Raw genomic sequence first — 72,089 nt, 5'->3', positions numbered from 1 at the left:
TGCGCGGAACCTTCTGGGCTAGAGTGGGTGACATCATCGCTTAGAGTGTGAGGGCTTCTCAGATTTTTTTCCTTTCCAAACTCCTCCCGGCCACGATCTTTACTCTACAGACGTGATATTTTCCAATTTTGTAGAGAAACTTGTCCTGTCTCTCACGATGTGCTCAAAAACTCTGTGAGATTTACAGAATTTGAACTAGCAACCTCTAAGCGCGGCCAAGTCCATTTTTTTCGTCATCCGCTCCAATGTTAATTGAGAAGCAGATTTTCAAAGAAACCTGAAACGAACAGCATTTCTAACTCGCGCTAGCGTCCACATTTCTGAGACTAGGAAAAAATAAAAGTCATCAGTGTCTTCAGCCGGGTCTTGTGGCGCTAACGGTGCGAACATTTTGGCAATAGGAGTTTCGGTGTGAGCGTGGCAAGCTTTTGTTCGGACCCAACGCAGAGGGGGAATGGAGCGATAGAAAGACGCAGACAGAGGCTCCAAAGCAGTCATACACATGCAGCAAGGGCCGTTGCCATGGTGACAGCACTGTGGGGCACTGATCTTCATAACTGACAGCAGGTGTGCTCTGATTGGTGGACAAGAATGTACTAAAAACTACATTTATAGTGGGATATGTAGTTTTTTTAGTCAAACGTCTCCTTCTCGTCCATACTTTCACCTAGAAACTCCATTTAAACTTTAAAATGGAGAAAGGAGTGGTGTGCTCTGATTGGTGGACAGGAATGTAGTAAAAACTACATTTAGTAGTGGGATATGTAGTTTTTTTAGTCAAACCTCTTCTGCTCGGGCATACTTTCACCTAGAAACTCCATTTAAACTTTAAAATGGAGACACGAGTGGTGTGCTCTGATTGGTGGACAGGAATGTACTAAGAACTACATTTAGTAGTGGGATATGTAGTTTTTTAGTCAAACCTCTTCTGCTCGGGCATACTTTCACCTAGAAACTCCATTTAAACTTTAAAATGGAGACACGAGTGGTGTGCTCTGATTGGTGGACAGGAATGTACTAAGAACTACATTTAGTAGTGGGATATGTAGTTTTTTTAGTCAAACGTCTCCTTCTCGTCCATACTTTCACCTAGAAACTCCATTTAAACATTAAAATGGAGACACGAGTGGTGTGCTCTGATTGGTGGACAGGAATGTACTAAGAACTACATTTAGTACTGGGAAATGTAGTTTTTTTAGTCAAACGTCTTCTTCTCGTCCATACTTTCACCCAGAAACTCCATTTAAACTTTAAAATGGAGACACGAGTGGTGTGCTCTGATTGGTGGACAGGAATGTACTAAGAACTACATTTAGTAGTGGGATATGTAGTTTTTTAGTCAAACCTCTTCTGCTCGGGCATACTTTCACCTAGAAACTCCATTTAAACTTTAAAATGGAGACACGAGTGGTGTGCTCTGATTGGTGGACAGGAATGTACTAAGAACTACATTTAGTAGTGGGATATGTAGTTTTTTTAGTCAAACGTCTCCTTCTCGTCCATACTTTCACCTAGAAACTCCATTTAAACATTAAAATGGAGACACGAGTGGTGTGCTCTGATTGGTGGACAGGAATGTACTAAGAACTACATTTAGTACTGGGAAATGTAGTTTTTTTAGTCAAACGTCTTCTTCTCGTCCATACTTTCACCCAGAAACTCCATTTAAACTTTAAAATGGAGACACGAGTGGTGTGCTCTGATTGGTGGACAGGAATGTACTAAGAACTACATTTAGTAGTGGGATATGTAGTTTTTTTAGTCAAACGTCTCCTTCTCGTCCATACATAAAACAACTCCGTCTCGTTTGAAATCTCGAAGAATCTCATCGTAATGTACAATCCGGCAGTAGCCCCCGTGGCCCTTTCAAAATTTCCCGGCGGGGGAATTTTCTAGTTATTATTATTTTTCCTACGGACGAATTTCGAGTGCCTAAAAATCCTACAGCTTTAAGAGTTGTAGGACAAATGATATATCAAAACGTGCGGTTCGATCGGGATCGGCGTGCTATTGCTTTTCTTAGCCGAACACGAATTTTTCGCGACGTAAGTCGCGAAAAACCAACGCATTTTTCCCATTGACTTGAATGGGACGAGCGAAAAAAAAAAAGCAGAAATTGTAGCTTTTCAAACGCCTGCTACTCAGGCATACTTTCACCTAGAAACTCCATTTAAACTTTAAAACGTAGACACAAGTCTTGTGTCCTGGTGTGTCAATCCACGTTTCAATAGGTCATATAGTTTTTGACCAATCACTGTTCAATGACCATGAACGTTTTGGGAGAAATCATGAGTTTATAATGGGTGTGTATTGCGCGGAACCTTCTGGGCTAGAGTGGATGACATCATCGCTTAGAGTGTGAGGGCTTCTCAGACTTTTTTCCTTTCCAAACTCCTCCCGGCCACAATCTTCACTCTACAGACGTGATATTTTCCAATTTTGTAGAGAAACTTGTCCTGTCTCTCACAATGTGCTCAAAATCTCTGTGAGATTTACACAATTTGAACTAGCAACCTCTAAGCGCGGCCAAGTCAGGTTTTCTCGTCATCCGCTCCAATGTTAATTTAGAAGCAGATTTTCAAAGAAACCTGATCTGAACAGCATTTCTAACTCGCCCTAGCGTCCACATTTCTGACACTAGGAAAAAATAAAAGTCATCAGTGTCTTCAGCCGAGTCTTGTGGCGCTAACGGTGCGAAAATTTTGGCGATAGGAGTTTCGGTGTGAGCGTGGCATGCTTTTGTTCGGACCCATGCGCAGAGGGGGAATTGAGCGATAGAGAGAAGCGGAGAGACGCTCCAAAGCAGTCATACACACGCAGCAAGGGCCGTTGCCATGGTGACAGCACTGTGTGGCACTGATCTTCATAACTGACAGCAGGTGTGCTCTGATTGGAGGACAGGAATGTACTAAAACTACATTAGTAGTGGGATATGTAGTTTTTTTAGTCAAACCTCTTCAGCTCAGCCATACTTTCACCTAGAAACTCCATTTAAACTTTAAAATGGAGTACTCGGTAGTACTTGAGTGACAGCTGAGTTCAGTGACCTGTACCTAGTAGTTCTCAGTACTTGAGTCTCAGTACTACTCGCTAGTACTCGCTAGTACTCGGTAGTACTCTGTAGTACTTGAGTGGCAGCTGAGTTCAGTGACATGTACTGGGAAACAGTTGAGTGCGAAGCACTCAACTGTTTGACAACTCATTGTACCTAGTAGTTCTCAGTACTTGAGACTCAGTAGTACTCGGTAGTACTTGGTAGTACTCGGTAGTACTCGCTAGTACTCGGTAGTACTTGAGTGACAGCTGAGTTCAGGGCATATTTTCACCTAGAAACTCCATTTAAACTTTAAAATGGAGACACGAGTGGTGTGCTCTGATTGGTGGACAGGAATGTACTAAGAACTACATTTAGTAGTGGGATATGTAGTTTTTTTAGTCAAACGTCTCCTTCTCGTCCATACTTTCACCTAGAAACTCCATTTAAACATTAAAATGGAGACACGAGTGGTGTGCTCTGATTGGTGGACAGGAATGTACTAAGAACTACATTTAGTAGTGGGATATGTAGTTTTTTAGTCAAACCTCTTCTGCTCGGGCATACTTTCACCTAGAAACTCCATTTAAACTTTAAAATGGAGACACGAGTGGTGTGCTCTGATTGGTGGACAGGAATGTACTAAGAACTACATTTAGTAGTGGGATATGTAGTTTTTTTTCTCAAAAAAGCCTCTTTCTCGTCCATACTTTCACCTAGAAACTCCATTTAAACATTAAAATGGAGACACGAGTGGTGTGCTCTGATTGGTGGACAGGAATGTACTAAGAACTACATTTAGTACTGGGAAATGTAGTTTTTTTAGTCAAACGTCTTCTTCTCGTCCATACTTTCACCCAGAAACTCCATTTAAACTTTAAAATGGAGACACGAGTGGTGTGCTCTGATTGGTGGACAGGAATGTACTAAGAACTACATTTAGTAGTGGGATATGTAGTTTTTTTAGTCAAACGTCTCCTTCTCGTCCATACATAAAACAACTCCGTCTCGTTTGAAATCTCGAAGAATCTCATCGTAATGTACAATCCGGCAGTAGCCCCCGTGGCCCTTTCAAAATTTCCCGGCGGGGGAATTTTCTAGTTATTATTATTTTGCCTCGAATTTCGAGTGGCTAAAACTCCTACAGCTTTAAGAGTTGTAGGACAAATTATATATAAAAACGTGCGGTTCCATCGGGATCGACGTGCCATTACTTTTCTTAGCCGAACACGAATTTTTCGCGACGTAAGTCAGGCATACTTTCACCTAGAAACTCCATTTAAACTTTAAAACGTAGACACAAGTCTTGTGTCCTGGTGTGTGAATCCACGTTTCAATAGGTCATATAGTTTTTGACCAATCACTGTTCAACGACCATGATCGTTTTGGGCGAAATCATGAGTTTATAATGGGTGTGTATTGCGCGGAACCTTCTGGGCTAGAGTGGATGACATCATCGCTTAGAGTGTGAGGGCTTCTCAGATTTTTTCCTTTCCAAACTCCTCCCGGCCACAATCTTCACTCTACAGACGTGATATTTTCCAATTTTGTAGACAAACTTGTCTTGTCTCTCACAATGTGCTCAAAACCTCTGTGAGATTTACAGAATTTGAACTAGCAACCTCTAAGCGCGGCCAAGTCTGTTTTTCTCCTCATCCGCTCCAATGTAAATCGAGAAGCAGATTTTCAGAGAAACCTGAAAGCAGCTCCATTTCTAACTCGCCCTAGCGTCCACATTTCTGAAACTAGGAAAAAATAAAAGGGATCAGTGTCTTCAGCAGAGTCTTGTGGCACTAACGGTGCGAAAATATTGGCGATAGGAGTTTCGGTGTGAGCGTGGCAAGCTTTTGTTCGGACCCTCCACGAAGCCCAAATGGAGCGATAGAGACAGGCTTGAAAGCAGTTACACACGCGAGTAGAGGGCCGTTGCTATGGTGACGGCACTCTGTAGCTGTGTCCCAATTCAGGGTCTGCAGCCTTCGGAGGACCCAGCCTTCGCGGTCTACGGAGGCGACACCTTCGGAGACTCCTCCGAAGGCTGGGTCAACCGTCGGTAAATGGGACGGTCTAACCTACGGAGCATTTCCTGATTGCGTCGCAACGTCATCACTTCTGCCGGCCAAGCCCGGGAAAAACACCAGTCAAAACAAAAATACGACAGACGAACATGATGGAGAGTTTTTAATATATATATATATATATATATATATATTTTTTTTTTTTCTTTTAATTTAATTAAAAAAAAAAAATTTTGAGCAAGAGGAGAGGCGGCTGTGGCGACACCGGCGGCTTGTTTATCTCCGACTGGGAGAGCCGTGGGGAGGTAACGTTACAGCCGTTATTTTAACCCATATTAATGTTCATACATAGCTAGCGTAGTACGTGGTAATTAATATACCCGTTAATAAATGATACCGCTAAGTGACAAGCCATATTAAGTATAGATTGACATGGATAATGTCATTTAACCATAAGACTTAATACAGGGTTCGTACAGGTGCTTAAAATGTAAAATCTTTGAAAATGCTGTAATTTTAATGCTGTTTTTCAAGGTCTGAAAAGTGCTTGAATTTAAGTCTAAATCCTTGGCTTATAAAGTGATTAAATTGAATAGTAAAATGTGTACGAACCCTGTAAATAACCCTGACTTAATTCAATATTTTATTCTTGCCTCTCTTTTAAACATTTTAGTGACATGGCATCGGTCGATTGCATCAGCCCTGTAAACCCCGATGATGGACGATGTGGTGGACAGTGGAGACATGCATCCCACACCCCCCACCTCCCAGATGATGTCCAACTCAGAGCCAGAAGAGTCCAGGGTCCTTAGCATCCCATCCAGTACAGCAGCACCACCAGGGACTCCTGCTCAGTCAATACTGTATATATATGTTCTCTGTAAATAGTTATTTCTGCTGATCTTTTGTAAATAGTTCTACATGTTAAGAACACCCACTTGTCAATAGTTATTGTAACTTTGTAAATATCTGTTAATTACACAAAAAATAAATTATTTTCTTGTCACTGAAAAGCAGTTCAAAAGTTGACTTTAGTTGTAAATAAGAAATGCAACAGATAATGTTACAGGTTATAGGATTTTTATTTAACTATATACAATATTTGGAAAAGAAAATGGTACAATACAATATTTTTAATTAACAATTTAAATTACAAATCAACACAGAACTTAATCGAAGAGAAAAAAACATCCACCACCCCCCAAAAAATTCAACGCCTCTCAACCATTCTCTCCAATAAACTAAAAAGTCTCTCCATCCTCTCTCTCTCTCTCCTTTCCTCGCTCTCCCTCTGTAACTTCATGTCCTCCCTGATCAAATCCAGCAATCCATCTCTTTTCCTCTTTCTTGCTGCTGTCGGTGGTCCTGTGTTCTTGGCCTCAACAGGTGGTCGTTCTCATCCCGGACCCGGAGTTTGATCAAATCCTCAGTCTGCTCCTTGCTCTCTACAACAAAACGACATGTAAAGCACATTTCCTGTTATGTCAACATGAAAAATGATTGTACGATATAATAACGATATTAACAGTAATAATGATCCTAAGGTTAGCTCTGTATTCAATCCAAACGTTTACAGTTTTACAGCCTAGAAATACAGCGGGGCCCACAACCCATCGTTAACGTTATATGTTCAGCTGCGAGAGGAGCGAACTGTAGCCTACACAACTTACAACGAGAACAAATTAACTTAACAGCTCCACGGTTACAATAAGATATAAGTTACCATCGGAGCTTGTAACATTTGAAAGTGAAGGGTTTTAGGCTTACGTTACGTTTAAAGGCTAACGTTAACTGAGCTCCTCGTATCAACAGCCCTAAGCTACATCACGTAGCTGGCCCTACATTCCGATGGCTACACGTATTAGCATTATAAACTTCACGCATTTTAACACTCAAATGTGTTTTAAGGCCCCTTGAACGTCCGACGTTAAGCAAAAACCTGTTACTTACATTTAAATGTTTATTCGGCACTGCTGCCGGTGCCGGAGCTGCTGCCGTCTTTCGCCGCCATTGTTGGTTGAACAGCGGCGCGCAAAGCATCTTGGGATATGGGAGGCCGCGAAGGATAGTAGCGGTGCATCCTCCGAATACGGGGGAAAGGAGGACACATTTGTCGGCCGCATTTGGAGGAGCCTCCGAATTTAGACGAATTGGGACAGCCTTCGCGCAGCTCTGTGACGTAAGCGGCCTTCAAATGCAGCCTCCGAAGGCTGCAGACCCTGAATTGGGACACAGCTTGTGGCTTTGATCTTGAGAAGTGACAGCAGGTGTGCTCTGATTGGCGGACAGGAGCAGTGGACAGGAGCAGTCAGTGGGATTTGTAGTTTTTTTTGTCAAACATCTTCTGCTGAGGTATACTTTCACCTAGAAACTCCATTTAAACTTTAAAATGTCTGTCTATCTCTCTCTGTCTCACTAAGAAGTGATTGCAGGTGCGCTCTGATTGCCCGACAGGAGCAGCCAGTGGGAGTTGTCGTTTTTCAAGCAATACATAGTGTGGAGAAAAATGTAATACATGAGCTAATCACACATGTTTTAAATTACTACACACACATACACACACACAGGCACAGGCGAGAGAGCAGCAAGGGCAGGGGTCAAACAACATACCAAGGATACATTCCTTAGCGGAAGCCGCACAGGGGAGGAGTATATGATATATGTGCATCTCGACAACATACACACACATACATAGATGACAGCACCCAGAGGGATGGATCGTATGAGCCAGTGTGGGTGGAGATGCCCAGCGCTCCAACCAGGCCGCGGCATGCTAAAATTACGCTCCGCCTGCATCTATAGAATGAGCCAATCAGACTCATGCGGAGTCTCAATGAAATAAGCTGCGCACTCTGTGTAAGCGCCTTTTGAGTGAATTCAACCCTATGTTGAGTTGACTACTAGGTCCGTGCACGTATAACTGCCGGAATATGTTTTCCTGATATTTGTGCTAATAAAGCGCTGTTATTGATATAACCCATAGACTCTCCTCGTATATTCAAGCTTACTGTTTTTTTCACAACAAATCTGGTAGCAGAGGATGGTTGGGAGAAAAGCTTGAGGAGGAAAGAATTTTAACGACTACCTCCTGTCTTGCAGAAGGAGGGGGGTTTCCTGAAAGAAAGTGGAGACCAGAAGGATTCATCCATTCTCGGGAACGTTGGTCACTGAGCGCTCAACCGAATAGGTAAGCAGAAACCTATTTAATTGAATTCTGTATATTGAAAAATATAAATTAGGTGATCAACAACTACCGAGTGTGAGTATGAATACTTTAGACAAAATTTAACTAAAGGATAAAATGTTAAAAGAATAGAAGGAAAGCATATTCTGCAAAAGTGATAAAAATAAACCTGCCATAGTGTGTACACATGTGTGACTGAACCTAACAGAAAACACGAGATGAAGGACGAATAGAAGGGCTTTTATGTGTACAGTATCGTGAAGAGCGGACCCACCACACCCCGTGAAGCATGAGAATTCTTGCACATAATTAAGTCACTCTATTAACGAACATAGCGTGTTTTGGGTTAACCAACAGACTGCATAAATAGTACTTTGTAATTTGGAAACCGATACAATTCCTTCGGGACCGCGCTGTCGAGCAGAGAAGCGTAGGCAGTGGTTGTAATACAATAGCAATTTATAGTACTTTGTAATTCGGAAATCGATACAATTCCTCCGGGACCACGCTGTCGAGTAGAGAAGCGTAGGCAGTGGTTGTAATACAAGAAAATTTAGACATGGCATGGAGTTTTATGACATAGACATAGAAGAGTTCAGAGAGATAGATAACAAAGAAGAAGAGGAAGCAGCCGACACCCTGTTGCACGCTCTAGGAAGTGACACTCTCCACTCAGCAGCAACAGCAGAGATACACATACCAACGATAACGGTAGTGAGTAGACAGATACTAGAACTAGAAAAACTTATTAAGACGAGTCTGTTAAATAAACCTAGTGGGATTGGGGCTGGTCTGGGTAACGTTAGGAGCGATTCTTTTGATTATATTGAGGGATTGAACGAGGGGGAAATGGAAGACTTCGTAGAGACCTTGAAGGCCAGAGTTATGACTGAGGATAGAAGTAGAAAGGGAGATGGGAAGATAGTTAAATCAGTAGCGAAAAGGTGGGAGATAAAGGGATGGATCACCAAGGACGGGCTGCCATCAAGAGAAGCTATGAATATAATGGTGAATGATGTCAAACAAAGATTAGAGAGAGCTCGACAGAACATGGAGGCTGAAAAGGACAAGCGATCATTTTTCAAACCACTCAAAAAGATGTTTGAAGAACAAGAAGAAGAGACAAGAGTAACAAATCTAATGCTAAAAGACCTGTTTCAGCAGAGAAGAATGGAGAGGGGAGACAAACATGAAGAGACACAGGGAGGGGGAGGGGGCATATATCCAGTCCTGCCAGAGAAGTTAACAACTGGGCCTCCAGAAACGACACCTCCCCCAACAGCCCCACCTCCCTACACCCACCAAAGATTTATGCCTGCACAGACCACAAACACAGCAGTACAAGCACCAGTACTAACATTGGCCGGCATGGAAGTCCTAGTACAAGACCAAGACAGAGAGGAAATGAAGAGAGAAGTGGAAAGACTGCAACAGCGAATAACGGCACTGGAGCCCCCTGGAGGATCAAGGAGTCAAGGCGGCTCAGAAAAGACCTGGTCAGAAAGTGAACCAGAAGGACCCCTCACAAAAAATCCCTCGAAGCCACCTAGTGGTGGAAACCATATCGACCCAAGGAAGGAGGGGTCAACCAGAGTAAAGTCACCTGCCAGCAGTATTGGCGGCCAGAAAGAGGAAGAGGAACGGGGAGCGGCTGGAGGATACAACCCTAAATCAGCGGCATGTGGATACGATCGGGACTTCATGAGAGATAACGAGGACCACTTTGGCCTCCCCACAGGAGGGGTAGACATATCTCAATTGACTGATCTAAGCAACATGGCCGCTCCAAGTCCAAAAACCCCGCCAAGGAGCCCAAGCCCCACCAGAAGAAGATATGTGGTGCTTCACGGGCCCCCATACCACGGATGTCTCCCTCCCAGAACACATACCACTGCCAAGACAACATGGACTCCCATGTACGGACCACCCAGGAGCCGCAGCGGTTTTGAATGCGGTGAACTCACGATTTTGGACTATAACCCCCCATGACGTAGGAGCCCTGGAAACACAACCAGTAATTGTCACCCTGAAAGACCCAGATGCACCTCCTATTTATCGACGGCAGTATCCTCTAACCCAAGATCAAATGAAGGGAATTGCCCCCACGATACAGGGCCTTCTGGACGTCGGGGTAATATACGAGTGCCACTCCCCATGGAATACTCCCATATTACCGGTACAGAAAGCAGGGGGAAAGGGCTGGAGAATGGTACAAGACTTCCGCCCTATAAATGATGTAACGACTCCAGATGTTCATCCAGTACCAGACCCACACGTAGCACTCACGAGTTTAAGCCCAGCATCTGATACTTCACTGTCATAGATTTGGCAAACGCTTTCTTCAGTGTTCCACTGGCACAAACATCACAAGCCATGTTTGCTTTCACGTTTGGGGGCAAACAGTACACCTACAATCGGTTGCCACAGGGGTTCAGGGACTCGCCAGGTCTCTTTAATCAGGTACTAAAAGCACACCTACTAGAACTCCAATGGCCACCAGGGGTTGTGCTCATCCAATATGTAGATGATCTTCTCTTGGCAGCAGAAACATCTACCCTCTGCCTGGAGGCCACTGCCCTACTGTTCTCAGTTCTGCACAAAAAGGGCTACAAAGTCAAGAGAGAAAAAGTGCAGCTATGCAGAGAAGAAGTCCTATTCCTAGGCCGACAAATCTCGGCATCAGGATTGGGAGTATCTACGGCCCACAGGGAATCAATCCTACACCATCCAAAGCCCACCACGGTGGCAGACATGCTGTCATTTCTGGGACTAACGGGCTACAGCCGATCCCACATACTTGATTACTCCAATCGGACACAACCTTTGCGGACAATGATCAACGAGGTAGGGGCTCGAAACCTCACAGAACGACTACCCTGGACTTCTGAAGCTGAACAAGCATTCACTGACATGAAACAAGTACTCTCCCAAGCTGCTGCACTCACCTCACCGGACTACACAGAAGTGTTCCATTTGGATGTTTCTGAACAAAATGCATTTTTAAATGCTGTTTTGTATCAGAAAAAAGGGGGAGAGAGGAATGTGTTGATATACTACTCTTCAAAACTCGACGCAGTGGAAACCGGACAGTCAATGTGCGCCAGATATGTTGCAGCGGTAGCAAAAGCTCTCCAAAAAACAGCACATGTAGTGATGTGTCACCCATTACAGGTCCACACTGAACATGGAGTTGCAGCGTTTTTGGCAAGTAAGGAGTTTACTTTCAGCATGGCCAGAAAAACCAAGATTCAAAGAGAATGCACCAGGCCACATATAACCTTTGTCGCAGCCGAAAGGAACATGGCTGGAAACTTTGGGAAAGGAACCCCACACTCATGTGAAGAACTTGCGGTCAAGGAAAGTAAGCTCAGACAAGACCTGAAAAATGACATAGATCCCAAAGCAGAACTCTGGTTCTACACTGACGGATGCTGCTATCGAGGAGAAAACGGACTGAACCAGGCATCATATGCAGTGGTTCAGCAACACCCCAATGGAAGACATGAGACGCTCAAAGCAGAAGTAATACCACAACCCGCTTCAGCGCAAATGGCAGAAGTCAAGGCGCTCACCGAAGCCTTGAAACTGGCCAAAGGAAAGACGGTGAACATCTTTACAGATTCTGCTTACGCACATGGGGCGGCACAAGTAGATGCACCCATGTGGCAACGGAGGGGATTCGTAACATCCAGCAACGCCCCAATCAAACACCAAAGAGAAATACAAGAGCTGGTGGAAGCAATCACCCTACCAAGAGGAGTATCCATAATGAAGTGCAAAGGACATGAGAAAACAGGCACCAGGATCAGTCAAGGAAACGAGGCTGCAGATCAGGCGGCCAAAAAGGCAGGAGGATATCAGCCAAAGCAAATGGTACTCAGGCTGACGCCCCCCCAACCTAAACTCACCGAAGAGGACCTAAAAAAGATACAAGAACAAGCAGGCCCGTACGAATGGTCGACATGGACACAAAAGGGGGCCACAAAGAAAGAAGGTCTCTGGAGATCACATGATGGAAGGATAGTGGCACCAGCAAAACTAGTAGCGACCCTACTAAAAGAAGCCCATGGACCAACCCATGAAGGACAAAGACAGACACTGTTGAACATTTCAGCACTCTGGTGGCACCCACACCTAGACAGCATGGCAAAACTATACTGCGAAGAATGCGTCGTCTGTGGAAACCACAACCCAAGAAAACCATTCAAAACGCCCATGGGATCCTACCCCGTACCTCTCGCACCATTCCAAGATATTAGTATAGATTATACAGATATGGGACAGGAGAACGTAGTACAGGGAAAGAGGTACATGTTGGTAATGGTAGACAGATTTTCAAGATGGGTAGAAGCAATCCCCACAAATAGAGAAGACGGGAAGACAGTAATAAAGTGGTTGCAAACAGAGCTAATACCCAGATACGGGGTACCGAAACGTATCAGATCAGACAACGGGACACATTTTAACAATCAGATGCTGAGTGAAGTGGAGGCATTCCTGGGGATTGCACACAGTTTTGGTTCGGTTTACCATCCACAGTCCCAGGGACTGGTGGAACGCGCGAATCAAACGTTGAAGGCTAAAATAGCCAAGGTATGTGCGGGCAGTAAGATGACATGGTTGGAGGCCCTCCCTTTGGCTCTCATGGCCATGAGAACCTCAAAAGGGGGAGGCACGCACCTGTCGCCCCATGAGTTGTTGACGGGAAGGCCAATGCCTGGCCCGCCACGTGATGGAGGACATATACCTCCTTTAGATGTGTGTCAGATAGAGAAATCCGACTACATGAGAGAACTAATATCTCTTGTCTCAGCTCTCTCAATACAGGTGCAGAAGGCACAGGAGAAGGATCCCGAAGAGCAGGGGACGATAGTCAAAGTAGGAGACTGGGTCAGGGTCAAGGTTCACAAAAGAAAGTGGACAGACCCCAGGTGGACTGGTCCGTACGAAGTGAAGGAGGTTACTTCACACTCGGTCCAGGTCAAGGGAAAAGCAGGAGCTCCCTGGCACCACCTGACACATTGTGCCCCAGCATCACCACCTACTCGCTCACTCCAGGAAGTGAGAACAGATTTGGCCCAAAATGACGACTCCGAGGAGTTTTAGGAGACTCTCCGGAGATCCGTCTGTTGCACCGGAGGAAAGACGGAGGTGGAGATATGCAGACTATCTCCCAAGGGGGAAAACGATGTGCACCGTGATCATGGGTGTAACCGGGGTGGCGGTAATACTCCTTCTACTAGGACTTGAACTAATAAACAAAGAGCGAGACAATTCCACCAACATTTACCTAACCCGTCCCAAAAGGGAACAAACGAAAACTTTCCAGATCCCCGAAGTCGCGTGCGGTGCTAAAATAGTTTTAAATTATACTGCCGGGGATACCACAATGTTCACATTCAACCTGTGCTCCGTGATAGACTGCGGGGAATCCCAAGCAAGTTGGCGGGGCTACGATGTCTATCTGTGTCATAGTCCACGAATAGTGGAGAGCTGCGAGGCCACTGGGAATGCTTTCCAACATGGGTTTGGGCTCTCGGTGCATTCACAGCCATTTTGTCCCGAGTGGTATCCAGTAACAAAGTTCACTGGGACTTGGTCCGGTTTTACCCGATTCCCACACAGCGAGTTTTGGGACCACATTTCGTTCCAAAGAGATTTCAGTCCAACCGGCAATCCGCTCACTCTCTCTATCAATAACATTAAGGCAAGCTACACGGGAAAAAATCGCATATGGATCGCATTAGGAGTAGACGTCACCGGAAAAGACCAGATACGAGGAATACAAGTAAACATATACCCGCCCAAATACGCCCCCACTAGTAAAGGTAGTGCAACGAATACGACCACAGCTAATTCCACTGCCCTAAAGACGCCCACTACCAGTCCGATAGTGATGACCCAGGATTACACAGAATTAACTCCTTTAGACGTCGTAAAGATGGCTACAGGCTTCGGAGAAAGTAACATTTGGTTGAGGTGGATTACGGATAATGCTAAGCGCCAGAACATGACGGGATGTGTAGCATGCGCGGCTGCGCGTCCTGCCATGTTCGTCGAACCTGCCCCCTTATATCCAGACAAAGACAAAGTAGGTTATGAATGTATGATGAACTTAACCAGAAAGCCACACCCTCAGGATGCCAATCCCTGGCATCAGTCTTCCCACCCATTGATAATAAAACTAGGGCCGGCTATTTTACCGCCATAAAAGGAAAAGATCCCAGGTATCAGTGTTTCAACTTCGCCAGCAGCAAACCAAAAGTTAATGTGGGAAACATACCCTCAGATTGGTGTAATAGGACAACATCTGGGGATGTGATAGGACCATGGGCCCGAGCGGGACTGTTTTACTATTGTCGAGGGTTGCTACTCTATTCTCGAGTAGAGGCCGACACCACCATAGGCACCTGCGCCATGGTCAGACTAGGGATGCCCCTTACGTTAATAGGCAGTCGAGTGATAAAAAACCCCTCAGGACCTAACGCCCTCGTCCGGCGAAGAAGAACACATATACTTGCTAAAAGGGACACAAGCTTGCAAGACCCATTTGGAGGGACCACATACGTGGACGCTATAGGTATCCCTCGAGGCGTGCCAGACGAGTATAAATTGGCCAATCAAGTAGGGGCAGGGTTCGAATCGATCTTTCTCTGGATACTCCCCAATAAAAACGTAGACCGCATTAACTATATCCACTATAATCTTTTGCGCCTCGCTAATGCCACTAGGGATGCAGTAGAGGGGCTGGCGGAGCAGCTCGCACCCACATCGATCATCACTATGCAAAATAGAATGGCGCTAGACATGCTCCTAGCTGAAAAAGGGGGTGTCTGTGCCATGTTCGGAAAACTTTGCTGTACCATAATCCCCAATAACACGGCCCCAGATGGCTCAGTCACTCGAGCATTAGAAAACCTAAAAGCACTCTCCAAAGAAATGCACGAAGCATCAGGGGTCGATGACCCGTTCACCAAATGGATGGAAGTAGTGTTTGGAAAATGGAAAGCGGTAATAATATCTTTAGCAGCCTCAATAGCCATCTTCCTGGCCATACTAGTCACCTGTGGGTGCTGCTGCATTCCATGTCTGAGAACCATGGTTTCCAGGTTAGTGCAAACTGCATTGACTAAAGAAAAAGACCCACCAAAATATATGATGCCCCTACTAGCTAATGAGGAACTTGAGGATGGGAGCCTGGACATGGAAGACGAGGAAGGAAAAGAGTACCTTTAAACGAAATGTTCACACCTAGTTGGTGTGAAAAGGGGGATTTTTGGAGAAAAATGTAAATACATGAGCTAATCACACATGTTTTAAATTACTACACACACATACACACACAGGCACAGGCGAGAGAGCAGCAAGGGCAGGGGTCAAACAACATACCAAGGATACATTCCTTAGCGGAAGCCGCACAGGGGAGGAGTATATGATATATGTGCATCTCGACAACATACACACACATACATAGATGACAGCACCCAGAGGGATGGATCGTATGAGCCAGTGTGGGTGGAGATGCCCAGCGCTCCAACCAGGCCGCGGCATGCTAAAATTACGCTCCGCCTGCATCTCCTCGTATATTCAAGCTTACTGTTTTTTTCACAACAATAGTACCTAGTAGTTCTCAATACTTGAGTCTTAGTAGTACTCGGTAGTACTTGAGTGACAGCTGAGCTCAGTGTCACTCAAGCTCTGGCATGTACTGGCAAATGTTTGACAATACATAGTACCTAGTAGTTCTCAGTACTTGAGTCTCAGTAGTACTCGGTAGTACTCGGTAGTACTTGAGTGACAGCTGAGCTCGGTGTCTGTTTTTCTCCCAATCGACTGCAATCGAAGCCATTTTAGAGGTAAATTCATGCAAAACTGCTGATGCGTGTTCCTTTCAGGGACAGTTTTTCAGCAAGCAGTCTCTGTATTTGCCTCTAAAACAACTCTGTCTCGTTTGAAATCTCGAAGAATCTCATTGTAATGTATATACACTCCGGCAGTAGCCCCCGTGGCCCTTTCAAAATTTCCCGGCGGGGGAATTTTCTAGTTTGCCCTGCAGTTGACCAGTTTTAGGCTAGATGGTAGGCATAGTGATAGTAATGGGATAGTTTGAAAAACTTTCATTTTCATTTCTCACCTAAAAAAAAAAATATTTGAACTATTTTATGAAAAATGTGAACTTCTACAACACTGCTCAGGTGTCCTTCCAGCGGCTTTAAATCAGCTACAGTGAAGCCTCTCCTTAAAAAACCCACCCTAGACGCTGCTGACATCCGAAACTACAGACCTGTATCTCTTCTTTCATTCCTCTCTAAAACCCTGGAACGTGCCGCCTACAACCAACTGTCATCCTATCTCTCACAGAATCGGAGAGATTCTGCTGCATTCGACACAGTCAACCACCAAATCCTCCTCTCAACTCTGGCTGAACTTGACATAACTGACTCTGCTCTCACCTGGTTTACATCATACCTGACAAATCGCACGTTTCAGGTCACATGGAATGGCTCTATGTCCAAACCCTGTGTAACCCACATTAAAATATGATACAATATAAATATTTTGTTAAAAAGGATTAATATGTTTTTTACGGAAGCCCTAAACGGCCATGCATACATACATTTTATTTCGTCCGATTTCTCGTGATAACGAGATCATTTTCATCCGTTTTCTCGTGATAACGAGATAATTTTCCTCTGTTTTCCCGTGATAACGAGATAACAAATGAAACGTGATAGGCGAGATTTCAAATTCGGTAAAGTTGGAAAGATATTCACAGATTCGAACTGACCATAAAGAGACCCTTGATGTGTGTAGTGATTTTGGAGTCTCTGTAGCCTACTGTATAACAGTGGAGTTATTTATTGTCTTGCAATTTGCAGACGGTCCCTGCGCACTCGCCCGGCTGCCGGTTGCGCATGGAGATCAATGTTCTCCGTTCAGCTCGCAGGACGGCTTATTTATGTAAAAGATCGGGGTTTTGGTGCTTGTAGCTCGTAGTCTATGATATTACGGTGAGACAGAGGCATCATTTGTGTTTGAAAAACGTTTCACTTCTGATTTATTGATCCCGGAAGTTCGACTCTGTCTTTCCAATTTTACCGAACTTCAAAATGATCTCGTTATCACTGGAAAACGGGTGAAAAATGATCTCGTTACCACGGGAAAACGGAGGGAAATTATCTCGTTATCACGAGAAAACGGAGGAATTATCTCGTTATCACGGGAAAACGGAGGAAATAAAATATATGTATGCATGGCCGTTTAGGGCTTCCGTAGTTTTTGTATTAAAATGCATACACTTCATTAAGAGCCAGTTAATGTGGATTTGGCAGTAATTAATGAAATTGATTAAAAATATGCCTTTAAGAAATGCGGTGACGCTCCCCTTTAAGAAATGCGTTGGCCCGTGTTTACGCATGCTCTGGTCAGAGCTGAGCAGAGCCGAGAGCGGAGGAGAAGCGGAGAAAAGCAGCGATATTAACGAGTAAAATAGTTACCAGAAGAGTTGGTTTAAAGCCTGGAATAAAATACCTACCTACTTGGTGTTTCATGAGGACCATGCTTAAATGAGCCACAGCGGTTTTGGTGAGTTTCAACTCGTTTTATTGATGCTTCGCTGTATTGGTTGCACTTGAATGAGTGAATGGTCGCTAGCAAAGAGCTAATAGCCTAAGCTAAATGAATGTGCGGAGAAAAGTAAAACTAAACTGTTTAGCAGTTAATAGTCCCCGGTTTATCAACCAAAGCCAAATACATATGTGTATCTTGCTAACTGAAGAAGTTGAGTTTTATTTCATGTAAAAAGGAGTTATACAGCCCAGCGGCAGGAGGAAAAGTACCGCATCCCTACTGGCCATTTTTGGTTCCCAGAACGTTCTAGTTACGTACGCCTTTGGTTCCAGTTACGTTCCCTGTATGTTACCTTTGGTTAGGTTTTGGTTGCCACTTGGTTGCAGGGGAAAGTTGGTGTTACGTTCTGCAAACGTTAGGTTGTTTGGTTCCCTCAACGTTCTCCTAACGTTCCCCTAACCTTGTTGGTTATAATGTTGGTTCCCCTAACATTCCCCTAACCTTGTTGGTTACATGTTTGGTTTCCTCAATGTTCCCCTAACGTTCCCCTAACCTTGTTGGTTATAATGTTGGTTCCCCTAACATTCCCCTAACCTTGTTGGTTACATGTTTGGTTCCCTCAATGTTCCCCTAACGTTCCCCTAACCTTGTTGGTTATAATGTTGGTTCTCTCAATGTTCCCCTACTGTTGTAATGTCTGATGAATGAACAGGCAAATTTGGCAGGACTTGAAAGTTTAATACAAAAAAATAATAAAATACAAGTGTAATACAAAATATAATAAAATACAAATTAAAAAAAATAAATAAAAGAGATACAATATAATGCCAATAATACAATAAAAAATTAAATATAAAAAAATAAAATAAATAAAAGTAATCTAAAAAAAAAAGTGCAGAATTGCTGCTGTCCGTCTTCTTCAGGCTACGTTTCATGATGAGTCCAGATGAGCAGAATGTTGCAGGGCGTGAGCAGTTCAATGACCACAATATTTTGCAGTTTTCACCCGCAAGCGTCCTCGTCTAAACGGGGCCTCAGTCTTGCTGACCAGTTGACCTAAAAAGAAAAAGAAACAAAGGTTTAAACACAAGAAGTTCACAAAAGCACAAGAAACACCCTACTACCAACCAAGACATTTCAGAGACAGAAGTTTGATTTGCCATCTGTGTGGAGCAAACTTGAGCGCTTGCCCAATGCACTCCTCGACCTCTGCTTCCGTCTGGCCAGGGAAGTTCTTCACACAGGCCGCTACAGGTAGAAGTAAAAAAGTTACACATCTAAATCTCATCAGTCAAGCTTGGCATATAACTGATGTGAACAATATATAAACACTTACCTGTTATAATCTTAAAGTCCTTCTCCCCTTCAGGCTGTACTGGGACAGGACATCGTTTGTTTGTAATATACATCGAATGGCATCCCCTGCACTTGCCCCTCTAACTGTTCCAAGGAAATGTTGCTGTAAAAAAACATAATTAAAATGAATGTGGAGAGCTTATACAATCTAATTTTATAAGCCAAATCAGTACGGTTATGAGTCCTGGGATATCCTCAGAGGATCGTAGCAGCAGTGTCTGCTCCAAATGTCCAGTTCCCTGTGTTGCAGGAACATGATTATTGTTGAGGTTTTATTTTTGTTTATCAGTAGTGCAGTTTATAAGTAATACCACACGGTATAAGTTCTTACAGTCAAATGTTTCCTGTTAAATGTTTTACGATAATTAGGTTCTGTACAAATCTAAATAACAAATATCTGAATACGGTATATATGATTGTTGACTCATGTTTCCTCTTATGGCCTGCAGGTCTATTTCCCTCCTGCTCTGGAGGAGAGACCCTGCTGCAGTGGTTGGCATCATGGCTGGGGAGATGGGGTGTAGTAGGGTAATAGCAGGTCTTTGCTCCATCACCTCATCCATGACAACAAACACTTCCAGTGTGCAGCAGTGACCTCTCCTCCCTCAGTGCTGACACTGTCAGTTCCTTTAAACAACATATACAAACACTTCTTGTAATCATTGTTTAGATCAACTATTCACCACTAGTCATATATTAGAATATGGACAGTAATACTGTTCCACATGGGACCAACTTAATGGACTCTGATGTTTGAACACATTGTAGATATTACCCAGCACTGACTTTGCCTGGTTATTAATAAGAAAGACAACTTCATCTTGTTTCTTTTATGCTATAGTGTTCAATACTTTAAACTGCTTCCAACTCACCTTGTATTTCTGCTTCATGTTCTCCCACTTCTTCTTAGCTCATCCAGCTCCACCTTCCCATGTTCTTCGATAAACATGCTATATGAAGGGGATCAACACGTAGAAAGAGTTCATTGATGATTTCTTGCCGCCTAAAATAACTGTTAAACAGAACGTTTCAGGTAGACATCTCAGGAGAGCAGGACATCTCCCATCTATATACGCTGGTTTTCAACCTTATATCATTGAGTAGCTAAATATGCAACAGCAGAACTTAAACGGAGTCCTGCATATGAGAATTATAACATTTAACACCATATGTTCTTACGTGAAGCTTCTCAGAGCAGCATTCCTCCTGCCGGTGAACGTCTCCTCATTGTTCCCTCCACTGAATGAGGCGCTCGGTGTTTTACTTCCGTCCCTTTAACGAACAATGATGCACCGTGTTATTTACCACCGCTAGTTAATATATTACCACGTTTTAACACAAGCACCATCTTCTTAGTTAACGTCGGTAAAAACGGCACATTTATCGCTTCGCTTGTGCTCACTAACCTCTATGGTAAATTAGCGTCAGTAGGCTAGCCGGCTAGCAGGACCTTCGATTCGTAACGTTAACGTACAATTCCAACAACAATAAAGTAACGTTCATTATCAATACGAATAAAAAGTCAGCTGGAAACATGAAAATCGTGTTACAGTATACTTACATGTGTACGCGGTTTGTGTCGGGCTGTCGCCAGAATCACCGCAATCGTCCGCCATTACCCAAAACTTTTCAGTCTTCTTTTCCAACCACCGGGCGCTTTCTCTTGACGTCACACACGCGCGACGCGATCTTAAAGGCACACTTGCATTCTTAAAGTTACATTTGCATTTGATATTACAGATAAATATTCCTTTCATATTAAACAACAGGCATACTTTACTCTGTACTCTACCCTTACTTTTGTGCGTCATTGTTGTTGGCTCATGATGTCACCTTGAAACTGGCAAAACACTGATTACCATGATAATTGTTTGCAAAGCCAAAATGGCACACACATTAAAACCTGGTCACCCATCACAGGAATGTCTGGAATTATCCATCTTGAAGATCTTGAATAGCATTCCCAATGGTTGTCATTGTCACGTAATAGCTCTTTCTTCACAATTTTTTCTCACACTGTTCTACTATTTATCATCATTATTACTAAATTATACAATTCTGTCAGGCCTTTCATGTTCATTCATGTCCAATTTATGTTCATACTCTTGTGTGTCCATATTGAATAAGTATATATAAGTATATATATGAATAAGTATCTATCTATCTATCTATCTATCTATCTATCTATCTATCTATCTATCTATCTATCTATCTATCTATCTATCTAAAGGCACTTTGTATTGGCTACATGCAAATTAGTAGCCTAAGTGTGAAATATCAATGCAACAGGATTTGTCAGCTCTAAAAGTCTTCGTTCTCAGATCAACCCAAAAAACACCGAACATAACGTTGTGTGGAGGTAAAAAGTGCAACCACAGGAGAACGTTGTGGTTCTGTGGTTCCCGAAACGTTAGGGGAACGTTGGGCTTTGCTAGGTTTCTGCATAACGTTCTCTAAACGTTATTTCTTGGTTTGGTTATAACCTAACCTTTAGAGAACCAAATGCTAACATTCTCTAAACGTTATGTGTTAGTAGGGATGTCGCTGTATGGGACCTGGTTACATAACACTGACATTAAGATTTAAACACACTGTAAAAGGTTTTTCATTTATATGGACCGAGTCATTTATTTTGTTCATGGCCTGTTGTACAGGTCAGGTTTTTTTGCTTGCTCCTGAATGAAGTATGATCGATGAGAGAAACTCTTCCTCGGCGCGGGAGACCACACATACGCACGCGGCCGTGGGATACAAGATGGCGAGCTAGACCCACAGACTTCGTTCCCAGAAGACATCCCCATCTTCATCTTCATCACTTCAATGAGGATTTGTCGGTGGATTATTGGTAAACTCGCTGCCAGAGCGGTAGGAGTGCTGGAGATATTTCCTTTGAACTGAACTGAAACTTTACTGAACTTGAACTGAAGTGTTCCATGTTGACATTCTGTTTTATTGTTGATATTGTGATTTAAGGTGTAATATTGTTTCACTTTATTTGGATTTAGTTGTGTGAAATGGTGAAATGTTTTTTCTACTTATGGAAATAAGGGAAAAAGAGTTAACCCAAGAGAACCAAAATAGGTGCAACCTATTAACATAAATTGAGATTTAGTCACAGACCGGTCTGACAAAACAAAGTCTCTAATTTAGATCATTCAACCTCAACAAATTATTATTCAGGAAAAATATTCCTTATAGAGGAAAATAAACCTAAAAAAGGTGGAAAGTGAATCCAATCTTTTTATTTTTCACACCTGCAGGATGCTTTACACACTGTCTGAATACGTTTATTGTTCTTACTCACTTCAAGTAAAGTACCGACTTTATTTTTAAAGAACCTGGTCTCTGGTCTAATTTTAACCTGTCACCCCACTCCATCAGAACCTAGAACTAGTCCAGTGGCTTTGATAGTGTGTCTGGCGGACACACATGCTACACCTGTTCTCTGGACACGGGTGTCCCTCAAGGCTCAGTATTAGGACCGCTTCTGTTCTCACTATACACAAGATCACTAGGTTCTGTTATTACATCGCATGGATTCTCCTACCATTGCTACGCAGATTAAGTTTAGAACTAAACTAGTCATCTCGCAACTAAACTACTCTCGATGGACTCCCACAGATCGACTCCCTTGTCTTTGTTTGATAGTCTAGACTCCCACAGATCGACTCCCATGTCTTTGTTTGATAGTCTAGACTCCCACAGATCGACTCCCATGTCTTTGTTCGATAGTCTAGACTTCCACAGATCGACTCCCATGTCTTTGTTCGATAGTCTAGACTCCCACAGATCGACTCCCTTGTCTTTGTTTGATAGTCTAGACTCCCACAGATCAACTCCCTTGTCTTGTTCGACAGTCGTTGTTCGGCAGTCCTGACGCTGTAGTGACAAGCTCTTAAGTGCTTGGTTTACCTCAAGCAGGTTTAGCCCCTCCCTCCAATCAAGTCTATTCACAACAGCTCAGATGGCTGAAACTAGGTAATTGACCACTCCGTATGAACAGCTTCACAAGAATTTAAACAACAAGCTATCGAGACAAGACTACTATTACTATCTCAACTCACAGAAAGCCAAACCCATTATCTACGTTTCTGACTTACCAACAAGATAAAATGCAGCTTCCCTCCTTTCTTCAGACAAAATGTAGAATCACCAGAATGCAGGAAATTAAGTGTTTGGCGCTGAAGATTTCCACCATGAACCTGCCTATGCAGAGTACTACCTGAATAAAGTACCTTTTACATTGCAGGAAAAAACTGCATCACAGAATTTAGACTATAGGTCCAATCACTTTCTGCTGTCAGTTTTTAAGTGTTTTTGTAGTTATTTTTGTCTGTGAATGTTTTGCCAGTTTTTGTATTTATTTTTGTTTGTCTTTGTGGACACTCTGTGTATTTTGGCCTCAAGTCTTTTACAGGTTTCATTCTTTTAAATTTCTGATTCAGAACAAAGAGAAAACTACGGAAGCTGGAGAAGAAGAAAACACATTGAAAACTGTTATAGACTATAGAAAAAAAGTCAGAAGGCAGTTTTTTTCAGTTTCTTTGGAAAGATAACAGATCAGACATTTACCATCACATTGCAACATGCAATGAGACTGCGTTTGGTTTACCTTCCTGGATTGCCAAATTCTGGGTAAACAATGACTAAAGGAGTTCATCCATTGCTATAAAAAGAGGCATGGATGTACTGGACCATCACAGAGATTTACATCACATTGCTCACTCAAGTTCTCTTTGACAGCCTCCTGCATACTTTGACTCAGAGAAAGGTAAGGACTAAATATGTATTCCTCATTTACTGACAGTAGGACCAGGACAGTTGTTTGACATCTGTTAAATTGACTGTGGCCTCTGTCGTATGTTTGCTTCTTGTTTTTCAGGATGAAGTGCATCGCGCTCTTTCTTGTGTTGTCCATGGTCGTCCTCATGACTGAAGTCGAAGGGGATTTCACTTTCAATGGAGGTACAGTCGCAGAATCTATATTCATAGAACATATTTAGACACAACAAATCTATAAAAGATAATGTTGGTCATAAAAATGAGTTACCCTGACATCGAATTGTTGGCTAGTTTATAATTTAATCAATCTTTATTTAATTCTCGAGGAATCATTTTCAATTATGTCAAGGGCACAATAAAGGAGAATACACACACACAAAGGAAATATTAAAAACAGTTACATTATAAAGCTGAGTAGTTAGTGATCATAGTTTTAAATCAACCTCCAGGTACAAGTGTGTAATGTGTGTTGTAATGTAGCCTAGTGTTTGAACGCAGGACTTTAAGCATTAGCCCACACTGTTACTGTTTTTCTGTGATTAAACATGAAGAGTTAACCTAATCTTGTTGTTCTCTTCTCTATTTAGTTCACAACGGAAAGCATGGGTAAGTACTTCTGTTTCTACCATTGTTATTGTGTTTTCAACCAAGAAACTACTATCATTACAATAAATATTAAACTCAATGCAACATTCATGTAATTGTGGAAGTAAATGAGATACAACTCATAGTACTAGTACAAACACTACTACTTCAACTTCTTCTCTTCTATATTATTATGTTCTGCTGCTGAATCTTCTCTTCGTCCACCAGGGGTACCTTCGTGGGCGATAACCACAAGGGGGAGGACGTGAGTGATGACAACCAGGGGGGGGTCGTGAGTGATGGCAACCAGGGGGGGGTCGTGAGTGATGACAACCAGGGGGGGGTCGTGAGTGATGGCAACCAGGAGGGGGTCGTGAGTGATGGCAACCAGGGGGGGGTCGTGGTTGGAGGCAACCATGGGGGGTCTGTGTCCGTGGACGTCATGACTCTGGGTTTTGTTATTTTGGTTTCCTGTTTTATTTTGTAGTCCTTCTGTCTTGTGTTGTCACGTACTTTACTTCCTGTTTTGGTTTCCCTCCTTTTTTGTCTCATCAGCCTTGCCTCTCGTTCTCCCCAATCCCCATAGCCTGCCCTTGTGTTTCTACACCTGTCTCTCGTTGACCTAATCAGCCCTGTGTATTTAGTCTGTGGGCCCTAGTTTCGTAGACTAGGTGTAGTCAGCGCGCAACGCACCTGCGCACGGGGTGTGTCCGCCTGGACTTTGCAAGTTTCGTGCACCGCGCAGGCTCGCGCAGGCACACCTCCCGTCTCGCTCCACCGGCGCAAGTGGGAAAGAGGGAGGAGAAGAAGGCGTGAGTGGGAGACGAGGAGGAGACGAGGCGTGGACTGGGATTAATACAGCCGATTGAGATCTTCACCAATCAAATGAGCTCCTCTCCTCACCTTTAATGCGTTAGGGGAGGTTCAGTGCAAGTTCCGTCACTTGACAACCCGATGACAGAAGCAGCGCCGCCGCTCCCACCACGCGCATCACGCGCTGTGCGTGCGTATCATAATAATAACAATGCCCATATTATAAAAAACAGGAGAGAGAGAGGGAGATGCTTTGGTCCGAGAGGCTGAGTTTCCGTTACGCGTGCCATCCGCCTTTGATCTGACGTCAGATGTGACGGGACAATCTATATAGATATAAATTCACGTGCTGATTCAATTAGTTGCATTAAATAGTGTTTGTTGTGATTATTTATTGCATTTAAATGTGCCTGGAACTGTGGAAACCTGCCTGTGAGGTCTCGGTGACGTGTGCGCACTGCGCGCAGTCAGCCAAACTTCCACTGCGCCAGCTGCGATTCGCCTTGAATGAATGGACTTTATTCGCGCCTTGCGCCGAGAGTAGACTAGGTTGGAGCTGGCGGGCTTTCAGCGAAGTCTCGGAGAGGCTTTTTGCCACGAAACTTCCGCTACGCCAAGCTGAATCTGTGACGCCTCCCCCTGCTGCGCCGCCACACCCATCTTGGCGCAGGCGATCCACTAAACTGCCAAACTGACCGTGCGCAAGACTGCGCGGGTCGAAACTTGCATTACGCCGGCTCCGCCACCCTGCGCTGCTCCACGAAACTAGGGCCCTGTGTGTTTCTGTTCTGTCTTTGCTTGGTCGGCTGTGTTATCCCAGATGTGTCCACCACCTGATCTGTCATTTCTATGTCCTGGTTTTTGTCTTTATTATTGTTTGTGAGTGATTATCTTGTTCTTTGTTTTTTGATAGGGTTTTTTTGCCCCTGTGGTCCCTGAGATTTTGGACTTTCTTTTTTTGTTAGCTTATCATTTAAATAAACCTTTTAACTGCATTTGGGTCCATACCTCCTTCAATCTTAGTACATCCCTGACAAACCAGGGAGAGTCCTTGTCTGGTGGGTCTGCTTCTTGCTCTTCAACCTAGGAATTGTGAACTGCCAAAACCATCTGTTCCAAATAAATAGGTGATTACTTAGTTGAATGAGGAGTTTTAATGTGGTTGATGAGAATGGTGTTGTGAACAAATAACTAACAAAAAATAAATATAAAATTGAATTAAATGTTTTGTTTATTTTTTTTAAATGACCTGTTGTCAGGAAGTAATGGGACATGGAATTACTTTGGGATTAACCCTCCCAAATTTTATGTGTCTGTTTGCTCTTCCTGTGATAATATTTCAAACTTGGGTAGGGCATTTATTTCAGAAGCATGCTTTGATATATTTGTCAAAATTCTCTTTAAATCCTGAGAGCACTCACTCTGTCAACACCACACATATTGGATCTTGATTGATTGATTGATTGATTGATTGATTGATTGATTGATTGATTGATTTTATTTGGTGGAAGCACAGAAAAGAGCACATAAGCACTAACAACGACTGGACATCATTACCGAGGATAAAAAACACAATAAAGCTCTAAGGCTTAATAATTCACTCGTAACACTTAAGAGGCTCCAGCAACAATTCAAACATCCATCCAGCTCTGCATCATCTGTAACCAGGGTAACAGCCGGTCCCAGCTGACAGGGTGAAGGCAGGGTACATGCTGGACAGGTTGCCAGCCTATCACAGGCCTGACATGGAGAGAGACAACCAGTGATGCTCACATTCACAGCTACAGGCAACTTAGAGTCATCAACTAACCAAACGTGCACGTATTGGACTGTGGGAGGACGTCGGAGAAAACCCACGATGAAAACGGGGAGAACATCTCCACACAAAAGTGTAGAAGCCTCCAGGCTTGGTGCGGCTGAGAACCCTGGCGGCGGAGCTTTGTACGTATTGGATGTATATTATTATCGTCCTTAACTTCCTCAATGATTAATTATGGCGGTAATACTATATATAATATACCAAACACACAGGGTTGACACAAATAAACAAGAGTTCATGTTTGCACCTGGGACACCTTCCATAGTTAATGTTGCACCATGATGATGATGGGCCCTCATTTATAAAGCTTGCGTACGCACAAAACGGGGCTGGAAACGTGCGTACGCCACTTTCCACGCAAATGTTGTGATTTATAAAAACCAAACTTGACGGGAAAGTGTGCGTACCCGTAAGCAAACTCTGAGGCATGCGTACCGGTACGCACATTCTGGAGACTGGAAGCGAATCAGCAGTAAACGTGAGAAGAACTATATATTTTTGATGACTCGCACACATTTAATTACACTCCATATCATACATTAGATCTGCGTTATCATGATGAACTCCAGCAATGTTTTTGACGCTTTTAATGACTGATAGTTTTTTTCATATTAACACCTTCTTTTAAAATCTGACTTGTATCTTAAATCAAAATCATTTTGAATTAAAACTGCGAGCAGTGATAACGGGCCCTCGCATGGCACGTAACTCGGTTAGTGCTACGACCGCCTGACGTGTCGGACCGCCTGGCCTGGCCACCGCCACGGGGCGGGTCGTCCCCGGCCACCGCCACGTTGCCAGTCGTCCCCGGTCGTCCCCGGCCACCACCACGGCGTGGGTCGTCCCCGGCCACCGCCACGGCTGGCGCCTGTCGTCCCCGGCCACCGCCATGGCGCCGGTCGTCCCTTGCCTGAATCGTCGCGTCGATCACCGTATCAGACGATTGAAGTTGTCTTGCTCGACTGGGGTGCAAAGTTCCACGACACTGGGACCTTATACAAGTGTAAAAACATGACATTTCATGTCGCCATTCGGTGGCGCTCTGATTATCAGTCAAAATTCTAATGCAGACGCGTTGAAGATGGGACTCTCATCAAATGTGAGAAGTTTGAACCAGATCGCACAATGGACACTGAAGTTATAACAGTTTAGAGTATTGTGGCGAAGCATGAAATTCGTCCATGTTCAGGGCGCCGTAATTGTGCTCCTGTAGGACTTCTGTAAGACCTTTTGATGTTTTTTAATTGTCGAGACCTCTAGAACAGGCTCACAAAGTTTGGTAGGAATCGGATAAACAGTGTGGGAGGAGTTTGTTAAAATACAAAGCTTACAATTGAAAAATGGCTGATTTACTGTAGCGCCCCCGAGTGGTCCATTTTAATAAAACTTTCAGAATATGTTCCAGGGACATGTCAACATATACTGCAAGTTTCGTGATGATTGGGTTAAATATTGTGGAGTTATGTGTATTGATTTCTAGAGCCCCGCCCCTCTAATGTTCATTGGCTTTTAACTTCTGAACGCAACAATGTTTCACAATGCCCTTTATAGGGATTGATCAGCTCGGTCTACTGATGATACACAGCAATTTTGGTGAGAATCGGATTTACGGTTTAGGAGGAATTAGCAAAAAAGTGTTTTTCACAAAATTCAAAATGGCGGAAAATTTCGGTAGGCGGACTTTAGTACTCCAAGAGGCTTTTTTGTAGAGCACACTTGCCTGCACATGTGAGGCGAATTTTGTGTCAATTAGAGTTACGGTGTGCTGGGGCTGGCATAAGACGCGTTAGGTGGCGCTAGAGAGCCACTTTTTTGTGGCCGATTACCAAACCTATAACACATCGCAATTTTCGCCAGTCCCCATGTGACTGGGAATTTTTTTCAACTTCTGAATATGATAAAGCCTCCAAAATGGCCCCCAAAATGGCAGAAAAAAAAGAAGAATAATAATTAAAACTGCGAGCAGTGATAACGGGCCCTCGCATGGCACGTAACTCGGTTAGTGCTACGACCGCCTGACATGTCGGACCGCTTGGCCTGGCCACCGCCACGGGGCGGGTCGTCCCCGGCCACCGCCATGGCTGGCGCCTGTCGTCCCCGGCCACCGCCACGGCTCGGATCGTCCCCGGCCACCGCCACGGCTGGCGCCTGTCGTCCCCGGCCACAGCCACGGCGCGGGTCGTCCCCGGCCACCACCACGTTGCCGGTCGTCCCTTGCCTGAATCCTCTCTTTTGCCTTAATCGTCGTGTTGATCATTGTATCAGATGATTGAAGTCATCACGCTCGACTGGGGTGCAAAGTTCCACGACACTCGGACCTTATACGGGTGTAAAAACATGATATTTCATGTCGCCAATAGGTGGCGCTCTGATTTTGAGTCAAAATTGCAGTGCAGACGTGTTCAGGGTGGGACTCTTATCAAATGAGAGAAGTTTGAACATGATCGGACAATGGACACTGAAGTTATAACAGTTTAGAGTATTGTGGCAAAGCATGAAATTCGTCCATGTTCAGGGCGTCGTAATTGCGCTCCCGTAGAACATATGCAAGACCTTTCGATGATTTTGCATCGTTGAGGCCTTTAGAACAATCTCAGCGAGTTTAGCATGAATCGGAATAACGGTGTAAGAGGAGTTCGTTAAAATACAAAGCCTATAATTGGCTAAAATGGCCCAAAATGGCTGATTTACTGTAGCGCCCCCGAGTGGTCAATTTTAATAAAACTTTCAGGATATGTTCCAGGGACATATGTCAACATATCCTGCAAGTTTCATGATGATTGGGTTAAATATTGTGGAGTTATGTGTATTGATTTCTAAAGCCCTGCCCCTCTGATGTTCATTGGCTAATAACATCTGAACGCAACAATGTTTTACAATGCCCTTGATGGCACTTGATCAACTTGGTCTAATAATGATACACAGCAATTTTCGTGAGAATCGGATTTACGGTTTAGGAGAAGTTCGCAAAAATGTGTTTTTCACAAAATTCAAAATGGCGGAAAATTTTTTCAGGCGGACTTTTGTGCTCCAAGAGGCTTTTTTGTAGAGCACACTTGCCTGCACATGTGTCCCAAATTTTGTGTCAATTAGAGTTACGGTGTGCGGGGGCCGGCCTAAAACGCGTTAGGTGGCGCTAGAGAGCCACTTTTTTGTGGCCAACTATGAAACCTTTAAAATATCAAATTTTTCGCCAGTCCACATCTGCACTCCGATTTTTTTCACGGCATTTTAATGATAAGGCCCCCAAAAAGGCCGTCGAACTTGCGAAATAATAAAAAGAATAATAAGAAACGATACAATTTCAATAGGGCTTCGCTGCCCGACGTTGTCGGCGCTCGGGCCCTAATTAAAACTGCGAGCAGTGATAACGGGCCCTCGCATGGCACGTAACTCGGTTAGTGCTACGACCGCCTGACGTGTCGGACCGCCTGGCCTGGCCACCGCCACGGGGCGGGTCGTCCCCAGCAACCGCCACGTTGCCAGTCGTCCACGGTCGTCCCCGGCCACCGCCACAACGCGGGTCGTCCCCGGCCACCGCCACGGCTGGCGCCTGTCGTCCCCGGCCACCGCCACGGCGCGTTTCGTCCCCGGCCACCGCCACGGCGTGGGTCGTCCCCAGCCACCGCCACGGCGCTGGTCGTCGCCTGAATCGTTGCATCCATCACTGTGTCAGATGAGTGAAGTCGTCACGTTCGACTGGGGCGCAAAGTTCCACGACACTGGGACCTTATACAGTGTAAAAACATGACATTTCATGTCGCCAATAGGTGGCGCTCTGATTGTGAGTCAATATTGCAGTGCAGACGTGTTCAGGGTGGGACTCTCATCAAACGTGAGAAGTTTGAAAAAGATCGGACAATGGACACTGAAGTTATAACAGTTTACATTTTTGTGGTCGAAGCATGAAATTCGTCAATTTTCAGGACACCGTCCTGGCCATGCCATTTGACCTATGTAAGACCTTTTGATGACTTTTCATCGTGGAGGACTCTAGAACAGGCTCGCAAAGTTTGGTAGGAATCGGATCAATGCTTTAGGAGCAGGTCGTTGAAATACACTGCATGAAAAAGGCGAAAAATTCGGTTAAATTTGACATAAAATGCAAAATAGCAGACTTCCTGTACATTTTTCGGGCATGGGTCCCTGGGGTTTTTTTGTACATCTCTACATGTTCTATGTACCTACAAAGTTTCATGCATGTACGTCAAAGTTAAAGGTGTTCAATCTCTTAAAAGGAGCGGTAAAAGTGTAAAAACATGATATTTCCAGGTACCATCAGGTGGCGCTCTGACCTCAGGTCAATATTGCAGTGCAGATACGTTCAGGGTGGGACTCTTATAAAACTTGAGAAGTTTGAACCAGATCAGACAATGGACACTGAAGTTATAGCAGTTTAGAGTTTTGTGAAGCATGACATTCGTCCGCACTCGTGGCGCCGTCCTGGCCACGCCCTTTGACTTATGTAAGACCTTTTGATGATTTTTAATCATTGCGGCATCTAGAACAGTCTCACAAAGTTTGGTAGGAATCAGATCAACGGTCTAGGAGGAGTTCGTTGAAATACTGCATACAAAAGGCGAAAGATCGGTTAAAATTTCACATTAAATTCAAAATGGCTGGCTTCCTGTACATTTTAGGCTATGGGTCCAAGAGGCTTTTTTGTACATCTCTACATGTTTTACGTACCTACAAAGTTTCATGCGGGTACGTCAAAGCTAAAGGTGATCTTTCTCTTCAGAGGAGCGGTAAAAGTGTAAAAAAATGATAGTTCCAGGTACCATCAGGTGGCGCTCTGAACTCATGTCAATATTGCAGTGCACACGTGTTCAGGGTGGGACTCTCATCAAACGTGAGAAGTTTGAACCAGATTGGATGATGGACACTGAAGTTATAACAGTTTAGAGTATTGTGGCGAAGCATGAAATTCGTCCATGTTCATGGCGCTGCCCTGGCCACGCCCTTTGACTTTTGTAAGACCTTTCGATGATTTTGCATCGTTGAGGCCTGTAGAACAGTCTCTGTCAGTTTGGCAGCAATCGGATGAACGCTGTAAGAGGAGTTCGTCAAAATACAATCCCTACAATAGGTAAAATGGGAAAAATGGCCTAAAATGGCTGATTAACTGTAGCGCCCCCGAGTGGTCAATCTTGATAAAACTTTCAGGATATGTTCCAGGGAGAGATTTCAACACATCCTGCAAGTTTCGAGCAGATTGGACATTGTATGCTGAAGTTACAATGACTTCCTTTACACTGGCAAAACGCAACGCCCTGGCCACGCCCTTTGACTAATGTAAGACCTTTTGATAGCTTTTCATCATTGAAGACTTGAGTACATGGTGACCAAGTTTGAGGTGAATCTGATAATGCTGCTAGGAAGAGTGCGCTGAAGTACAAAACGTAACACTTTCTATTGCCAGTAGGTGGCGCTCTGAATATGAGTCAATATTGCAGTGCAGATGTGTTCAGGGTGGTACTCTTGACAAATATGTGAAGTTTTGATCATATCAGACAATGTACATTGAAGTTATAACAGTTTAGATTTTTGTGGTCAAAGCATGAAATTCGTCCATGTTCATGGCGCTGCCCTGGCCACGCCCTTTGACTTTTGTAAGACCTTTCGATGATTTTGCATCGTTGAGGCCTCTAGAACAGTCTCAGCAAGTTTGGCATGAATCGGATCAACGGTGTAGGAGGAGTTCGTTAAAATACAAACCCTACAATAAGCTAAAATGGCCTAAATTTGCTGATATACTGTAGCGCCCCCGAGTGGTCAATTTTAATAAAACTTTCAGGATATGTTCCAGGGAGATATTTCAACATATCCTGCAAGTTTCGTGATGATTGGGTTAGAGATTATGGAGTTATGTTTATTGATTTCTAGAGCCCCGCCCCTCCGATGTTCATTGGCTTATAACTTCTAAACGCAACGATATTTTTCAAAGGTTTTGATGTCACTTAATCAACTTGGTCTAATGATGATCCACAGCAATTTTGGTGAGAATCGGTTTTACGGTTTAGGAAAAATGAGCAAAAACGTGTTTTTCACAAAATTCAAAATGGCGGAAAATTTCGGTAGGCGGACTTTGGTGCCATAATGTAATTTTTTGTAGAGCACACGGATCTGCATGTCTGTGCAAAATTTCTAGTCAATTGGAGTTACGGTGTGAGCTGGCCATCCTTCTTTGCGTTAGGTGGCGCTAGCGAGCCAGTTTTTTGTGGCCAACTATGAAACCTTTAAAATATCAAAATTTTCACCGTTTTCTATTAGCAGGCCAATTTTTTTCAACTTCTGAAGATGTTTAGGCCCCCAAATAGGCCTCTGGAAAATAAAATAATAAAAAACAATACAGTTTCAATAGGGCTTCGCTGCCCGACGTTGTCGGCGCTCGGGCCCTAATAAGAAACGATACAGTTTCAATAGGGCTTCGCTGCCCGACGTTGTCGGCGCTCGGGCCCTAAATATTGAATCAGCGCTGTCACCGCAGGAGGAGGAGACGGCCCAATTGCATGTAATACAGTACCTTCCATTAGATCACTGTAGAACACAGCGGGAATAACTAAATATTCTCCTTATTTATGTGCATATATCATCAACACATACATACAGCCATTAAGCCATCGTATACTTACACTTTATCCTCCTTTTTAAACCACCAGAGCGCAGAGGAAATGCGCTATAATGAGTGCCACGCTCGTGCGCGCTCAGTCGTGGAGCGTGGAGAGCGCAAATGTATCGATGACCCCGAGCCACGGCCCCCTGCCCGACTGGAGGGGTATCAACAGGGCGCAAGAATCCGTGAGGATGTTTGTAAGATAAGGAAGACAACAATCAATGTTCATTGTAAACGTATTATTTTATTAATCACAGTGCGCGTTTGCCGTAGCTCATCTGCAACGTTGTTGATGGCGGTGATTGTGTCTCGCTGAAGTTGCAGGACGGCATCAGTGAGCACCCGACCGCTTTGTAACAATAGGAATTGTTGTTAGGAACCTTTATTCAGTTCAGTGTTACACACGGACATGTTTGGAAGTGACACCACCGGAGTTACCGGACCGAGCTGAATGTACCTTACACGCTAAAGTTTAATAAAGTTTATAACCCAGCAGGGTTAAGCAATAAGAAAGTGTACGCTTCGTGTGATGAAGTAACAGACTTTAACATGGTGGCAGCGGAAGAGGACTCGGTCTGAGTACGTGCAAGTTTTCTCCGGTAGTAAGAGGGTTACCTGATGCTAGTTTTAGCTGCTAGCGTGAGACTGCCGTGTGACGCCATGGACGGACTGAAGCCGCCGCAGACGCTGTGTCTGGACTCCAGCAACCTTTCGAAAACGTGGAAGAATTGGAGGGACGAGTTTGCTCTCTACGTGGATCTGGCAATGGTCGAGGCTGATGATAAACAGAAGGTAAAGCTGTTCAGCTATCTTGTCGGCGAGAGCGGCAGAGAACTTTTGGATACTCTAATGGGCGACACAGCTAAGGATGCATGGAAAATAGAGGACATAATCACAAAGCTTGATGATCACTGCAACCCCAGCGTGAATTAGATTGTGGAACGCTATCGTTTCTTCACGAGGAACCAGGGCGCCAGTGAAAATATAGACACGGAACTTATGTCAAGTTATGTCACGGAACTGAGACTGTTGGCAAAAACATGCAACTTTGGGACTTTGAGAGACTCGCTCATACGCGATAGGATTGTGTGTGGAGGCAGCAATACGGCTATGAGAGAAAGACTGTTGCGGGAGAGAAACCTGACACTGGACACATGTTTGCAACTGTGCAGAGCCGCGGAGCTCTCTAAGGAGAACGTGAAAACCATCTCCGCACCGACGGTAGAGGTGGTACATGCTGTGCAAGGAGCGCATTACCAGAGGAAAGCAAACAGCACAGTGGAGTGTAAATTCTGCGGGAAAACACATGAAAAAAGTAAACAGAAATGTCCGGCGTTTGGGAAGAAGTGCGCTAAGTGTGGAAGAGAGAACCACTTTGCAGCAAAATGTAAAGCAAAACCGGAACAAAGGTGGAAGAAAAATGTGAGTACTATTGCAACAGAATATGTGAGTGATGAGTATGAAGATATAACCTGTATCACTGAGACAGTGGATGCAGTGGAGACAGACACAAACACAGATGTGGATTCAGAGAGAGTAAAGGATGGAAAAGAGAAGGACACAGTTAAAGAGGACACTCAGCTTCTCTATGCTGGCATGCTACTAGACAAAGGTCTGGTCAGATTCCAAATAGACTGTGGTGCTAGTTGCAACATTATCCCCATTAACCGGCTGAATCCAGACATTAAGCTAGAACACACTAACAGTGTACTAGTTATGTACAACAAAAGCAAACTGAGGCCATTGGGAAAATGTAAAATTAAAATAAGAAATCCAAGAAATCACAAACAATATCGCTTGGAGTTCCAAGTGGTAAATGCGGACGGTGCAGTGCCTCTGCTAGGCAGAAGAGCCAGTGAGGCAATGAGACTGATTTAAGTGCACCATGAGAATATCATGACAATAGACAGTATAGTCACAACAGGAAAAACTGAAACAGAACAGTGGACAATGGAACAAATTAAAACAAGTTATGCTGATGTGTTCACTGGAGACGGCTGTCTTGAAGGAAAATACGAAATGGAGATGGACAGCACAGTGAAGCCGGTGCAGTTGCCAAAGAGACGGGTCCCAGTCGCCCTGATGAAATCACTGAAGGAAGAGCTCAAAGACCTGCAACACAGAGGAATAATCACTCCTGTAGAATGCAGCACGGACTGGATCAGTGCTATGGTGGTAGTACAGAAACAGAACGGTAAGCCAAGAGTCTGTATTGATCCCAAACTCTTGAACAAAGCATTAAAGCGCAGTCACTTTCCACTTCCAACCATTGAGGACATTTTACCTGACTTGTCCAGAGCTAAAGTGTTCACAGTGTGTGATGTCAAGAGTGGATTCTGGCATGTACAGCTGGAGGAGGAATCCAGCTATTTGACAACATTCGCTACTCCTTTCGGACGTTACAGATGGCTGAGGATGCGGATGGGCATAAGTCCGGCCCCTGAGATATTCCAGAGAAAGCTCACACAGGCGTTGGACAATGTACCTGGTCTGTACATCATTGCGGATGACATCCTGATCACGGGACAAGGGGAGACACAAGAGGAAGCAGAACGGGATCACAATGAAAAATTAAAACAGTTTCTTGACAGATGCAGGGAAAAGAACATAAAACTAAACGCAGAAAAATTCAGACTGAGACAAAAGGAGACCACATACATCGGACACCGCTTGACAGCAGATGGACTCAAAGTGGATCCTGAAAAAGTGCGTGCCGTGGAGCAGATGCCGGCACCGACGGATGTAAAAGGAGTGCAGAGGCTTCTAGGTATGGTAAACTACCTCACCAAGTTTTGCCCTCACCTCTCAGACCAGTGCAAAGTGCTGAGAGACCTGACACACAAAGACAGTGAGTGGAAATGGACAACAGAGCACGAGGAGGCATTCCTGAAACTTAAAGAGAGAATAGTGAACGCTCCGGTACTGAAATATTATAACCCAGATGAGGAGCTGACAGTACAATGCGACGCTTCAGACACAGGCTTGGGCGCAGCGCTCATGCAGATGGGAAAGCCAGTCGCTTTTGCAAGCAGGGCACTGACACAGACTGAGGGTCGTTATGCCCAAATAGAAAAAGAGTTTTTAGCTATGGTTTTCAGCATGGAAAAATTCCACCAATACACATATGGTCGCAAAGTGACGGTCCAGAGTGATCACAAGCCGTTAGAAACCATAGTACGAAAGCCACTACTGAGTGCTCCCAAAAGGCTGCAGGGCATGATGCTGCGCATACAAAAATATGATGTGGACGTTATGTATGTGCCTGGACGGGACATGTTGCTAGCTGACACGCTCAGCAGAGCCTATCTTCCTGAGAGTACACCTGTGGAAGATGAAGTAGAGACTGTCAACATGGTGCAACACTTACCGATCTCATCTGACAGACTACAAGACATACGGTCTGCCACAGAAAAAGACAATACATTGCAGCTTCTCATTAAAACAATGATACAGAAATGGCCCAACGATAAGGCAAAGGTACCAAGTGGAATCAGGCCTTACTTCTCATTGCAAGGAGAACTAAGTCACCAAGATGGAATCGTCTTCCGGGGTGAGCGAGCCGTCATTCCGGACACACTGAGATCAGACATCACCAGCCGATTACACTCATCGCATCTGGGTGTTGAAGGATGCCTACGCAGAGCTAGAGAGTGTGTCTACTGGCTAAGCATGAACGATCAGATAAAAAAGTATATTGCCAAGTGTGATATCTGTAGATCAATGGACAATAAACAACAGAAAGAAACACTAATATCACATGAAGTTCCGAGCAGGCCGTGGGCAAAGGTGGGCACAGATCTTTTTGTGTTTGACAGTAAAGACTATCTCATCACTGTGGATTATTTCTCAAACTTCTGGGAAATAGACTACTTGGCGGACACTAAATCTACGACAGTGATAAAGAAACTGAAAGCACATTTTGCCCGCCAAGGAATTCTGGATACAGTAATCTCGGACAATGGCCCACAATATTCGTCCCAGGACTTCAAAAAATTCAGTGAACAGTGGGGATTTCAGCATGTGACTTCATCGCCTGGTTACCCACAGAGCAATGGCAAGGCCGAATCAGTTGTTAAGACAGCAAAAAGACTTCTCATCAAAGCCAAAGCAGCTGGGCAGGATCCTTATCTTGCTCTTCTGGACCACCGCAACACACCATCACAGGGCCTGGATAGCAGCCCAGCACAGCGGCTACTAAGTCGCCGTACCAAAACACTGCTGCCAACGAAAGCAAGCCTGCTAAGACCAAAAGTTGTACGGGTCAGTCAGAATCTGAAAAACAAGCAGCAATGTCAGAGTACATACTACAACAGAGCAGCTAGAGACCTGGACGTACTTACCGCAGGTGACTGTGTGAGGATACAGCCACTCCCACCCCACACTGTCTGGAGACTAGGTAGGGTGCTGAAGCCAGTTGATGGGAGATCCTATGAGGTTCAGTTGCACTCTGGAGGAGTCATAAGGAGAAATCGCAGACACCTCAGGCGTGCACCTGGAGTGACTTTCAGTGACCCTATTGACATTGAGATCAGCATCCCCAGTCAGCCACAGGCTGTGGGAAATGAACGTTCAGAGACTGTTCCTGTCCCTCACACTGTCCCAGCAGGACATACACCCAGAGACACTGATAACAGAAATACCCCTGTCACGACCAGAGCTGGTCGTACAGTGGTGCAGCCACAGCGATATAAGGACTGTGTGTTATCATGCTGAAAGATAAAGTGATATGCAGATGTTTATATGCACTTTATACTCTAAGAAAGGAAACTACAACAAAAGTTATGGTTTGCATATGTTGATATTGATGTGACCATTTGCACATTTCAAGTTCTTAGCTAAGGGTTGTGTAATACAAATTTTGAAATAATTTTGAAATGGTTATGAGTACAGTTTTGTTTGTAAACTGCTATTTGCATCAGTTGCTGAGAGAAGATTTGAATTTATGAACATATGTAACTGTTTATGATTGAATAATAAGCACTGTGGTATTAGAGTTTTGTCTGTTGACTAAAGTCAAATTTTGAGATAACAGCACTAACTCTCAAAAGAGAAAGGATGTAACAATAGGAATTGTTGTTAGGAACCTTTATTCAGTTCAGTGTTACACACGGACATGTTTGGAAGTGACACCACCGGAGTTACCGGACCGAGCTGAATGTACCTTACACGCTAAAGTTTAATAAAGTTTATAACCCAGCAGGGTTAAGCAATAAGAAAGTGTACGCTTCGTGTGATGAAGTAACAGACTTTAACACGCTTGATGTGCCATTCGTCCGGGGTGCACTGCTGCTTTGCGCCGGTGTTGTGCCAGTGTAGGTATCCCCGACAGAAATTGTTTCCCCTGGCTGCGGGAGCTACCTCCTCTGTCTGTTTTGAGGGGGGGATACAAATTCTGGCAGACAGGTAAACGTCTGAAATAATCTGTTTCCCCCCCCCCCCCCCCCCCATAACTTTGTGTATAAGAGAAGAAACTTGCTCATAATCACAGAGGTTATAGAGTAGTATGTAAAGAACACACAAAATACATCATTTGATGCTCAGACTTCATCTGTCTACTATAGTACATTTCGAGTGAAGTAGCTTAAATAGACGTAATTGAAGCCAGAAAACAATCACAGTGGTCTTTATTTTGGATATTGACGTATATTTAGTTCGACAAATTCCATACCAGGACTTGAATTACAGCGTGTTATATGTCAAATCACATGAGGAAATGATTACCTTCGTTTTGCCGTTCAGTACTAGTACAACGTTACGACATACAAAAGAATAAAATCATAACGCTGTTGCTCCGCCTTCAGGCTTCCGCCTGAATGAATGCGCGCTACCGCAGCCAGGGGAAACAATTTCTGTCGGGGATACCTACACTGGCACAACACCGGACCCGGGCGCTATGCCGAGGGCCCGTCACCCTCCTCACATCACCCTCCTCACCGTCACCCTCCTCTACGCCACACGCTGCAGACTCTGGAAGGACAGAAACGATTTAACGTTTTGTTTTATATACAATAAAAGTTTAAAATCTATTCACCCTTATACCTCTGGTCTCAGTCGCGTCTGTTTCTCCCTCCTTTTCGGACACAATCCCCGTCAAAGTCACATCAAAATCAAACTTCCTCAAAAACTCTAGCAATACATTAAATCCATGTTAGGAGCGGAAAGATGTCATTTACCTTCAGATCACCGTCCGCTCCGTCCAGCTGACGCCGTTGACTGCAGCAGCAATGTGTTGCCTTCGCACTGCGTCTTTTTCTTCGTGATCCCGCTGCTGTGACCACTAAATTAAATTATTGTCCGGGCCTCCACCTCCCCAACAAGTGTCTCTTTCTCCGTTTCTGAAAAGTTACGTTTCTTTGCTTTTTTCTGACCTGTCGCCGTGATTCACCACACGGAACCGATGCATGCCGGCTCATTAACATAGTAAAATGTGGGCGTGTACAGGGCGGGACTCAGGTACGCACACTTGTAGGTGATCCTGTGATTTATAAAGGGAACATTGCGTACAGCTTGCGTGCGCACAGTTTTATAAATCAGATTTTTTTTTGGCGCACGCAAACTTTGGCTTTTTGCCGTACGTACACTTTTAGTAAGGATCCTACGCACAGTTTTATAAATGAGGGCCCTGGTCTTGATCCTGATTCACTCTACAGAGAAGTCAGTGAGTCATCTTCTTCTTCAAACCCACTGAATTTCATAACCGAGAAAGAGGAAGAAAGTAGAAGATCTGAGTTAAGTTCTGCATTAGAGGTATCAATCATCATGATAAGGTGTACTACTTTTCATCTCTACATGGTGTTTACTTTGCTGCAAACTGCAGGAATAACATGAAGGGGTTTCATTCACAGAAGTATATGCACATGAACTTGTGTCAGAGAATTGTGTGTTTTCCTTGACATGCATAAACATTTACATTCAAGGACATTTAGCAGGGCATTTAGTGGGTAGCACTCTCGCATCACAGCGAAAGGATCCCGGGTTCGATTCCCGGGTCGGCCCGGGTTCCTTCTGTGTGGAGTTTCCATGTTCTCCCTGTGTAAGCGTGGGTTCTCTCCGGGTTCTCCGGCTTCCTCCCACAGTCCAGAGACATGCAGGATGGGGATAGGTTAATTGGTGACTCTAAATGTCCCGTAGGTGTGAATGGTTGTCTGTCTCTACATGTCTCCCTGTGATAGACTGGTTACCTGTCCAGGGTGTACCCTGCCCTTGCCCAATGACAGCTGGGATCGGCTCCAGCCCCCCCGCGACCCTAAATACACGATAAGCGGTAGATGATGGATGGATGGATGGATGGATGGATGGATGGATGGATGGATGGACATTTAGCAGATGCTTTTGTCCAAAGCTACTTACAAGTTTTCTTTTTGTCAAAAGAAAGAAACCACAACATATCATTGCAGATAAAGTAAGAGTGAAAACATAGAAACAAGTGTTAGATCCTCGCCTGAGTAAAATAGTAACTCTTCAGCAAAACATACCTTAAGTTCAACAGTGCTATGATCAAAGTGCTATAGGTAAGAACATGCTTTTTTGTTTTTTTGTTGTTTTTTTTGGAGGGGGGGTGTTAGTGGGTCATGCTATGTAGAGTCGAGGTGAAGTCTGAACAGGTGAGTCTTTTTTGGAAGATGGCAAATGACTCTGCTGTCCTGACATTGGTCGGGAGTTCGTTCCACCACTGAGGACCAGAACAGAGAAGAGTCTGGACTTTGCTGAGTGACATTTGTTTGATTTCAGCGATGGTGATACCAGCCGGCCAGCTGAAGTAGAGGAGCGGAGTGCTCGCTTCGGGGCATGAGGTTTGACCAGTGTTTGAAGGTAGATGGGTACCGTTCGATTGATGGCCTTGAAGGCCACTGCAACAGGGAGCCAGTGGAGGTCACGGAGGAGGGGGGTCACATGGGAGAATTTGGGTAGATTGAAGATAAGGCGTGCTGCAGTGTTCTGGATACGCTGCAATAGTTTAGTCACTGAGGCTGGGAGTCCTGCCAGGAGAGAGTTGCAGTAGTCAAGGCGGGAGATGACCAGTGCTTGGACCAGGAGTTGTGTTGCATCCTTTGTTAGGAAGGTCCGAATCCTTCGGATATTGTAGGGGGCAAATCTGCAGGATCGGGCCACAGCAGTGATGTTGGGGGTGCAGGATAGTTGGTCATCGAGGATTACACCCAGGTTCCTCGCAGTTGAGGAAGGAAATACTGTGATGCCCTCAACAGTGACCGACAGGTCCATGCGAGGGCAGTCTTTCCCTGGGATGAAGAGGAGTTCGGTTTTATTCAGGTTAAGCTTGAGGTGATGTGCAGTTGTCCAGACAGAGATGTCAGCCAGACAGTCCGAGATGCGAGTTGCAATGTGAGTGTCAGAGGACGGGGGAAAAGAGAGGAACAGCTGGGTGTCATCTGCGTAACAATGGTAGAAGAATCCATGTGATTTGATTACAGAACCTAGTGATTTTGTGTATAGTGAGAACAGAAGCGGTCCTAATACTGAGCCTTGAGGGACACCCGTGTCCAGAGAACAGGGTTTGGACATAGAGCCATTCCATGTGACCTGAAAGGTGCGATTTGTCAGGTATGATGTAAACCAGGTGAGAGCAGAGTCAGTTATGCCAAGTTCAGCCAGGGTGGAGAGGAGGATTTGGTGGTGGATGAGGAGTGGGATGAGACTCTGGCGTCTCGCAGGGACTCGGTCACTGTGAGGAGGGCCGTCTCAGTGCAGTGAGCAGTCCTGAATCCTGATTGATTAGGGTCTAGGAGGTTGTTCTGCGAGAGATAGGATGCCAGTTGGATGTAGGCGGCACGTTCCAAGGTTTTAGAGAGAAATGAAAGAAGAGATACAGGTCTGTAGCTTTGGATGTCAGCAGCGTCTAGGGTGGGTTTTTTTAGGAGGGGCTTCACTGTAGCTGTCTTAAAAGCCGCTGGAATGACACCTGAGGTGAGGGAAGAGTTGATCAGGGTGGTGAGGAATGGCAAGATGTCGTGTGAGATGTCTTGGAGAAGAGAGGAGGGAATCGGGTCAAGGGAGCAGGTGGTAGAATGGTTAGACGAGATTGAACGAGACCAGATTGGATGGGTTACAGCCTCGACCGATGGGCGAAATCTTCTCCGGAGTCCTGACTGGGATAGCACACATGACTGCGATGGGTGGTGGAGTTGTTATGACTACCTCCATGGACTTCCTCGATGGACTCCCTTGTCTTTGTTTGACAGTCTAGACTCCCACAGATAGATTCCCTTGTCTTTGTTCAACAGTCTAGACTCCCACAGATAGACTCCCTTGTCTTTGTTCAACAGTCTAGACTCCCACAGATCGACTCCCTTGTCTTTGTTCGATAGTCTAGACTCCCACAGATAGACTCCCTTGTCTTTGTTCAACAGTCTAGTCTCCCACAGTTAGACTCCCTTGTCTTTCTTCGATAGTCTAGACCTCCTCAGAACCAATTTTTTTTTTTTTTGGTGGATGGTGCAATCGCTTTCTGCTGTCAGGTTTTAATTTAATTTTTTTATTTTTATGTGTGAATGTTTTGCCAGTTTTTCCATTTATTTTATTTCTCATTGTGGACACTGCAATGCACTGAGAAGAAGAAAAAACATTGATTATGGAAAAATGTTAAGAACATATTAAAAAAGTTAGACGGCAGTTTTTCAGTTTCTTTGGAAAGAGAACAGATCAGACATTTACCACCACATTGCAACATGCAATGAGACTGCGTTTGGTTTACCTTCCTGGATTGCCAAATTCTGGGTAAACAATGACTAAAGGAGTTCATCCATTGCTATAAAAAGAGACATGGATGTACTGGACCATCACAGAGATTTACATCACATTGCTCACTCAAGTTCTCTTTGACAGCCTCCTGCATACTTTGACTCAAAGAAAGGTAAGGACTAAATATGTATTCCTCATTTACTGACAGTAGGACCAGGACAGTTGTTAGACATCTGTTCAGTTGATATGTATTCTGGCTTAAAACCTGCATGATAAAAGGAGTAAAAATTAACAACTTTCTTCTTAAAAGTCACTAACTGTGGCCCCTGTCGTATATTTGCTTCTTGTTTTTCAGGATGAAGTGCATCGCGCTCTTTCTTGTGTTGTCCATGGTCGTCCTCATGACTGAAGTTGAAGGGGGTTTTCTCAGGTTGGGGGCAAGAAGTGGACTCGAAAAAGGAGGTGAGGACCCAAATGCAGTTAAAAAGAAAGGATTTATTTAAATAATAAACTAAAAACAAAACAAGAACTAAGACCAGAACAAAGTATCAACAGAGAAAACCACAACGTACGCCTGCACGGAGTTCCTGCACGGAGTTCCTGAAAACGCAGAGACACTGAATGTTCTTGCTTTCCTGTCGGATACCATACCACGGTGGTTTCCTAACCTGGGATCTGTTGAAATTATGCGCGCGCACCGTATAGGTGCTCCGAAGGAAGACGCAAATGGCAGACCTGTGCCTCGCACCATCATCTTCAAGCTACTGCGCTTCACTGACAGAGATGAGATCCTGAAAGCGGCGCGCGGTGCGGCCGTGGAGTTGGAGGGAAGAACCATCCGCTTCACCCCGGACTACAGCCCGCACACGTTCAGACGCAGGCTGGCCTTCTCCGAGGCAATGGACGCTCTGCAGAAACTGAACTTTCGCACTTTTCTCCTCTATCCTGCAAAACTCAAGGCGATGCGAGGAGGAGTGAGCCACTTTTTCAACACCCCAAGGGAGGTAAAAAGTTTCATCAACTCCCTCGGTGAATCGTCTCACTAAACAGGTAATCCAACTAGCTGGTTACTTTAACTAAAAGCTTTGTAAACATACTCTGATTCATTGGACTTAAACACTTCATATTATGAATGAGTCCAGCTGGCTTACTCTGTTCCTGTTCATTTGCTCAGCCAGTAGTAAGAAATACTGACTCCACAAATCTGCATAATGACAGAGATATGTTATTGTTGTTACTAGATCTCATTTTGATTTTTGTTTAAGACCAAGCTCTGTTTTCTAAAAGGAAGGCTGTTGATATAGTCTTGGCATGCTGCCAACTCTACTGTTATAATTTTACCAGCCATGACATGTTCTTTTTGTATCCAGTACTAATATGTACTGATAACTCAGGCTACCACATGGTTGTACATTCTGGGTAGCTCAGTTACAATCGTTATGATCACTACTGTGATATGATATGATATAACTGTAATTGTTATCGGGCGGGGGGGACCTGTGCGCGAGCTGGGAAGAAACATGCCTCTCGAGGATCACAGGTCCAACATTGAGGGGAAGTCAGGCTCCCCAGGAGGAGTCAAATTTTGCTTTTGTTTTTTTTATATTTTTACATTTTTGTGGGCGTTTGTGTTTTTGCCCTCTCTTGTTCTTTTGAGGGTGGCGGGTTCATGGCGACAGGGATTTTGGGGTGGGATGGATCTCTCTCAACACTTTAATTTTACATTTTGGTCGGTCAACTGCAACATAGGTTGTTTCTACTCTGCATCTTGTATCACGGTATTAGCCTCCATTGGTTACTATGAGTAGTATGCATGTAATCAGCTGGAATGTAAATGGCCTGAATGGTCAAATTAAGCGCACAGCATGTGGACGTTGCCTTTATACAGGAGTCCCACTTAAGAACTATAGATGTCCGCAGATTTTCAAATAAACACTATCATGTAGCCGCCTCTGCATCACTAGACACCAAAACTAGGGGGTCTCTGGTGGTACTGAGACGTAACCTCTCAATAACTGTACTTGGACAATTTGGTAGTGAGGATGGTAGGATCTCTTACATTAAGTCTATTATATCTGGACGCAAATTTGCTTTTATATCAGTTTATGCTCCATCCCAATATGAACCAGATTTCTTTCCCAGGTTAACAGAAGTCTTAGTGCAACTACAAGACTTCTCGCTTATTCTCGGTGCTGACATGAACTGCTATGCAAATGTGATATTGGACAAATCTACTCAGCGCTCCACAGCCACTCAGTTGCAAGCATCGAAAGACTTTCAGAACTTTCTGTCAGCACTTAGCCTAACAGACTTGTACCGCTCTATCAACCCCACATCCAAACAGTACACTTTTTATTCAGCTAGACATCAGAGCTTCTCCAGAATAGATTATATATTAACTTCAGCTACTTCCCTTTCTGAAATACATGATGTTGTTATTAAGCCTTGTTCTTTATCAGATCATAGCATTGTTGCAGCGCGCTTCACACTCCTAGGTACACCACCTAGAGCTCCACGTTGGCGGTTCAACATCTCACTTCTCCAAAATGATGATTTTTGCACTTTTCTGAAGGAGAAGCTAAACATTTTTATAGATGTTAATGCAGGCTCAGTAGATGATCCTAGATTTTTATGGGATGCTATAAAGGGCTGTATTAGGGACTCCTCAATCTCATTTTCATCCCACCTTAATAAGAGCAGACTGAACAAGATAACTGAACTGGAGAATGCGCTCGCTGAGCTAGAGGTGCAACAACAAGCCACATATTCTGATGCAGTACAAGGCAGAATAGCTGTGACAAGAACTGAATTGAATTCTTTGTTAAGACGTAGGGCAGAGTTCTTGATGCACAGAACCAGAAGAACATATTATTTCAATGATGCCAGACCAAGCCACCTTTTAGCTTTAAGACTGAAAACCCACGAAAAATATTCAAATATTACAGCCATTGAAACACCTAGTCGCACCCTGAGCAATCCACTTGACATCAATTCTGAGTTTAAATCTTTCTACTCATCTCTTTATAAATCCGAAATTTCCCTTGATATGCAGGCGTGTGCAGACTTTTTTCAGGATCTCAATCTACCTTCCCTGTCCGATAACGAATCAGAATCACTCAATACCCCCATTTCGCTAGAAGAGTTGAGGAAGGCTCTCGTTAATATGAAAAAGGGCAAATCCCCAGGGTGGGATGGAATTCCACCGGAGCTGTACCTTACTTTCTGGGACATCTTGGGCAAACCACTATTGGATATGATTAATATGGCCATTGATAAGGGTGCGTTTAATTCTAGCACTAATACTGCTATAATTACAGTCCTGCCCAAACCGAACAAGGATTTAACTAAATGTGGTAATTACAGACCTCTTTCCCTCCTGAATGGGGATGTTAAACTATATGCTAAAGTACTTGCAACCCGGTTAGAAACACATCTTACAAAGCTCATACACAATGACCAAACTGGTTTTATTAGAACTCGTCTAGCATCTGATAATGTCCGTCGCTTGTTACACATCATTCATGCATCTAGTAGTATCGATTCTTCTTGCTCGGTCCTATCGTTGGACGCTGAAAAAGCGTTTGACCGGTTAGAATGGGAATATCTTTGGACAACGTTGGACAGATTTGGGTTAGGTTTGCATTTCATCAATATGGTTAAGGTTTTATACGCAAACCCCTCAGCAATGGTCTGCACAGGTCATGTCTGCTCTGCCCAGTTCCCAATATTGAGGGGCACTCGCCAGGGCTGCCCCCTTTCACCCCTACTTTTCGCTCTTTCCCTCGAGCCGTTGGCTCAGAAAATAAGACAGCATCCATCAGTACATTCCATCACTTTCTGTAACACAGAGCATCGTATTTCCTTATACGCTGATGACATTCTTCTTTATGTTGGCAGTGCAGGTTCCTCAATTCCTCATTTGCTTTCCTCCTTTGATATGTTCAGCTCACTCTCTGGATACAAAATTAACTGGAATAAGTCAGCTCTGATGCATTTAAATTCAGCTGCACATCAGGTTCCCCTTCCCTCCCATATACCAGTAGTCAAAAGCTTTAAATATCTTGGAATTCAAATTTTTCCCTCCACATCGTCCATAGCAATAAAAAATTTTCAAGGTATATATAGCCAGATCGAGAGGGACTTTGAGCGCTGGTCGAATCTTCCAAATTCTCTTCAAGCCCGAATAGCAATAGTTAAAATGGACATACTTCCTCGTGTTAATTTTTACTCCTCCATGATCCCTCTGGCTCCCCCTTTGGGTTACTGGGATAAACTCCAGTCATTAGTCTCTAAGTTTATATGGAAAGGGAAAAGGCCTCGCATAAAACTCACGACTCTTCAGCGAGACAAGAATCAAGGGGGGCTAGCTCTGCCAGATTTTAAAATCTATTTCTGGTCCTATGTGCTACGCCCTCTATCTACATGGTTTAACCCGAGTTCCGCTGTTTCTTGGAGACCAATTGAGGAGAATATTGCTCGACCCCACAGGTTGCAAGACTTGGTGTATGCTAACATACCATTGAAAAAAGCCAAATTACGTTTAGGCCCTGTTATTTCATTTTTACTTGCATCTTACCGTATGCAATGAGGCATGTTGGTGCTGATCATAAATGGCATAGTCACACACCGATTTTCAATAATTTCTCACTTCTTACTGGTAATATGCCCTTTTCATTTCCGCATTGGAAGAATAGAGGAGTGAACATACTAAAGGATCTATATAACGCCCATGGTTTACGAGCTTTTAACGATCTGCAAGCAGAATTTAATCTTCCAGGTTCATCCTTTTTCTTCTATATGCAATTAAGATCAGCTATGCGGGCATATGGTGTCCCGTGGGGAGTAGCTCTCCCCACACACCCTCTACGTAAGTTGCTTGCCTCTGTAGGACCTACACGGGGAATGGTTTCTAAACTTTACAAATTCCTCTCTGGACCCTATAAATCCTTACCAGTAGAGGGTATTTGGAATAGAGATTTAAATGAAGTTAATGACAGAGAGATTTGCTGGGATACAGTGTGGAAAAACCTTAGTGGCACTTCTAAAAACCCCAACCACCAGTTAATACATTATAAATATGTTCACAGGATGTATCTCACCCCCAGAAGACGTTATGCTATGAAGATTGCCACATCCCCGAATTGTGATCTGTGTTCACTTAATGTCCAGGGGTCGTTTTTGCATGTTTATTGGGAGTGCCCCGGTGTGGTTGGATTCTGGAAAGAAATATCTCTCACTTTAAGTGATATTATCAAGATTAAGATCCCAGTCTCCCCAGCCTTACTTTTACTTAATGATGACTCTTCTTTAAATTTGTCCCTGCAACATAGACGCATGCTATGGGCCGGTCTCACAGCTGCCAAGAAAATGCTGGCCCTTAGGTGGCAACCGCCACATTCCTTGGCCTGGCAGCAATGGGCCAACTCATTTCTCGAAATTGTCCTGATGGAATGGTCTGTTGCCCGTATGCACGGTGCCAGCCATAAGACTTTGCAGGGCTGGGAGGCAGCACACAAGTTAGTTAAAGAAAGGGTGCAGCACGGCCGATCTTGAATTTTATTTTGAATCCATAATTTATTTTGTATATTTTATTTTATTTCATTTATTTATTCATTTCGGGAAAGATCCTGGGTGGGAGGTTCACACGGAGTCGCCTGGGGGAGGGAGGGTTGTGTGTGTATGGGGGGGAGGGGGGGTTAAATGTTGTATAAATGTACACAATTTTCAACATTATTACTGCCCTGAATATATGTGTGGGGGGGGGATGTATGTATACTATGTAAACATGTATACTATGTAAACATATATATATTGTGCATCTTCAATAAAAAAAAAAGTTGATCACAAAAAAGGAATAGTCGACCGCGGGGCTCAGAGAATCCGACCGGACTTTCACTAAACTACGTCATCAAAACGCGGCTGCTGATGATTGACAGCTGATGATCGGCACCGGCGATTGACGTGCGTCTGCGCTGGAGAAACTACAATAATGGACTACAAAAAGCGCATCGTCCACTTCTCCACATGTTGGTTTTATAAACCTGAATAAATTTGTCAGTTTACGGCATTTGGCCGCATCCTCCTCCAGCGCCTTTCTTTTTTTCTCTCTCTCCCTCTCGGCACCGCCTCTTCTTTTTTTTTTACCCGGGGAGTTGGGGTCCATGGTTTACAGTACTAGTCGAAGCCTCGACTCTCCCTCTCTGCTCGGCGCTCGCTACACACACACCGCGACTGCAGCATCAGTGTCACACACACCCCTTCCTCCGCACGCTGTCTGTGTGGTTGATATGGACTGTTGGGGCGGGTGTTAATCAAAACAAACCAATCGCCTTGTCCTCCTCACATGCTACTGGCCTGAGTGGCCTCTGATTGGCCAGGCCTGCATCTCTGACTTAGAAAAAAAAGTCAGATAGCCGCGGCGCCAGCTGACCGGCAGACTTAAAAAAAAAAAAAAAAAAAGAGAGAGCGCGACGCAGGCCAGCAGGCCAATCATAGGCCGGCGCTTCGGGAAACCTCCCGGTTCTCCCGATGGCCAGTCCGGGCCTGTATGGCGTTATATTTGTGCCACATTCATGAAGGAGCAATGTGAGATTTTGAGCGCAGAAAAATATATTTTGCGAGCACAGAAATGATATTTTGAAGAGAAATGATAGGCGAGCAAAACATAATGTCATTTGAGCAGGCAAAAATATATTACTCTCACTCAGTTTTACTAATGCCCTCTCTCAAACTCTTGCTCGCTGCGCTGCAGACCGCTGCACGCGCGCTCTCAATCTGTCCCCTCTGTGCGCGCTCAACTTTGTCTTTACGCTCGCTCAACCTGGCACAGCGTTACAAATGTGCCACCTAGCAACCAATCAGAGACTTGGAGAAGCTCAATTCTGATTGGCTGTTACGTATCCAATCACAACGCTTCCATAACAAACGAACGAGTGGGATTTTAGATTCCCAGCCGGCAGAATGGCAGAATCACATCGTGAAAATAATACGCCACAACGTCAGGTGAGTTATGAATTTCTAGTTTTGTGATATTGCGTTATTGTTTGCAATGTCTTTGACGAAACCTGCTATTATCTGACCGTTTGAAATCAAATGAATTTTGGTAGCTGGAGACTTAGCTTTTGGCTAACTTAAGCTAACCTTACGGCTAACGTCATTGAAGCAAGTATGGCTGGTTCTCTACTTTACAAACTGTAACCTAATTATAAGGCCAGTTTCATCCACTTAAAACTTGTTAATGTTACATCTTGAATTGATTTAGGGCCACGGAACAGTTGAGTCAGCAGCCAGAAACCTGGTGTCTTTGCTGCTGAACACTATGGCCACAAACTCAACAAGCTCAACAAGGCCGACAGAGACAGAAAACTCTGCCCCTAGAAATGTCACTGTGCAGCAAGAGATGGCAAGGTTAGTAATTCAGTCACGTATAATCATTTTCATTTTTTTTTAAAAACCATGATGAAATGTATTCAGTCCACATCGTAAATGCAGTGTGGTATGTCCTGTCTGTTTAACTGCTAAGATGTTAAAGTTCAAATATGCATTTTCAGCCACCTTCAGACAAGACTTTTGATTGTAATCACGTTGGAAAAAAGTATATACATGCTATTTCGAATTTTAGTGCAACACTTGAATGTCATTAAACTCATATAAACGTACGTTTAATCCACAGATCTTTTCCAGGATATTTCAAATCCAATTTTAATCGTGGTAAAAAGAGGTGTTTGACTGCCACGAAGCATGTTGTTAACATAAACAGTAAAACAACTGCTCTCAATTTTAATCTGCTGCCAAAAAATACATGCCACACACCATTGCCAACTGAGGAGCTTGAACTCCTCCAAGCGGGCTTGGGAAGACAAACCGTGTCTTTTCCTGAAGATGTTGACCACATGGAGGTACAGTTGTCAGTCCAGTTATTTGACTTATAATTAAAGATAGTTATTTTACTTAAGCCTAGGTTATGTGTAACTGTCAATGCTTCTCTCTCTCTCTTTTTACTTAACCAAGATTTCAAAGCTCCTGGCTGACACATATCCAAAAATGGAGGATCTTCATGGAGGGTGGCTCTTGCATAAGGCAACAGGTTTGTAAGATTAAGATTGTTTTGTTGACTCCCATTTATTTTTTGTGTACATAAACCCTTATGATACATTCATCACATGTTGTAAGCATTAGAGATACTGTTTTTCTACAAAACAGATTCATTTAAAACATTTTTTAAGATCTCTTTCTCTCAATGAAGGTGGCAGTGGTCGACGAAAGCTTACTGTCATTCCACCAGAAGCAGAGGGGTATTCTGTCAAAGCACTGCGAGCTGTGTCAGCAGGCGGCAAAGCCACTTTTTACATAGTACCACTTCAGGAGACATTAGACACATCTCCTCTGCCTCCTGACTCACATCACTTTTCAAAAATGCCAAAGAAGACATGTTACCAGTGTAATGAAGTGATGCCTTTGCAGATGCTTGCAGTACACATTAAGACATGCAAGGGGAAACTGCCCTCTGATGAGACTGGTGATGAGGTGAGAGCAAATTGTTTTTGTTTTTTGTTACTTTTAGATAATGACACAAAAAATGTAAATTGTTTATTAAAATTATGTTTTGTACATCTGCAGTCCTCTGATGATTTATGTTTTGTGGAGAACAAGTGCAAGGTAAATCTAGCATATAACTAAAATCCACTTTAGTTCCCTTTGCACCATAAATCATCTTTTATTTCGGCTGTATGTAACATGTATGTAAATTTCAGGTGGTCTGTCCAATTTGTACCAAAGAATTCCCAGACGATGAGATCACAGTCCATGCTAGCCTATGTGGAGAGAGGTAATCTGTTTTGTTCCGCTCTGTATAATAAAGATTTTTTTCATAGATTAATGCCCATGTATACATATGCATTGTTAGGTGTTTGAAACTGTTAATTGTTTCATGTACAGCTTTGAATGTGCAGTGACTTCTGCAGCAAATGACAATAGTCCCAGTACGGCTGCTCAAACTCCAGTATGCAAACCAAAAAGGTATTTTTTTATTAAAATGAGATTTGCATGACTACATAACAAATACAGAATTATCTGCACCACCATTTACACAATCCATGTGCTTCCATGTCTTCCACAACAGCTAGTCATTACATTTTGTCATTTTGACTATTAAAAACCCAGCACATGGTGCAGTCATTTCAAATCACATGTCATTTGATAGCCCTTTCTTTCCCAAACACTGTTCAACATACTGATGGGACTGTTTAATGGCAATAATGTATACAAATTGTGTTTTGGAATTTGGGACATCTTTTATATTCTCTGTCCTCTCCCTTAAGTATGGAAGATGTATTGCACTTCCTGGAACACCAGGTTGACACCACAACAGAGTTTAAACTGTGTGTGGACAGAGAAGACCTTCCAGACAGGGGCATTCTCCAGTGGAATAGGAAAAAATCTGCATCTCCTGCCAGTGTTCTTAAGGTGGTCTTTATAGGAGAGGCAGGCATTGATACAGGAGCACTTCGGAAAGAGTTTTTGACTGGTAAGATAGCCATTTAGCTGTTTTGTTCCAATATGAAACAACATCAATAGATCACCTTAAATTGGATATTGCTTTTTTGTCGAAGATATGGTTTCAGGTATTGAAAACAGATTCTTTGAAGGAGCTGGGAACCAGGGTAAAAATCCCAAGTACTCTTTGACAGACCTTGATAATGAGAACTTCAGGTTGGTAACACATTGTTTTACACATCACCATCATATATGTAAGGACTTTTTTTTACTGATTTTTCTTCCTTCCACACAGAACTATTGGTGAAATAATGGCAGTAAGCCTTGCACAAGGTGGCCCACCACCTGCTTTTTTTAGAGAGTGGTGCTATAACTTCCTCTGCACAGGACAGTTGGACCTTCATTATCTGTCGAAGGAGGATGTGGCAGATCTAGAATCGTGTCTACTCATCAGCAGGGTGAGCACTTAGTTTACAACTGTAGAATATGAATAAGTTATTTGATAATGTTTTAACACCTATTGTATTCTTTGCTTTATTTCAACACTGCACATTTTCAGATTGAAGGTTCTGCAGATGCTCAGTCTCTGATGCTGTGTGCTGATGAAATTGTAAGCTGTGGATACACACGCCAGATCAAACTGGACAGCAAGGAAAGCATCATTCGGTAAAAGAGTTATTTTTACATCTATCAACATTTTAAATAAAGAAGTTTACTTTTCAAACAACTGTTCAATGTTTGTGTGCCTTTCTTTAAAGCGCAATTGTCTTACATTCCACAACAAGACTGATCCCAATGCTGCAGCAGCTTAGAAAGGGCATGGAACTGTATGGCCTAGTGGACCAGATGGCTTCAAACCCTGAAGCTTGCCACCCCCTTTTTGTTCCTGGAAAGATCATCAAAGTATGAATTTTAACTGCCGTTTATTCTGTTCATACAGACATTCTCCTGGTTCTGATTGTATCTTTTGTTTTTGTAGTTCCTTAATATTCTTAGTTTGAACACTTTAAAGATATTTAACCCAATCTGCATTCACTTTTTCTTAAGCCTGATGCTGATTTCATGATGATGAACTGCAAGCCAAACTTCAGTGGAAAGGGGACATCTAAGGAGAGAACTGAGAGGAAGATCATCAACTTCCTGCAAGATTTCTTGCAGGAAGTTGAAATGTCAGGTAAGAGATACTATATAGTATGCATACAAGAAAAACATTTGGATGTTTTAATGATTTTAATGTAGAGCATATATAAATGTTCTTGACTTTTTTAAAGACAATTTTGAATTGCTTTTCTTAATTCATGTTATGTGAAATATATCGATCACAGATGGGGACACAGGATCTGCAGATGGTGACACAGAGCCTCTTGCAGTGCAGCATGTGCTCCAGTGGATAACAGGGCAATCCCACATCCCCATCCTCCCTGATGAAAAGAGACATTTCCAAATAATATGCAACTTTGACCACGAATGCAGGGAGCGGCTAGGAGATCACTCAGTTTGTTACCCAATAGTGAGTGCATGCACTCGGGCTGTGACTTTTCCAGTACAGCATCTGAGCACTTACACTGAGTTTAAAAGACTCATGAGTGAAGCAGTTAGATATGGTGGTGGATTCCACAGAGTTTAACTACTGTACTGTACTGTACAGCTGATGTGCCAATTTATAAGTTAATGTTCGAATGTTACTGACATCCTGTGCAAGAATCGTGTGTACAAGTCACGACCATGTGACTGAGAATGTTCGAGAGGATCAACAGTTCTCTGAAGTTCTTCCAGGGCTTCGTCATCCAATGGGCACACAATTTCAGGAACAACAACTGCACTGTTAGCGTCTTCTTGCAGTATGGCACTCTCCCAGTCGATGCCTGGGTCTTGAAGTTCCTACAGATCCAAAAAAAAAAACATTGATACAAGTCCAGACTCAGGGCTTTGTTCTAACACAAATGTTACAAAAATGTGTATTTGTTTGCTCTATTTTTTTTATTAATAAAGAAGTTCACACTACTAGTTATTGAACAGAGAACTGTTGCCAAGTATTTCATACATCTGTCAGTTATGTCTCATCACTCACATTGATTCAGACCTCATAACCATGTCATGAGTAAATACATATTTCAAAAATATGTTTGGCCTGTGTGCTCCACAGTACAATTGCCATTTATGTCTATCATTTCATAACAAGACATATCTGCCAGCCAAACCTTTGCAACTCAACGGTTTTGTTTTTTATAAATATATTTTATGTGAACTGTGTGAACATTTTATATTGGTGTACCTCAAGTCTCTCCCCTTCGTCTAGGTCTTGTATGTGTCCCATACACCACAGCTGTTCAGGAGTGAGACCTCCCTCTGTCCGCAGAGGATGATTATTCCATCCTCCAGTGAAGGTGTTGAGGTCTACTCGGAGTCGAGGGACAAATATGTAGTGTACACCAAAGAGGTGAATCACATTAGAGATGTCAAGCAGACCATCTTCCTCCAGAGAGTGAAGAACATCATGGTATTTGCTTGTGACTGCAACCCAGACGTCACGCCAAAGTCGCTCTATTCTAGAATAAAAATGTAATCGGTTGACAGATTTATACAACAATTAGTGCTTTCATATAACAACTGAACTGCTAGAACTACTAATAATTATACAGTCAAAAATGTCAAGACTGAAAAAACAACTAACCTCTGGTTGTGGACACTCTTTCCAGAGATAAAGCTTGCCCTTCCTGTTCCCCTTGTGGCAAACATGAAGTGTGCAATGTCCACATTTTCCACTCCCTGATCTGCCCTTACCCTAAGATGAAAAGACATTTTAATGACACTTAACAAGCTTTACTTAAACTTTATGGAGATGACATGATCTTGTTGTTAGTATATCATATTAAATTAATAAAATCTGAAAGGTCAAAAACTGCCAGTTTTCCCAAAATGTGTTCCTTTTGTCAGGACAATATACCTTGATGGTAAGCCATGAAGCTGGGTTGATCTCAAGAAGAATGAGAATGCTGTTGATGCTCTGTTATTTGTTGCAGCATCCAGGTACAAGATCTGCCATAAAACCATATGGAAAATGTTCTGCTTTTATCTGTTGTATTTTAGTCTTATGGCTGGCCTCTGAGCTTTTACTGTTGTATTATACACAATTTTAATCTGAAATACACAACTATGCTCCCTTAAGATGCTTTGTAATTGAAAGGTATAGCAAGATGTAATTCATTTTTTGATCTTAACAGGAATTCTATACTGACCTCTACTGGCCAATGCAATTATTCTGTTAATAGCTAAGCTGATAGGGCTCAACCAGCATTAGCTGGAGACAAAATGTACACAATTTGATCGAACCTACATGGATCAAAGAATTTTACATCTTAAGTAACTGATTAGGATCTCCTGTTCCCCTGTTTTGACTTTGAGATCTTCATACAATATCCATTTTAAGCTCTAAATTGAAAATCCAAACAATCTACATTAAGCTGGTAACATTAACAATGAAACAAGAACTCAATTACCTTCCTCGAGTAGCCATCCACTCCACCAAAGATCACAATATTGTACCTGACCAAGAGAGAGAAATAGTGTCAAATATAAGTATGACTGTTGGCATGATATGCCTCATTCACTATGAAGATAATTTAATAAACAAGCTACTTTATCTACCTTATCAGTTTGTGATTTGTGTCAATGTGGACCAAGGAGAGTGGGCCTCGCACAGAATAACTTCTTCGCACAACACACCCTAGTTCTGTGATGCGTGAGAAGATCCCTGCAGCATCTATACGATGCATGGAGGCCATCATTCTCCACCACTGAACACGGAGGCCCATTGAAACCAAATGGCCTTGAACCATTCGATAACCAGCATTTGGCATCTGACTTTTAATAACTGAAATGATGTCGTCAAGCTCTTGGTCCGTCGCTGTGCTGTATGATCCTCTTACAGACAAGCCAAATTCTTGCATTCTCCTATAAATTGTTCTTCTGGAAACACTGAGGCATTTTGCGATGCAGGAAACTGGCAGATGTGTGTCCAGCAAATTCTTCAGTTTTTCTCTCTCTATTACAATTTTGGGGTGACCACAATCTGGACCAACTTCTATTTCCTGTTCCACAATGGGCATGGAGCTGGCATTAATTTCCAACTGGACAACATGAAGAAGGTTTTGGAGTGCTTCTGTGATCTCTGACACACCGCCTATCTGCTCAGAGAATGACTCAAACAGAATAAGGTTATGGCGAGTCAGGAACTCAAAATAATCTAAATTTAGTGGTTGTTGGTTTGTGGCAGATTGTAGTCTGGTGAGAAGTCTCTCCATCAACTGCTGTCTCAACATTGCCTGTGGAAAGACAGAGCTCAGATCAAACATCAAACATCTTATCAAGGATTTTCCAGCCGCATCTCATCTACCGTAACCATTTGTTTTGGTTCATCTAAAACAACTGGTTACCTTGATCTCATCTTAGAAAATAACTGAACGTAATTATTAAGGTGTGTTCACTCAATGCTGTGGCTATATTGACCACTGCATTACAGCTCCATACGACTCTACACATTATGACCAACAAATACTTTTAACATAACAAGAGGATTTTGTGTGATGAACAGTGAAACACAGAAGCACCGCGCTATTTAGGCTTTTCTGGTTAAGTTTTCTGTCTCTGTCGGCCTTGTTGAGCTTGTTGAGTTTGTGGCCATAGTGTTCAGCAGCAAAGACACCAGGTTTCTGGCTGCTGACTCAACTGTTCCGTGGCCCTAAATCAATTCAAGATGTAACATTAACAAGTTTTAAGTGGATGAAACTGGCCTTATAATTAGGTTACAGTTTGTAAAGTAGAGAACCAGCCATACTTGCTTCAATGACGTTAGCCGTAAGGTTAGCTTAAGTTAGCCAAAAGCTAAGTCTCCAGCTACCAAAATTCATTTGATTTCAAACGGTCAGATAATAGCAGGTTTCGTCAAAGACATTGCAAACAATAACGCAATATCACAAAACTAGAAATTCATAACTCACCTGACGTTGTGGCGTATTATTTTCACGATGTGATTCTGCCATTCTGCCGGCTGGGAATCTAAAATCCCACTCGTTCGTTTGTTATGGAAGCGTTGTGATTGGATACGTAACAGCCAATCAGAATTGAGCTTCTCCAAGTCTCTGATTGGTTGCTAGGTGGCACATTTGTAACGCTGTGCCAGGTTGAGCGAGCGTAAAGACAAAGTTGAGCGCGCACAGAGGGGACAGATTGAGAGCGCGCGTGCAGCGGTCTGCAGCGCAGCTAGCAAGAGTTTGAGAGAGGGCATTAGTAAAACTGAGTGAGAGTAATCTATTTTTGCCTGCTCAAATGACATTATGTTTTGCTCGCCTATCATTTCTCTTCAAAATATCATTTCTGTGCTCGCAAAATATATTTTTCTGCGCTCAAAATCTCACATTGCTCCTTCATGAATGTGGCACAAATATAACGCCATAGGCCTGGGGCAGGCATGGTAATCAACACGAGAGGGTGGGGGAGTCAAGACAGCGGAAACAACAAGGACCAGGAAGTACGAGACAGGAAATGACTCTGAGGGCAAAATAAAACAGGAAATCAAAACCAATGAAACAGAACATGACAAAAACACACATCATGACAGGTTTCACTTCCCATGGAGGTACAGTCGCAGGATCTATATTCATAGAACATATTTTATACATAGTTACGACACACGAGTGTGTACAATGAATGTCTATAACCCTCCACTATACCATGTGTTCATACTGATTACTCTACAAACACATGTTACTGGGACACTGTTACTGTTTTCTGTGATTAAACATGAAGAGTTAACCTAATCTTGTTGTTCTCTTCTCTATTTAGATCACAACGGAAACCATGGGTAAGTACTTCTGTTTCTACCATTGTTATTGTGTTTTCAACAAAGAAACTACTATCATTACAATAAATATTAAACTCAATGCAACATTCATGTAATTGTGGAAGTAAATGTGGTACAACTCATAGTACTAGTACAAACACTACTACTTCAACTTCTTCTCTTCTTATAACATTATGTTCTGCTGCTGAATCTTCTCTTCATCCACCAGGGGTAACTTCGAGGGCAATAACAACCGGGGGGGGGCCACGTCTGGTAACAACCAGTGTGGTTACGGGTATGGAGCTCAGGAAGAGCAGCTGGACAAACGTTCAGATCGTTACCACTGAGACCAGACTCGTTCTCACTCGACTGAAGAAGCCACTTCACTGAAAATTCCTGCTTCTTGCTGTTCAACATAAGAAATGTCAACCAATTGTTCATAATAAATATGTGCTTACTTGGTAAATTGAGGAATTTTGAAGTGGTTGGTGAGAATGGTGTCGTGAATAAATAAGCATTCTAAAAAATCTAATTCTGTCTATTGTCTTATTAAAAATGTAATGAAATGTTTGTGTTTTTCAACAATTTAAAGTGGTCATCAGTCATTCAGTTCTTTTTTTCCTCCAAATTCTTTTATTGAGTTTTGGCAGACAGATAAAAAGAGAAAAGTACAACAGTTGTATCATACATCATTGCATCTGCTTTAAGGTGGGAAAAGAAAAGAAAAACCCCGACATACCTCCCACTATCCCTCCCAACAGCCCATGTCAGACGTAGTCACAGTAAACAACGAAGCAATTACATAACACATAACATAAGGAGATAATTCAGGTACAATGAAACAAAATAGATCAAAAATTGTTGAAAATATTAAAAAAAATTAGAGTAACAAAAAAATAGATAAATATAAAAAAATAAAGGGGGGGGGGGTGCTCTCTCCTTCCAAGTATTAGGAAGTATCCTCAGCAGCATCAGGAATAACAGTGAGACTATCACTAATAAAAGCCAGCAGTGGGTCTCAAGTTTTGTGGAATGCTGTCAAAGATCCCTTCTGTGAGAACCTTAACTTCTCTAACTGTAGGCATTGTAACATTTCATGTATCCAACTATTGTGAGTCGGGGGAGAAACATGTTTCCATATAAGGAGAATGGTACGTCTGGCGAGCAGGTTGGTAAAGGCCACGACACGCTGTGTAGTGATGGACAGATTTTTAAAAGGAGGGAGCAGTCAGGGATTTGGTTCCAAATTTGTGTTAAGAGCCTGTAGAGGATTTGAAATATATCGGACCAGAACTCAGCAAGTTTTGGGCACGTCCAGAACATGTGTGTGATCAGCTGGGGACTGCTTACAATGCTTACAAGCATCACTGTGACTAGGGTGTATCTTAACCTATTTAGCATTGGTGAAATGGGCTCTGTGAAGCACCTTCCACTGTAATAGGCCGTGCCTGGCACAAATCGAGGATGAGTGAACCAGTTTTAAATGTCCCTCCACTGGACCTCAGTAACGTCTACCCCAAATCCTTTTCCCATGGATTTTTAGGCGATACAGTGGGGACTGGGCTCAGAAGAGCAATCTTATTATAAATGACAGATATCAGTCTTCTGTGTTGTATGTTGAGAGACAGGAACTGGTCCATCTCAGCTTCAGGGGGACGGTTCGGAAAATGAGGGAATTGCTTTTGGATAAAATGTCTCATTTGAGGGTATCGAAAAAAGTGGCTATTAGGCAGGCTGCATTTGTCCGACATAGATGCAAAGGACGTAAAAACACCCTCGTCATGCAGGTCATGAAGCGATTTGAGGCCCTAATCCGACCATATGCCAAATGTAGGATCGGTGCAGGAAGGGAGAAACGCATAGTTATTCAACACTGGGGCAAGGATCGAAGCACTTTGCAAGCCGTACTGCTTCCTGAACTGGATCCAAATTTTAATGGTATTGGTGAGGACCAGATTGGGTGAGACCCTATGGACAGTCATGGGGAGCTGTGAGCAAATCGTGGAGTGCAAAGAGCAGGAGGAATAATAACAATACAGAGTATTTCCATAATATAATACATTATCATCAGTTCTGTGTCTGAAATCAAATTTCAAATATGGTGGTAATACTATGTATAATATACCAAACACACGGGGTTGACACAAATAAACAAGAGTTCATGTTTGCACCTGGGACACCTTAATGTTGCACCATGATGATGATCTGGTCTTGATCCTGATTCACTCTACAGAGAAGTCAGTCACCTTAATCATCGTGAGTCATCTTCTTCAAACCCACTGAAGTTCATAACCGAGAAAGAGGAAGAAAGTAGAAGATCTGAGTTAAGTTCTGCATTAGAGGTATCAATCATCATTATAAAGTGTACTACTTTTCATCTCTGCATGATGTTTACTTTGCTGCAAACTGCAGGAATAACATGAAGGGGTTTCATTCACAGAAGTATACGCACCTGAACTTGTGTAAGAGAATTTTGTGTTTTCCTTGACATGCATTAACATTTACATTTAGGACATGTGTTAGTGGGTCATGCTATGCAGTCGAGGAGGTGAAGTCTGAACAGGTGAGTCTTGAGTTTTTTTTCAGAAGAACACAGGAAATGAAGTGTTTGGTGCTGAAGATTTCCACCATGAACCTGCCTATGCAGAGTACTACCTGAATAAAGTACCCTTTACATTGCAGGAAAAAAACTGCATCATATACTTTAGACTATAGGTCCAATCGCTTTCTGCTGTCAGTTTTTAAGTGTTTTTGTAGTTATTTTTGTCTGTGAATGTTTTGCCAGTTTTTGCATTTATTTTGTTTGTCTTTGTGGACACTCTGTATTTTGGGCCTTGAGTCTTTTACAGGTTTTCATTCTTTTAAATTTCTGATTCAGAACAAAGAGAAAACTACGGAAGCTGGAGAAGAAGAAAACACATTGAAAACAGTTATAGACTATAGAAAAAAAGTTAGACGGCAGTTTTTTTCAGTTTCTTTGGAAAGATAACAGATCAGACATTTACCATCACATTGCAACATGCAATGAAACTGCGTTTGGTTAACCTTCCTGGATTGCCAAATTCTGGGTAAACAATGACTAAAGGAGTTCATCCATTGCTATAAAAAGAGACATGGATGTACTGGACCATCACAGATATTTACATCACATTGCTCACTCAAGTTCTCTTTGACAGCCTCCTGCATACTTTGACTCAGAGAAAGGTAAGGACTAAATATGTATTCCTCATTTACTGACAGTAGGACCAGGACAGTTGTTAGACATCTGTTCAGTTGATATGTATTCTGGCTTAAAACCTGCATGATAAAAGGAGTAAAAATTAACAACTTTCTTCTTAAAAGTCACTAACTGTGGCCTCTGTCGTATGTTTGCTTCTTGTTTTTCAGGATGAAGTGCATCGCGCTCTTTCTTGTGTTGTCCATGGTCATCCTCATGGCTGAAGTCGAAGGGGGTGTCATTATCAGAGGAGGTACAGTTGCAGAATCTATATTCATAGAGTGTGTAATGTGTGTTGTAGAATGTTTCCAGTTTGCGAAGCACAAAAACTAAAAGCACTTTCCAACTGTAGTGTTTGAACGCAGGACTTCAAGCATTAGCCGATCACTTGAATAACCAACCGATTTAATAAGGAAGTGATACATGATGGCATGTTGCCATGAAGGGCTTCATGAATCCATAGAAAGTGATTTACTTTGGGATCAACATATCATCTAATCCCTCAAAGTTATATGAGTCTGTATGCTCTTTCAGTGATAATACCTAAAGCTTGGGTAGGGCATTTATTTCAGAAGCATGTTTTGATGTTTGCCGAAGTCAATCATTCATTTCAAATGAATGTACCGCTATGTGGACACATGACTTGTGCATTACTTACGACACACAAGTGTGTACAATGAATGTCTATAACCCTCCACTATACCATGTGTTCATACTGATTACTCTACAAACACACGTTACTGGGACACTGTTACTGTTTTCTGTGATTAAACATGAAGAGTTAACGTAATCTTGTTGTTCTCTTCTCTATTTAGCTCACAACGGAAACCATGGGTAAGTACTTCTGTTTCTACCATTGTTATTGTGTTTTTAAAGGTCCCATATTATGAAAAACAGGTTTTCTCTGGTCTCTACACCTACAAACTGGTCCTCCCTGAGCCTGTCAACTCCCAGAATGAGGAGAACAAGCGACTCCTGCATGGTCTCTGCAGCGCCCCCACTGGTACAATGGCGCACTTACGGGCTGTTTAGATTCAGCTCCCGTGGTTACGCAACAAAGTGAGTCATTTGTTTCTCAACCGAACTCCTCTGATGATAGGAGATATCGAGAGGGGGCGTTCATCACCGAGGTGAAGTTTGGTGTGTCCTGCGGTGAGACAGCTCTGAGATAGCGGTGTTTCACAATGTCGTCAGTCAGAGACACGCACATTGCTCTGTTGTTGGTTGTACAAATCAACATAAGTGCTTATATTCTGTCCCAGCTACAGAAGAACAGAACAGACGGCGGTTGCGTTTCATTTTTAATGACAATGTGCCGGCTACGGTCCGTGTTAGCTTGTATGTGTGTGCTAACCACTCCACATCGGACTGCTTCAGTAACGAGGGTCGGTACAAAGCTGGCTTTGCATTGACACTGACCCTCGTAAAGGATCTGTCCCAACCATACGGGACCCAGCAACTTCACCTGAGCCACATAGGCGAGCCATAGCGATACATCCACGTAAACATTGGCGCATGCTAGCGTAAGCGGCATCGTCTCCGTCTCTCTCCAAGTAGGCGATGACAGACGGAGCTGCTGTGTGAAATTGATGAAAATCAGTCAAATATGGGACCTTTAAATAAGAAACTACTATTGTTACAATAAATATTAAACTCAATGCAACATTCATGTAATTGTGGAAGTAAATGTGATACAACTCATAATACTAGTACAAATACTACTTCTTCTTCTTCTTCTTCTTCTTCTTCTTCTTCATCCACCAGGGGTATCTTCGTGGGCAATAACAACCAGGGGGGGGTTGTGTCTGGTAACAAGCAGTGGCAGCCCCTGATGGGTCTGCTTGTTCCTCTTCAACCTAAGAATTGTGAACTGCCAACACCATCTGTTCCAGAATAAAGACATAATTGGCTGAAGGAGGAGTTTTAATGTGGTTGATGAGAATGGTGTTGTGAACAAATAATCAATACATATAAAATCTAATGCTTTCTATTGTCTTATTTAAAAATGTAATTTAATGTTTGTGTTTTTAATGATCTGTTGTCAGGAAGTAATGGGAGGAGGAATTCTTTAAGGATTAACATATCATCTATATTCGCCCGTTTGCTCTTCCTGTGATAATATTTCAAACTTGGGTAGGGCATTTATTTCAGGAGCATGTTTTCATATATTTGTCAAAATTATCTTTAAATCCTGAGAGCAATCACACTGTCAACACCACAAATATTGGATATTCACTCATAACACACTCAAGAGGCTCCAGCAAAAACACCAACATCCATCCAGCTTTGCATCATCCTGGTTATGATTATATTCACTTTCTTTAATCCTTAGTTGGTCAATAAATACCCCTATATCATTAAGTTGTTGTCTGTGTATATTTCTTCTGAGTAGAATAAGCAAAGATCCCTATTTCAAGGATTTATGATCTAAGGAAGCGAGATTGATTTATTGAAATTATATTGAATGGTTCTCAACTGATTAATAGTGGTTATCAGTCATTAAAGTGAACTCTGTAAATTCCTGTTGACCCACAGGTGGTGCCCCAATTAATTAAAGAGTGCAGATATTAATATAAATATTAATATACTGTATATCATTATGAATATTAATATTGTCCTGAAGCCCCTACAATAGTGTTATCACAGAAATTTAACAACATGAGGAACAAAATGCAACTACGCTCCTGTGCTTCAACCACCACAACAACAAACCAAAATGGCTGCATGTGACCGGCTTCCCTTCTTGCCACTGCACACAGTCAGATCAGGACTATACAGATATGCTTCCATATAAACACAAACATATTCAAACTGGTGACAGAGCATCAAATGATTCTGTATGGATGGCACTACATCATTTTCCACCATAACTTTTCAGAGGAATAACAATGCAGAGTATTTCCATAATATAATATAATACAATACATTATCATCAGTTCTGTGTCTGAAATCAAATTTCAAATATGGCGGTAATACTATGTATAATATACCAAACACACGGGGTTGACACAAATAAACAGGAGTTCATGTTTGCACCTGGGACACCTTCTATAGTTAATGTTGATTCACTCTACAGAGAAGTCAGTCACCTTAATCATCGTGAGTCGTCTTCTTCAAACCCACTGAATTTCATAACTGAGAAAGAGGAATGTGGCAGAGCGTCGGTAATGCTCCGACCTGTGTGCGCGCTCTCTCTCTCGCTCCGTAGCTCGGAGACCGGGCCGGGAGCGCGTGGTAAAACTGTGGACCGGGACCTGTATCTCGCAGTTCAGCAGCTATACAGACTTTTTCCCAGTTCCTGGACTCTGTTCTCCCCATGGTAGGACGTTGGGTGCACACTCGGCGCCTACATGGCACATACACATACACACACACACACACGCTCACCTGCTGCTGGGAGGTCAGGTGACCACGGACTGAACTAACATTATTGTTTGTATTGAAAATGGTCAAATTAGAGACTTCCAGTGTAAATAATGGTGCAGCCATATGGAGGGTTGTTAGTGCTGATATGGAAATTTTGTACTTCTTGATGAGAAATATCTGAACTGAAGACTTACACATGAGAAGGTTTGGTGTGAATGTAAATGTGTCCTGTGACCTGTGACCTGTGGCCTGTGGCCATTTGTGTGTGTTTTGCAACCCATGGGTGTTTTGCGACATGGGTGTTTTGCGACATGGGTGTGGTTTATGACCCAGGTGGGGTTTGCAACCCATGCAAGGTTTAGATAAACATCAGAGTTTACGACTTCCATCCCTGTGAACTGAGTGAAAACACACCCACAAGAAGATGGATAAATATCATGTTCGTCTCACAACACTTTGAGTCTACACATTGTAACAGACCAGCATGTTGCTCTGTGAATTCTCCTCTTGATCAAGATTAAATCCCTGTTTGGACCTTGAGCTGACTCCGATCTCCTTCCTCCAGTTCTATACCAACGGGTAATTATTTTAACAAGTGCCATAATATTGGAGTGTAAGTGAATTGGTTTTATGTGTTTTGGGGCTAATTTTTTCAAGTATGTTTCTAAACCCCTATGCTGGGTTAATTGGTTTGCCCAGGGGAGGGGCAAAGGGGGTATATAAAGGGAGCTCAGATCACTTGAAGAGGGCTTTTTTGGTTGAGAGACATGTGGGTCCCAGTTGCTGCCGTGATTTTTGTAAAAATTGTAAATATACCTGCTACTTTTTTTTGCCACCTGAGGGTATTTTACTTTGGTTTGCTGTAAATAAAATTCACCGCACTAAAGTTCGCCGACTGAGTCATCATCTTTCCATTGAAAAATAACGAACCCCGACATTTGGTGTCAGAAGTGGGATGGCCAGTCGAAGAGGGCACACCCGGTACAGCGGAAAACGTACTGGACTGCGCTCACAAAAGCAGGAAGCAACTCCGGACAGAGCTGGGGAGGAGGCAGCCTGGGCCACAGAGGAAGAGGATGAAGGCGGTGCGGGAACTTCGGGTGACAGAGGGGAGCTGCTTGCGGTCATGAGAACCTTTCTGAAGGGGCAGCAAAGGAGAGAGGAGGTGTTGTTGGCAGAGCTCAGAGGACTCAGAGCTTCATTTCCTGCTCCGCCCCTGCAGCAGCCGGGGGCACCGAGGCTGCTACCACCGAGCCCAGCACGGAGGGCCACACCGTCGGATGGGTCGATGATGAGCCTCCGCCTGGACTTGCCGACTCCAGCTCCTCGGCTATGCGGCAGTTCGCCAAGGATTGGGGGTAGCAGCGTAGAAGAACCTCCTAGGCCTGAGGGCAGGCCCTATGGTGACCCCAAGATACTGCAGTACCTGGCTGGGGAGGACATTGAGAATTACCTACTTCGCTTCGAGCGTATCGCCAGGACGTGGGGTTGGCCAGAGGGTGAGTGGGCATGTCGCCTGGTGCCGCTACTCTCTGGAAAAGCACTAGAGGCTTACACTGCTATGGACGAGGAAAGAGCTCACTTGTACCCGGACCTGAAGGCAGCGCTCCTGACCAAGTTCGACATCTCACCGGAGACGTATCGCCAGCAGTTCCGGGCCATGGCAGTTCCACCAGGAGAGAACCCGACAGAGACTTACCACCGCTTAAAGGGTCTCTACCGTCGATGGATTTGGCTGGAGCAGCATACAAAGGAACAGATCGGTGAGCAGGTCATTTTGGAGCAGCTGCTGCAAGTCTTCCCGGCAGACATCCGCACCTGGGTAAAGGAGCACAAGCCGACAGATGGGCTAGCTGCCAGCAAGCTAGCGCTGCAGTACCCTAACGCACGGAGGGGAGGCCCGACTGCCTACCAGAGTGGTCCCGGTCGTCAGGTTTCATCGCAGCCCAGACCAGCAGCCGGGGCCAGCCAGCTGCCGCCTGGAGAACCCCGGCCCGCATCTCGCCAGCGCAGCCCCGGTAAGGAGCTCATCTGTTTTTACTGCCAGCAAGCAGGGCACAAGGCTTCTCTCTGCCCCATTAGAAAAACGAAGCTTAGCGGGGCATGTTACACTCCTCGGGCTGAGCTTGCGAGTGCTGAGGGAGGTCAACAGCGTTTTAAAGACATTACCATTAATGGCAAACCTGTGACTGCTCTGGTTGACTCAGGGAGTTTCCCGACACTGGTCCGAAGGGAGTTGGTGCCAACGGGCGTTGTGGATTATACCAGACAGGAAGACATTTTGTGTGTGCACGGGGACAGTCATTCCTACCCCACAGCGGAGGTGACTGTGGTGGTGGATGAGCAACCTTACCTGATGACTGTGGGGGTGGTGGAAAGGTTACCTGTTGCTGCTATCCTGGGTTGGGACTTACCGGTGTTACTGGACGTGCTGCTGGAGGCCGGGCCCAAAGACAGAGACCTGGGGAAGGGTTTGTCCGGTCATGTGATCACCCGTGCCCAGGCCAAAGCGGGGGTGCTGGCTGGCCCAGGGCAGGAAAAGGAGCCTGATCCAGAATTCTTCCTGGTCCAGGAACAAACAGGAACAGAATATGTACTGGTCATATTTTTTTTCTCTCTCTCTTTCTTGCTGACTGTATTTATTTTTTTGGGGTGCAAGTGGAATTTGGCAGGGGGGAATGTAACACAATATGTATGGGATTCCACTTGCCTTGTATTGGAAATGTATTTTTGGGAGTTTAGTGGCTCAACATTGCCCTCTTTCAGTGGCAGTTTATGAATGCCAAGTGCACGTTAGAAACGCTGCCAGTTAATGAGAGGTGCGATCGAGGTGAGTTGCAAAGTGCAGCACTGTATACAATTATTGTGTATTTATGTCAAAATTCTCTCTTGTATGAATATACGTACTGTGGTTATTGAAGATGTTAATGTGCAAGCTATGAGTGAGTCGCAAGCTACAAGTGAACATTCCAGCACTTGTAGGTGCTGGAATGTTCATTTAATGGTGTAAACACAATTTTTCAATTAGCTTGTTAGCCTCGGTGCTAACATTAACTTGCGGTTCTGTTGTAGTGTGCTGCACGCAAGCTGCCTGTCGAGCCTGTATGTGACCAGTACATATTCTGTTCCTGTCCAGTTTGTCCAGAATAAATGGTGTCACGAACTGCAACGCAAGCCTCCTGGCCATCATTAAACACAACGCAGAGTCCAGGGGTTGATCCAGCCAGCTACAACAAAGTGTAGTTGAACCTGGTTACATACACTCAACAAAAATATAAACGCAACACTTTTGTTTTTGCTCCCATTTTTCATGAGATGGACTTAAAGATCTAAAATTCATTCCAGATACACAATATTACCATTTCTCTCAAACATTGTTCACAAATCTGTCTAAATGTGTGCATGAGAGGTATCAATCATCATTATATACCATTTGTTACGCCCGGCTCTGAGGCCGCAACAACACAAAGGGCAAGGCAGCGCGATGTAGCAAAAATACAATATTTATTGAGGTGACAACAAAGGAAATGTGCGATGGGGTGTGGGAGTGAGCGTCAGTGGTGTGTGCAGGTGTTTGAGTGGTATGCAGTATGTGTGGTGCATGTTGTCAGGTGCAGAGCATAACAAAAGAGGTGCAGCAGGTTGAAGGTCTCTGGGATGAGTTTGAGAGCGAGGCAGCCCCCGGCAGGGGTATATATCAGCCAGCCAATCAGGGAACCATACACAGGTGCTTCCAGCCGGTCCGCAATCAGCAGCCTGTAAACACACCCACACAGCAGACACACCCACGCCGACACACACAGACAGGACACAGCCATAGGCTGGGGCCGTAACACATTATATACATTATATATACCATAAGGTACACTGCTTTTCATCTCTGCATGATATTATGTACACACACACATAAAGCCCAAGCCCAGCTCCTGAAAAACAGCCCCACACCATAATCCCCCTCCACCAAACTTTACACGTGGCACAATGCAGTCAGACAAGTACCATTGTCCTAGCAACCACCAAACTAGGCATGAGCCATGAGCCATGTGTCTCAGCTTCTGCTGCAACTGCTAACTATATTCCTGAACCGGTTGAATTAGCTAGTTGATCTACAATAACTAACTCAAACTACAAAAAACGAATCATAGTTTTTAGAACTCCACCTGTCCATTTCACCTCATGCTGTATTTTGGCTTCAAGTCTTAAAATTCGTCTTAAAAATCGTTTTTTTTTTAAATTCTGATTCAGAACGAAAAGAGAAAACTACGGAAGCTGGAGAAGAAAATGAACTAAAAAACTGTTAAGAATATATAAAAAAAAGTCAGAAGGCAGTTTTTTTCAGTTTCTTTGGAAAGATAACAGATCAGACATTTACCACAACATTGCAACATGCAATGAGACTGCGTTTGGTTTACCTTACTGGATTGCCAAATTCTGGGTAAACAATGACTAAAGGAGTTCATCCATTGCTATAAAAAGAGACATGGATGTACTGGACCATCACAGAGATTTACATCACATTGCTCACTCAAGTTCTCTTTGACAGCCTCCTGCATACTTTGACTCAAAGAAAGGTAAGGACTAAATATGTATTCCTCATTTACTGACAGTAGGACCAGGACAGTTGTTAGACATCTGTTCAGTTGATATGTTTTCTGGCTTAAAACCTGCATGATAAAAGGAGTAAAAATGAACAACTTTCTTCTTAAAAGTCACTAACTGTGGCCTCTGTCGTATGTTTGCTTCTTGTTTTTCAGGATGAAGTGCATCGCGCTCTTTCTTGTGTTGTCCATGGTCGTCCTCATGACTGAAGTTGAAGGGGGTTACTATTTCTATGGAGGTACAGTCGCAGAATCTATATTCATAGAACATATTTTATACATAGTTACGACACGAGTGTGTACAATGAATGTCTATAACCCTCCACTATACCATGTGTTCATACTGATTACTCTACAAACACGTTACTGGGACACTGTTACTGTTTTCTGTGATTAAACATGAAGAGTTAACCTAATCTTGTTGTTCTCTTCTCTATTTAGTTCACAATGGAAACAATGGGTAAGTACTTCTGTTTCTACCATTGTTATTGTGTTTTCAACAAAGAAACTACTATCATTACAATAAATATTAAACATGGAACTCTTGTATCATGGAATTAAATGATACAACTCATCATTTAGTACTAGTACAAACACTACTACTTCAACTTCTTCTCTATAACATTATGTTCTGCTGCTGAATCTTCTCTTCATCCACCAGGGGTAACTTCGAGGGCGATAACAACCAGGGGGGGGCCACGTCTGGTAACAACCAGGGGGGTTACAGTTATGGAGCTCAGGAAGAGCAGCTGGACAAACGTTCAGATCGTTACCACTGAGACCAGACTCGTTCTGACTCGACTGAAGAAGCCACTTCACTGAAAATTCCTGCTTCTTGCTGTTCAACATAAGAAATGTCAACCAATTGTTCATAATAAATATGTGCTTACTTGGTAAATTGAGGAATTTTGAAGTGGTTGGTGAGAATGGTGTCGTGAATAAATAAGCATTCTAAAAAATCTAATTCTGTCTATTGTCTTATTAAAAATGTAATGAAATGTTTGTGTTTTTCAACAATTTATAGTGGTCATCAGTCATTCAGTTCTTTTTTTCCTCCAAATTCTTTTATTGAGTTTTGGCAGACAGATAAAAAGAGAAAAGTACAACAGTTGTATCATACATCATTGCATCTGCTTTAAGGTGGGAAAAGAAAAGAAAAACCCCGACATAACTCCCACTATCCCTCCCAACAGCCCATGTCAGACGTAGTCACAGTAAACAACGAAGCAATTACATAACACATAACATAAGGAGATAATTCAGGTACAATGAAACAAAATAGATCGAAAATGGTTGAAAATATTAAAAATAATTAGAGTAACAAAAAAATAGATAAATATAAAAAAATAAAGGGGGGGGGGGGGGTGCTCTCTCCTTCCAAGTATTAGGAAGTATCCTCAGCAGCATCAGGAATAACAGTGAGACTATCACTAATAAAAGCCAGCAGTGGGTCTCAAGTTTTGTGGAATGCTGTCAAAGATCCCTTCTGTGAGAACCTTAACTTCTCTAACCGTAGGCATTGTAACATTTCATGTATCCAACTATTGTGAGTCGGGGGAGAAACATGTTTCCATATAAGGAGAATGGTACGTCTGGCGAGCAGGTTGGTAAAGGCCACGACACGCTGTGTAGTGATGGACAGATTTTTAAAAGGAGGGAGCAGTCAGGGATTTGGTTCCAAATTTGTGTTAAGAGCCTGTTTGAGGATTTGAAATATATCGGACCAGAACTCAGCAAGTCTTGGGCACGTCCAGAACATGTGTGTGATCAGCTGGGGACTGCTTACAATGCTTACAAGCATCACTGTGACTAGGGTGTATCTTAACCTATTTAGCATTGGTGAAATGGGCTCTGTGAAGCACCTTCCACTGTAATAGGCCGTGCCTGGCACAAATCGAGGATGAGTGAACCAGTTTTAAATGTCCCTCCACTGGACCTCGGTAACGTCTACCCAAATCCTTTTCCCATGGATTTTTAGGCGATACAGTGGGGACTGGGCTCAGAAGAGCAATCTTATTATAAATGACAGATATCAGTCTTCTGTGTTGTATGTTGAGAGACAGGAACTGGTCCATCTTAGCTTCAGGGGGACGGT

The 72,089-nt window shown here is 43.4% G+C and overlaps 1 protein-coding gene and 3 long non-coding RNA genes across 7 annotated transcripts; 3 read left to right on the top strand and 1 right to left on the bottom strand.

Moving 5' to 3' along the window:
• The first annotated feature begins 17,677 nt into the window (after positions 1 to 17,677).
• On the top strand, positions 17,678 to 70,958 carry LOC311027025. Of its 2 annotated transcripts, XR_014598554.1 has the most exons (5): positions 17,678 to 17,821; positions 43,621 to 43,648; positions 43,832 to 43,938; positions 58,816 to 58,834; positions 59,043 to 59,345. It is a non-coding gene; the product is annotated as an uncharacterized lncRNA (long non-coding RNA). The 2 variants fall into 2 exon arrangements; XR_014598553.1 differs by lacking the exons at positions 17,678 to 17,821; positions 43,621 to 43,648; positions 43,832 to 43,938; positions 58,816 to 58,834; positions 59,043 to 59,345 and adding exons at positions 70,149 to 70,233; positions 70,436 to 70,454; positions 70,656 to 70,958.
• Positions 18,976 to 20,424, bottom strand: LOC311026680. Its single transcript, XR_014598514.1, has 4 exons — positions 20,342 to 20,424; positions 20,035 to 20,174; positions 19,143 to 19,401; positions 18,976 to 19,054 (listed from the first exon to the last, which is right to left on the bottom strand). It is a non-coding gene; the product is annotated as an uncharacterized lncRNA (long non-coding RNA).
• Positions 50,716 to 55,863, top strand: LOC311026599 (uncharacterized protein). 3 transcript variants are annotated; one of them, XM_084030257.1, is made up of 14 exons: positions 50,716 to 50,883; positions 51,149 to 51,374; positions 51,487 to 51,562; positions 51,722 to 52,002; positions 52,096 to 52,134; positions 52,230 to 52,303; positions 52,414 to 52,494; positions 52,797 to 53,002; positions 53,088 to 53,187; positions 53,267 to 53,429; positions 53,531 to 53,637; positions 53,730 to 53,874; positions 54,019 to 54,145; positions 54,297 to 55,863. In XM_084030257.1, exons 1-14 carry the CDS (start codon positions 50,795 to 50,797, stop codon positions 54,596 to 54,598), a joined length of 2,016 nt encoding a protein of 671 aa, XP_083886383.1. In that variant the 5' UTR covers positions 50,716 to 50,794; the 3' UTR covers positions 54,599 to 55,863. The 3 variants fall into 3 exon arrangements, with proteins under 3 accessions (XP_083886383.1, XP_083886382.1, XP_083886381.1); XM_084030256.1 differs by having other exon boundaries at positions 51,722 to 52,134; positions 53,757 to 53,874; XM_084030255.1 differs by having other exon boundaries at positions 51,722 to 52,134.
• Positions 61,923 to 64,391, top strand: LOC311027026. The gene is made up of 4 exons (XR_014598555.1): positions 61,923 to 62,017; positions 62,201 to 62,283; positions 62,846 to 62,864; positions 63,795 to 64,391. It is a non-coding gene; the product is annotated as an uncharacterized lncRNA (long non-coding RNA).
• Positions 70,959 to 72,089: the final 1,131 nt, after the last annotated feature.

This window comes from Eutrigla gurnardus, assembly GCF_963514095.1.
Source record: "Eutrigla gurnardus genome assembly, chromosome: 16".
In the NCBI taxonomy this organism is placed as follows: Eukaryota; Metazoa; Chordata; class Actinopteri; order Perciformes; family Triglidae; genus Eutrigla; species Eutrigla gurnardus.
This window is presented reverse-complemented; position numbering and strand designations above follow the sequence as displayed.

What these genes read in the sequence shown, in the direction of transcription:
- LOC311026599 (XM_084030255.1), top strand. Translation starts at nt 50,795, where the DNA reads ATGGCCACAAACTCAACAAGCTCAACAAGGCCGACAGAGACAGAAAAC. An exon ending in GCTCTTGCATAAGGCAACAG is followed by an intron (nt 51,563 to 51,721) that starts GTTTGTAAGATT and finishes CTCTCAATGAAG; the next exon opens with GTGGCAGTGGTCGACGAAAG. An exon ending in TTCCTGGAAAGATCATCAAA is followed by an intron (nt 53,875 to 54,018) that starts GTATGAATTTTA and finishes CTTTTTCTTAAG; the next exon opens with CCTGATGCTGATTTCATGAT.